Here is a 72,089-nt window from a genome sequence, read left to right as displayed (position 1 = left end):
AAGCAACGTTTTTTGAAGGACACTGACAAAAGCAAATGGAAAGCTGAAGGCGTGGTCTGAGCCGACAGGGTGATAAATGCATGTCTTCTAGGCTTGACCTAAAAATGCAACATAAAAAAAGTTGCATAGAGAGAGCGGGGCCTAGTCGCAGCAGCGTGGGCGGCTCTTGTTCCTCAGGAGCTGGGCTGCTTTGTAACAGGCAGGGCCACTGGTAGAGGAGGGCCAAATCATGTTGCAGGGTTAGTGGTGAGCAAATTATGTGGCAAGAAAAGGCAAATTACACGACACATTGTGTGCTAGTATTACATCATTATTTTGCCATCTTTACACGCGCTGAGTGTCAGAGCATAGGTTGCACCTCATTAGTACCAGTTCAACCCCTAAATATAGCAATTAACAAGAGAAAGGTGACCAGTCGAGCTTTGCAAAGGGCATTTCCTCTGCTGCAACACATGTCACATTGCTTTTAGTAGCTTTTGAACCGTTTGAGCTACAACACAAGCACAGAATTCTAGTAGCCCTGGAAACAGGATAATTGCTGCGCCAGTCTTCCAGTCAGAAAGTAGCACAGCTCAAGTCAGAGGAAGTGTGGAGGTGCCAGGGACGAGCCAATCTAAAGCACGTGTGAGATGGGATAAGATGGCTGATGAGCAGAGGCCTGCCATGGAGGCAACAGAAAGTAAGGTAAGCAGATGTCCTTGTGTGCAACAAAGAGCTATAATGACAGCGAGCAGTGGCCCTGGGCTTGAATGTGTTGTGCACCAAAAGGGTCCCCTTAAGGTCCGGTATGAATCCAGAATGCGTGGTGCACCAAAGGAGCTCCTTTACGATTCTCTGTGAACCTGGGATGTGTGGTGCACTAACAGAGCCCCTTTACGATCCGGTGTGAACCTGAATGAATGACTGAATGAAAAGCAATTTGTATTGCACTACTAATACCCGAAGGTGTCAAGGGGCCTACCAAAACAGATAAAAAAGGGCAGGGCACAACTATAGGTAAGTCCGCACAAAGAGATGGGTTTTTAGAGCATTCCTAAAGAGCTGAAGAGTAGGAAGGGACCTTAGTTCCAGGGGGAGGGCATTCCACCACTTGGGAGCCAGATTAGAGAAAGCTCTACCACCCCATCTGGCTCTCCGAATACGGGGGACTGAGAGAAGGAGTCTGTTCGAGGAGCGCAGGTCCCTGCCGGGGCTATAGCGGGACAGAATGGAACCTATTCCAGTGGGACTGCTTTTTGCTAAGGCCCTATAGGTCATGCACATGGTCTTGAACACTATTCGGTCCTCTATAGGAAGCCAGGATGTGTGTTGCCTCCAACAGAGCCCCTTTATGATCCGGTGTGAACCTGGGATGTGTGTTGCCTCCAACAGAGCCCCTTTATGATCCGGTGTGAACCTGGAATGTGTGGTGCACCAACAGAGCCCCTTTACGATCTGGTGTGAACCTGGGATGTGTGGTGCACCAACAGAGCCCCTTTACGATCTGGTGTGAACCTGGGATGTGTATTGCACCAACAGAACCCCTTTATGATCCGGTGTGAACCTGGGCTGTGTGGTGCACTAACAGAGCCCCTTTACGATCTGGTGGGAACCTGAGATGTGTATTGCACCAACAGAACCCCTTTACGATCTGGTGGGAACCTGAGATGTGTATTGCACCAACAGAGCCCCTTTATGATCCGTGTGAACCTGGGATGTGTGGTGCACCAACAGAGCCCCTTTACGATCTGGTGGGAACCTGGAATGTGTGGTGCACCAACAGAGCCCCTTTACGATCTGGTGTGAACCTGGGATGTGTGGTGCACCAACAGAGCCCCTTTAGGATCCGGTGTGAACCTGGGATGTGTGGTGCACCAATAGAGCCCCTTTAGGATCCTTTGTGAACCTGGGATGTGTGGTGCACCAACAGAGCCCCTTTACGATCCGGTGTGAACCTGAATGAATGACTGAATGAAAAGCAATTTGTATTGCGCTACTAATACCCGAAGGTGTCAAGGGGCCTACCAAAACAGATAAAAAAAGGACAGGGCACAACTATAGGTAAGTCCGCACAAAGAGATGGGTTTTTAGAGCATTCCTAAAGAGCTGAAGAGTAGGAAGGGACCTTAGTTCCAGGGGGAGGGCATTCCACCACTTGGGAGCCAGATTAGAGAAAGCTCTACCACCCCATCTGGCTCTCCGAATACGGGGGACTGAGAGAAGGAGTCTGTTCGAGGAGCGCAGGTCCCTGCCGGGGATATAGCGGGACAGAATGGAACCTATTCCAGTGGGACTGCTTTTTGCTAAGGCCCTATAGGTCATGCACATGGTCTTGAACACTATTCGGTCCTCTATAGGAAGCCAGGATGTGTGTTGCCTCCAACAGAGCCCCTTTATGATCCGGTGTGAACCTGGGATGTGTGTTGCCTCCAACAGAGCCCCTTTATGATCCGGTGTGAACCTGGAATGTGTGGTGCACCAACAGAGCCCCTTTACGATCTGGTGTGAACCTGGAATGTGTGGTGCACCAACAGAGCCCCTTTACGATCTGGTGTGAACCTGGGATGTGTGGTGCACCAACAGAGCCCCTTTACGATCTGGTGTGAACCTGGGATGTGTATTGCACCAACAGAACCCCTTTATGATCCGGTGTGAACCTGGGCTGTGTGGTGCACTAACAAAGCCCCTTTACGATCTGGTGGGAACCTGAGATGTGTATTGCACCAACAGAACCCCTTTACGATCTGGTGGGAACCTGAGATGTGTATTGCACCAACAGAGCCCCTTTATGATCCGCGTGAACCTGGGATGTGTGGTGCACCAACAGAGCCCCTTTACGATCTGGTGGGAACCTGGAATGTGTGGTGCACCAACAGAGCCCCTTTACGATCTGGTGTGAACCTGGGATGTGTGGTGCACCAACAGAGCCCCTTTACGATCCGGTGTGAACCTGGGATGTGTGGTGCACCAATAGAGCCCCTTTAGGATCCTTTGTGAACCTGGGATGTGTGGTGCACCAACAGAGCCCCTTTACGATCCGGTGTGAACCTGAATGAATGACTGAATGAAAAGCAATTTGTATTGCGCTACTAATACCCGAAGGTGTCAAGGGGCCTACCAAAACAGATAAAAAAGGGCAGGGCACAACTATAGGTAAGTCCGCACAAAGAGATGGGTTTTTAGAGCATTCCTAAAGAGCTGAAGAGTAGGAAGGGACCTTGGGAGCCAGATTAGAGAAAGCTCTACCACCCCATCTGGCTCTCCGAATACGGGGGACTGAGAGAAGGAGTCTGTTCGAGGAGCGCAGGTCCCTGCCGGGGCTATAGCGGGACAGAATGGAACCTATTCCAGTGGGACTGCTTTTTGCTAAGGCCCTATAGGTCATGCACATGGTCTTGAACACTATTTGGTCCTCTATAGGAAGCCAGGATGTGTGTTGCCTCCAACAGAGCCCCTTTATGATCCGGTGTGAACCTGGGATGTGTATTGCACCAACAGAACCCCTTTATGATCCGGTGTGAACCTGGGCTGTGTGGTGCACTAACAGAGCCCCTTTACGATCTGGTGGGAACCTGAGATGTGTATTGCACCAACAGAACCCCTTTACGATCTGGTGGGAACCTGAGATGTGTATTGCACCAACAGAGCCCCTTTATGATCCGTGTGAACCTGGGATGTGTGGTGCACCAACAGAGCCCCTTTACAATTCGGTGTGAACCTGGGATGTGTGGTGCACCAATAGAGCCCCTTTACAATCCGGTGTGAACCTGGGATGTGTGGTGCACCAACAGAGCCCCTTTACGATCCGGTGTGAACCTGGGATGTGTGGTGCACCAACAGAACCCCTTTACGATCTGGTGTGAACCTGAGATGTGTATTGCACCAACAGAGCCCCTTTACGATCCGGTGTGAACCTGGGATGTGTATTGCACCAACAGAGCCCCTTTACGATCCGGTGTGAACCTGGGATGTGTATTGCACCAACAGAACCCCTTTATGATCCGGTGTGAACCTGAGTTGTGTGTTGCACCAAAGGAGCCCCTTTATGATCCTGTGTGAACCTGGGATGTGTGTTGCACCAAAGGAGCCTTCTTACCTTCCAGTATGAACCAGGGATGTGTGGTGCTTCAAATGAACCCCTTAACTTCTGGTATGAACATGGGATGCATGGTGCACCAACAGAGCCCCCTTACAGTCCATTGGGTACCCGGGATGCTTGGTCCACCAACAGAGCCCCTTTACGATCCGTTGAGAACCTGAGATGTGTGGTGCACCAACAGAGCCCCTTAACGATCTGGTGTGAACCTGGGATGTGTGGTGCACCAACAGAGCCCCTTTACGATCCGGTGTGAACTTGAGATGTGTGGTGCACCAACAGAGCCCCTTTACGATCCGTGGGAACCTGGGATGTGTGTTGCACCAACAGAGCCCCTTTACAATCAGGTGTGAACCTGGGATGTGTGGTGCACCAACAGAGCCCCTTAAACGATCCGGTGTGAACCTGGGATGTGTGGTGCACCAACAGAGCCCCCTTATGATCCGGTGTAAACCTGATGCGTAGTGCACCAACAGAGCCCCTTTATGATCCGGTGTGACCCTGGGATGTGTGGTGCACCAACAGAGCCCCTTTATGATCCGGTGTGACCCTGGGATGTGTGGTGCACCAACAGAGCCCCCTTACGATCCGGTGTAAACCTGATGTGTGGTGCACCAACAGAGCCCCTTTACGATCCGGTGTGAACCTGGGATGTGTGGTGCACCAACAGAGCCCCTTTACGATCCGGTGTAAACCTGGGATGTGTGGTGCACCAACAGAGCCCCTTTAGGATCCGGTGTGACCCTGGGATGTGTGGTGCACCAACAGAGCCCCTTTAGGATCCGGTGTGAACCTGGGATGTGTGGTGCACCAACAGAGCCCCTTTAGGATCCGGTGTGACCCTGGGATGTGTGGTGCAACAACAGAGCCCCCTTACGATCCGGTGTAAACCTGATGGGCGGTGCACCAACAGAGCCCCTTTATGATCCGATGTGACCCTGGGATGTATGGTGCACCAACAGAGCCCCTTTATGATCCGGTGTGAACCTGGGATGTGTGGTGCACCAACAGAACCCCTTTACGATCTGGTGTGAACCTGGGATGTGTGGTGCACCAACAGAGACCCTTTACGATCCGGTGTGAACCTGAGATGTGTGGTGCACCAACAGAGCCCCTTTATGATCCGGTGTGAACCTGGATGTGTGTTGCACCAACAGAGCCCCTTTATGATCCGATGTGACCCTGGGATGTGTGGTGCACCAACAGAGCCCCTTTATGATCCGGTGTGAACCTGGGATGTGTGGTGCACCAACAGAGCCCATTTACGATCCTGTGTGAACCTGGGATGTGTGGTGCACCAACAGAGCCCCTTTATGATCCGGTGTGAACCTGGGATATGTGGTGCACCAACAGAGCCCCTTTACGATCCGGTGTGAACCTGGGATGTGTGGTGCACCAACAGAACCCCTTTACGATCTGGTGTGAACCTGGGATGTGTGGTGCACCAACAGAACCCCTTTACGATCTGGTGGGAACCTGAGATGTGTATTGCACCAACAGAGCCCCTTTATGATCCGTGTGAACCTGGGATGTGTGGTGCACCAACAGAGCCCCTTTACGATCTGGTGGGAACCTGGAATGTGTGGTGCACCAACAGAGCCCCTTTACGATCTGGTGTGAACCTGGGATGTGTGGTGCACCAACAGAGCCCCTTTAGGATCCGGTGTGAACCTGGGATGTGTGGTGCACCAATAGAGCCCCTTTAGGATCCTTTGTGAACCTGGGATGTGTGGTGCACCAACAGAGCCCCTTTACGATCCGGTGTGAACCTGAATGAATGACTGAATGAAAAGCAATTTGTATTGCGCTACTAATACCCGAAGGTGTCAAGGGGCCTACCAAAACAGATAAAAAAAGGACAGGGCACAACTATAGGTAAGTCCGCACAAAGAGATGGGTTTTTAGAGCATTCCTAAAGAGCTGAAGAGTAGGAAGGGACCTTAGTTCCAGGGGGAGGGCATTCCACCACTTGGGAGCCAGATTAGAGAAAGCTCTACCACCCCATCTGGCTCTCCGAATACGGGGGACTGAGAGAAGGAGTCTGTTCGAGGAGCGCAGGTCCCTGCCGGGGATATAGCGGGACAGAATGGAACCTATTCCAGTGGGACTGCTTTTTGCTAAGGCCCTATAGGTCATGCACATGGTCTTGAACACTATTCGGTCCTCTATAGGAAGCCAGGATGTGTGTTGCCTCCAACAGAGCCCCTTTATGATCCGGTGTGAACCTGGGATGTGTGTTGCCTCCAACAGAGCCCCTTTATGATCCGGTGTGAACCTGGAATGTGTGGTGCACCAACAGAGCCCCTTTACGATCTGGTGTGAACCTGGAATGTGTGGTGCACCAACAGAGCCCCTTTACGATCTGGTGTGAACCTGGGATGTGTGGTGCACCAACAGAGCCCCTTTACGATCTGGTGTGAACCTGGGATGTGTATTGCACCAACAGAACCCCTTTATGATCCGGTGTGAACCTGGGCTGTGTGGTGCACTAACAAAGCCCCTTTACGATCTGGTGGGAACCTGAGATGTGTATTGCACCAACAGAACCCCTTTACGATCTGGTGGGAACCTGAGATGTGTATTGCACCAACAGAGCCCCTTTATGATCCGCGTGAACCTGGGATGTGTGGTGCACCAACAGAGCCCCTTTACGATCTGGTGGGAACCTGGAATGTGTGGTGCACCAACAGAGCCCCTTTACGATCTGGTGTGAACCTGGGATGTGTGGTGCACCAACAGAGCCCCTTTACGATCCGGTGTGAACCTGGGATGTGTGGTGCACCAATAGAGCCCCTTTAGGATCCTTTGTGAACCTGGGATGTGTGGTGCACCAACAGAGCCCCTTTACGATCCGGTGTGAACCTGAATGAATGACTGAATGAAAAGCAATTTGTATTGCGCTACTAATACCCGAAGGTGTCAAGGGGCCTACCAAAACAGATAAAAAAGGGCAGGGCACAACTATAGGTAAGTCCGCACAAAGAGATGGGTTTTTAGAGCATTCCTAAAGAGCTGAAGAGTAGGAAGGGACCTTGGGAGCCAGATTAGAGAAAGCTCTACCACCCCATCTGGCTCTCCGAATACGGGGGACTGAGAGAAGGAGTCTGTTCGAGGAGCGCAGGTCCCTGCCGGGGCTATAGCGGGACAGAATGGAACCTATTCCAGTGGGACTGCTTTTTGCTAAGGCCCTATAGGTCATGCACATGGTCTTGAACACTATTTGGTCCTCTATAGGAAGCCAGGATGTGTGTTGCCTCCAACAGAGCCCCTTTATGATCCGGTGTTAACCTGGGATGTGTATTGCACCAACAGAACCCCTTTATGATCCGGTGTGAACCTGGGCTGTGTGGTGCACTAACAGAGCCCCTTTACGATCTGGTGGGAACCTGAGATGTGTATTGCACCAACAGAACCCCTTTACGATCTGGTGGGAACCTGAGATGTGTATTGCACCAACAGAGCCCCTTTATGATCCGTGTGAACCTGGGATGTGTGGTGCACCAACAGAGCCCCTTTACAATTCGGTGTGAACCTGGGATGTGTGGTGCACCAATAGAGCCCCTTTACAATCCGGTGTGAACCTGGGATGTGTGGTGCACCAACAGAGCCCCTTTACGATCCGGTGTGAACCTGGGATGTGTGGTGCACCAACAGAACCCCTTTACGATCTGGTGTGAACCTGAGATGTGTATTGCACCAACAGAGCCCCTTTACGATCCGGTGTGAACCTGGGATGTGTATTGCACCAACAGAGCCCCTTTACGATCCGGTGTGAACCTGGGATGTGTATTGCACCAACAGAACCCCTTTATGATCCGGTGTGAACCTGAGTTGTGTGTTGCACCAAAGGAGCCCCTTTATGATCCTGTGTGAACCTGGGATGTGTGTTGCACCAAAGGAGCCTTCTTACCTTCCAGTATGAACCAGGGATGTGTGGTGCTTCAAATGAACCCCTTAACTTCTGGTATGAACATGGGATGCATGGTGCACCAACAGAGCCCCCTTACAGTCCATTGGGTACCCGGGATGCTTGGTCCACCAACAGAGCCCCTTTACGATCCGTTGAGAACCTGAGATGTGTGGTGCACCAACAGAGCCCCTTAACGATCTGGTGTGAACCTGGGATGTGTGGTGCACCAACAGAGCCCCTTTACGATCCGGTGTGAACTTGAGATGTGTGGTGCACCAACAGAGCCCCTTTACGATCCGTGGGAACCTGGGATGTGTGTTGCACCAACAGAGCCCCTTTACAATCAGGTGTGAACCTGGGATGTGTGGTGCACCAACAGAGCCCCTTAAACGATCCGGTGTGAACCTGGGATGTGTGGTGCACCAACAGAGCCCCCTTATGATCCGGTGTAAACCTGATGCGTAGTGCACCAACAGAGCCCCTTTATGATCCGGTGTGACCCTGGGATGTGTGGTGCACCAACAGAGCCCCTTTATGATCCGGTGTGACCCTGGGATGTGTGGTGCACCAACAGAGCCCCCTTACGATCCGGTGTAAACCTGATGTGTGGTGCACCAACAGAGCCCCTTTACGATCCGGTGTGAACCTGGGATGTGTGGTGCACCAACAGAGCCCCTTTACGATCCGGTGTAAACCTGGGATGTGTGGTGCACCAACAGAGCCCCTTTAGGATCCGGTGTGACCCTGGGATGTGTGGTGCACCAACAGAGCCCCTTTAGGATCCGGTGTGAACCTGGGATGTGTGGTGCACCAACAGAGCCCCTTTAGGATCCGGTGTGACCCTGGGATGTGTGGTGCAACAACAGAGCCCCCTTACGATCCGGTGTAAACCTGATGGGCGGTGCACCAACAGAGCCCCTTTATGATCCGATGTGACCCTGGGATGTATGGTGCACCAACAGAGCCCCTTTATGATCCGGTGTGAACCTGGGATGTGTGGTGCACCAACAGAACCCCTTTACGATCTGGTGTGAACCTGGGATGTGTGGTGCACCAACAGAGACCCTTTACGATCCGGTGTGAACCTGAGATGTGTGGTGCACCAACAGAGCCCCTTTATGATCCGGTGTGAACCTGGATGTGTGTTGCACCAACAGAGCCCCTTTATGATCCGATGTGACCCTGGGATGTGTGGTGCACCAACAGAGCCCATTTACGATCCTGTGTGAACCTGGGATGTGTGGTGCACCAACAGAGCCCCTTTATGATCCGGTGTGAACCTGGGATATGTGGTGCACCAACAGAGCCCCTTTACGATCCGGTGTGAACCTGGGATGTGTGGTGCACCAACAGAACCCCTTTACGATCTGGTGTGAATCTGGGATGTGTGGTGCACCAACAGAGCCCCTTTACGATCCGGTGTGAACCTGGGATGTGTGGTGCACCAACAGAGCCCCTTTATGATCCGGTGTGAACCTGGGATGTGTGGTGCACCAACAGAGACCCTTTATGATCCTTTGTGAACCTGGGATGTGTGGTGCACCAACAGAGCCCCTTTACGATCCGGTGTGAACCTGGGATGTGTGGTGCACCAACAGAGCCCCTTTACGATCCGGTGTGAACCTGGGATGTGTGGTGCACCAACAGAGCCCCTTTACGATCCGGTGTGAACCTGGGATGTGTGGTGCACCAACAGAGCCCCTTTACGATCCGGTGTGAACCTGGGATGTGTGGTGCACCAACAGAGCCCCTTTACGATCCGGTGTGAACCTGGGATGTGTGGTGCACCAACAGAGCCCCTTTACGATCCGGTGTGAACCTGGGATGTGTGGTGCACCAACAGAGCCCCTTTACGATCCGGTGTGAACCTGGGATGTGTGGTGCACCAACAGAGCCCCTTTACGATCCGGTGTGAACCTGATATGTGTGCATTGCAGTAAACTACTAACTGAATAAACTTCTCCAATACGTCAAAGGGTGACAGCTCACTCCTCAATATATGTGTACAATCTCATAATAAAATCCTGACTTATTTGCTTCATTGCAGTTTTAGATGCACATGTTTATGTATTAATGATGAAAAACAAACATCTTGAATATAAAAGCCAACTTTGGTTGCGAATATATGCGTCAACATGTATAGATCACGCGGGAACAGTAATATGATTTAGCCCTGAGTGTTTGTGGTTGGAGTTAGTGTTGATTAGAGGGTTGAACTTAAGGGACCCTCTTAAAAAAACATAATAACTGTATAGAGTTAACAGCAAAGGCTGCCCACAGTGTCCTGTACAGGAGCAGCCAGAATCAGCTGAATACAGATCACTCTCTTGGAGTTTAGCAGCAAAAAAAGCTTTAAGAACACAGAGCGCATGTAATAATAATGTAGCTTCAAGAACACAGACATCCTGTAATAATAATGTAGCTTCAAGAACACAGACATCCTGTAATAATAATGTAGCTTCAAGAACACAGAACTTTGTAATAATAATATAGCTTCAAGGACACAGACCGCATGTAATAATAATGTTGCTTCAAGAACACTGACCGAGTGTATTAATAATGTAGCTTCAAGAATACAGACCCTGTTTATTAATAATGGAGCTTGAAGGACACAGACCGTGTGGATTGATAATGTAGCTTCAAAAACACAGACCGCATGTCATAATAATGCAGCTTCAAGAACACAGACCTCCTGTAATATTAATGTAGTTCCAAGAACATAAACCACGTGTAATAAAAATGTAGCTTCAAGAACACAAACCATGTGTATTAATAATGTAGCTACAAAAAAACAGACCTCCAGTAATAATAATGTAGCTTCAAGAACGCAGACCTCCTGTAATAATAATGCAGCTTCAAGAACACACACCACGTGTAATAATAATGTAGCTTCAAGAACACAGACAGCATGTAATAATAATGCCACTTCGAGAACACAGACCTCCAGTAATAATAATGTAGCTTCAAGAACATACACCACGTGTAATTATAATTTAGCTTCATTAACACAGACTGAGTGTGATAATAATGTAGCTTCAAGAACACAGACTGCATGTAATAATAATGTAGCTTCAAAAACATAGAACTTGTGTAACAAAAATGTATCTTCAAGAACACAGACCATAACAATGTAGCTTCAAGAACCTAGACCCCGTGTAGTAATAATTTAGCTTCAAGAACACAGAACTCGTGTAATGATGATTTAGCTTCAAGAACACAGACCACCTGTAGTAATAAAGTCGCTTCATGAACATATATTGTGTGTAATAATAATGTAGCTTCAAGAACACAGACCGTGTGTAATAATAATGCAGCTTCAAGAACACAGACCTCCTGTAATATTAATGGAGCTTCAAGAACACAGACGACTTGTATTAATAATGTAGCTTCAGGAACACAGACCACCTGTAATAATAATGTAGCTTCAAAAACACAGACCTCATGTAATAATAATGAGGCTTCGAGAACACAGCCCATGTTTATTAGGAATGTTGCTTCGAGAACACAGAACTGCGTGTAATAATAATGTAGCTTCAAGAACACAGACCTCCTGCAATATTAATGTAGCTTCAGGAACATAGACTGCATGTAATAACAATGTAGTTTCAAGAACACAGACCTCCAATATTAATAATATAGCTTCAAGAACACAGGCTGCGTGTAAAAATAATGTAGCTTCAACAGGCACAGACCTCCTGTAATAATAATGTAGCTTCAAGGACACAGATCTTGTGTAATAATAATGCAGCTTCAAGAACACAGACTGCTTGTAATAATAATGTAACAAGACCATGTGTAATAATAATGTACCATTAAGAACTCAGACCTCCCGTAATAATAATGGAGACTCAAGAACACAGACTATGTATAATAATAATGTAGCTTCAAGAACACAGACCTCCTGTAATAATAATTTAACTTCAAGAACACAGACCACATGTAATAATAATGTAGCTTCAAGGACACAGACCGCGTTTATTGATAATGTAGCTTCAAGAACACAGACCGCATGTCATAATAAATGTACCTTCATGAACACACACCGCGTGTAATAATAATTTAGCTTCAAGAACACAGACTGCGTGTAATAATAATGTAGCTTCAAGAACACACATCACGTGTAATAATGATATAGGTTCAAGAACAGAGACCGAGCGTAATAATAATGTAGCTTCAAGAACACAGACCGCGTGTAATAATAATGTAGTTTTAAGAACAGACAGCGTGTAATAATAATGTAGCGTCAAGAACACAGTCCGCGTGTAATAATAATGTAGCTTCAAGGACACAAATCATGTGTAATAATAATGCAGCTTCAAGAACACAGACCGCTTGTAATAATAATGTAACAAGACCATGTGTAATAATAATGTAGCGTCAAGAACACAGACCGCGTGTAATAATAATGTAGCTTCAAGGACACAAATCATGTGTAATAATAATGCAGCTTCAAGAACACAGACGCTTGTAATAATAATGTGACAAGACCATGTGTAATAATAATGTAGCTTCAAGAATTCAGACCTCCTGTAATAATAATGTAGACTCAAGAACACAGATTATGCGTAATAATAATGTAGCTTCAAAAACACAGACCTTGTGTAATAATAATGTATCTTCAAGAACACAGACCTCCTGTAATATTAATGTAGCTTCAGGAACAAAGACCGCGTGTAATAATAATGTAGCTTCAAGAACACAGACCTCCTGTAATATTAATGTAGCTTCAGGAACACAGACCGCGTGTAATAATAATGTAGCCTCAAGAACACAGACCTCCTGTATAGTAATAATAATGTCGCTTCAAGAATACAGACTTTGTGTAATAAAAATGTTTTACCTCCACGTTTTACTTTGCAACCTGTTAGAAATGGGATATCTGCTGGCCAAGGCTTGCGCCAAAGTCAGTCAGAGACCACCACTTTAAGTCAAGGCAAGGGAGTTACACGCCAAGATAACCCCTGCTCACCCCTTTGGTAACTTGACACGAGAAGTAAGGCTAAACTTGGAGGCTATGTAGGTCAAGTGTTTGCGCGCGCACCCAGCAACAACACCCAAGGCCCACCACAAAGGAAACTCCACACAAGGTTATATATAAAATAGCCTTTGTATTATACCAAAACGCATTAGATAAAAACACACACTTTACAATGTGCCAACAGACACGGGCAGAATTTACAGGGGATATATGTACAGGACAGGGCCACATGGACCACTGTCAGGAATATGCACTTGTAGATTTTAGAATACTTGTAGAAATTAGCACTTAAAACATAGAATATAAAATTACTGTAGCACAATTAGAAAATTTAACACAATCAGTAACCACTGGTAACAGGTAATTACCACCTACGCAACCCTAACCACCTTAGGAAAAGTTCAAGCAAGAACCAGGAGCACACTAGCAACACCTGTACTAGGAGAAAACAACCACCTAAGTATCACCATACATTTAGGGGTATAGGCATAGGAACATTACACATGATGCATCACAACATTCAGAGGTGCAGGAAAACACAATTGCTAAAAAATTCACATTAGTCACCACCTGTGACTGTACCCAGGTCAACTGGCCTCGTAGGGGCTAGGACGCCCTGTGTCCCAAAGTCAGGGGGTCCTAAACGTCCACTAAGTGCTGGGCAGCTGTAGCAAGAATGATGGGGCCAACGTGGGAGCCTCACAGGCTCTGAACAAAGGAAAAGCCCCCTGAGCCTCGTGGGCTCTCAAAACAACTGTGGCTCCGGGAGCCTCTCGGGGCTCGAATAACAAATGGTCGGCCTTGTGGGTTTTCCGCTGTTCGCTTTTGGCCGGTTGGGTTCCCTTGGTGGCCAGGTCTCTTCGGAGTCCTTTCCTGTGGCCTCCTGGGTCCGTTTTGCCTTGTACCTGCCTGGGTTCTGCCTTGTCCCGCCTGTTTTTCTCCTTGCTGGTGGGGTGAACTCGGCCCAAGGGCAATGATTATATTAGCACCTGTCACATTACAGAAGATCAGATTAATTTTTATTTTAGGCCTTGGGAAATTAAGTAATTTGCCCAGAATCACAGTATGTTGAGCTGAGGCTGGGACTCAAACCTATTTACAAATTCAGCAGCTCTGACCCTAACATTACATCTTCTGAGGTTTTCTCTCTGGGAAAGATGCCTCACAGCGAGGCCTATGTAAACTTACCTTTTGGTTACTCTCAGAGGTCTCATTTGTAGAGAAATGTTTGGTAAACTAAGCATTTTTAAACTTATTGAGCCAGTAACATTGATGAAAACTAGGAGCGCTGAAAAGTGAACACTTACTTACAGCCTTAACACCCTGCACAATGGAGTAAGATCATCTTTCCCAACCAGCTATGTCCTTGACTCTGATCTTCACATAAATCAGAAATGTATTACAAAGTCATGGGAAAGGGTTAGACTGGAATCTTTGGGAATAGAACATGCATTAGCAGAAGTAAGAGGAAGAGCAGCTCTGGAGAACAGAAACTCTAAGAACAAACAGTAAAGAAATACATTTTGCAAATCAGCCATAAAAAACATTTTGCAAAACACTAAAAAGAATTTAAACTTACCTCACTCACAAATTTTGAGAGGTGAGGTAGAACTAGAAATCAGGTAGTAATTGGTGTGTTGGGGAGAGACAAAAGGGAAAGTCGGATAGTTCGGGTGGCCAGAAGAAAAGGTGCATAGCTATAGAAAGAGGAGGAGGTAGATAATGAGTGTGAGCATTATAGGTAATACTTTATGGTCATAGAAAACACATGCAAACCTGCAAAGTGAACCTTCTTCACTCTTCCAAAGAGAGTACGTATCAAATGCCGCACAGAATTCAAAAGAAGCAATAAACACCCTGTGCTCTCGGAATCATGGTTCAAATGACCCGAAGACATCGAGTGATGTTGGTTTAAATATTCCATCTGTGTAACAATCCCTCACAATTCTTCATTTGCCCTCCATGACTGCGACACAGTTGTAGGGTCAGTGTGCCCCTATGGTTTCAAAGGGGGTGAGGGTTGATCCTACGACCTACAGTCCTCACTCGTGAGTGAGAATAGTGTCCTGATTTGTGTCAGTGAGGTCATTCCTGCAGAAGGCTTCAGGTCTGAAGCCCCCGCCTCGCCCCCATCAGCTGTGCAATTGATGGCGTGTACAGGTGAAGGATTTATGCCCTTCTACTGACCTACCTGGCAGTGCGAGCAGGTGTGTATTGATGTTTGTATTGTCTGTATAGCGCAAGCCCATCTATAAGATACAGCAGTGCGTGGCTCGCTTCTGAGTCTTGTCTGGGAAGTACACTTCCTGACGCAGGGTCTTGAACCCGGTGCCACCATGGCTTCGTAAGTCCCTCTCTCTCTGGTTGGAATGGAAACCTTCCTGGTATGCCATGCTTTTTTTATCTCTCGAGTCTGGTGTTCCTATGTCCTTCAGTCTGGTATCAACCAGCTGATATAACTCCATGTGTGCGCCTCGGACCTGCCATGCCTGGTACCGGTGGCTTCCTATGTCTTCAGTACCCCGTGTCTACCTGTGTCCTCAGTACCCATGGCTTCCTGTGTCCTCAGTACCTGTGGCTTTTTGTGTCCTTAGTACCCGTGCCTCTCTGTGTCCACAGCTCCCCGTGTCTTCTTGTGTCCTCAGTATCTTTGTCTTCCTGTGTCCTCGATATCTGTGTCATCAGTACCTGTGTCTTGCTGTGTCCTCAGTACATGTGTCAACATGTGTTTTCAGTACCTGTGTATACCTCTGTCATCAGTGCCCGTGTCTTCCTGTGTCCTTGGTACCTGCCTTCCTGTGTGTTCAGTACCTGTGTCCGCTGTACCCCTGTCTCCCTGTGTCCACAGTACTCCGTGTCTTCCTGTGTTCTAGGTACTTGTGTCTCCCTGTGTCATCAGTACCTGTGTCTGTCTGTGTCCTCAGTACATGTGTCTCCACGTGTCCTCAGGACCTGTCTGCCTCTGTCCTCAGCACCTGTCTGCCTATGTCCTCCTGTGTTCTAGGTACTTGTGTCTCCCTGTGTCATCAGTACCTGTGTCTCCCTGTGTCATCAGTACATGTGTCTCCACGTGTCCTCAGTACCTGTCTGTCTGTGTCCTCAGTACTTGTGTCTCCACGTGTCCTCAGTACCTGTGTCTCCCTGTGTCATCAGTACCCGTGTCTTCTTGCGTCCTCGATACCTGTATTCCTGTGTCATCAGCACCCATGTCTCCCTGTGTCTTTAGCCTCACTAGGGGTACATCAGTGGAGCAAGACATAGTTCTGCTGTCTGTGGCCAAGCGAGGGCCAGCTCTGCTGTCTGCAGCGAGTGAGGGTTCCTTCACCTGAAAAGGTGATGCGCTGTCGTCTCAAACGGGGCGATCGCTCTGCTCTCTGGAACGAGCTAGGGGTAAGTCAGGTGAAGAAGAGGTGTGTCTTTCACAAGGGAGGGATAGCTCTGCTTTCTGTGGTGATCGAGGGTTCAATGAGCTGAAGGAAGGATAACTCTGCTGTCTTTCTGAAGGTACTGATGGCTCTGTGCTCTTGAGTGGACAAGGGTTCAACCAGCTGACCTATAGCTCCTGTCTTTCACCAGCGAGGGACAGCTGTAATCTCTGCATTGAGTGAGAGCCCCGTCAGCTGAAGAAGGGATAACTCTGTTGTCTCACAAGGGAGGGATAGCTCTGCTGTCTGCATTGAGCGAGAGCCTCGTCAGCTGAAGAAGGGATAGCTCTGTTGTCTCACAAGGGAGGGATAGCTCTGCTGTCTGCATTGAGCGAGAGCCTCGTCAGCTGAAGAAGGGATAACTCTGTTGTCTCACAAGGGGGGGATAGCTCTGCTGTCTGCATTGAGTGAGAGCCCCGTCAGCTGAAGAAGGGATAGCTCTGTTGTCTCACAAGGGAGGGATAGCTCTGCTGTCTGCATTGAGCGAGAGCCCCATCAGCTGAAGAAGGGATAACTCTGTTGTCTCACAAGGGAGGGATAGCTCTGCTGTCTGCATTGAGCGAGAGCCCCATCAGCTGAAGAAGGGATAACTCTGTTGTCTCACAAGGGAGGGATAGCTCTGCTGTCTGCATTGAGCGAGAGCCTCGTCAGCTGAAGAAGGGATAGCTCTGTTGTCTCACAAGGGAGGGATAGCTCTGCTGTCTGCATTGAGTGAGAGCCTCGTCAGCTGAAGAAGGGATAACTCTGTTGTCTCACAAGGGAGGGATAGCTCTGCTGTCTGCATTGAGTGAGAGCCTCGTCAGCTGAAGAAGGGATAACTCTGTTGTCTCACAAGGGAGGGATAGCTCTGCTGTCTGCATTGAGTGAGAGCCTCGTCAGCTGAAGAAGGGATAACTCTGTTGTCTCACAAGGGAAGGATAACTCTGTTGTCTCACAAGGGAGGGATAGCTCTGCTGTCTGCATTGAGCGAGAGCCTCGTCAGCTGAAGAAGGGATAACTCTGTTGCCTCACAAGGGAGGGATAGCTCTGCTGTCTGCATTGAGTGAGAGCCCCATCAGCTGAAGAGGGATAACTCTGTTGTCTCACAAGGGGGGGATAGCTCTGCTGTCTGCATTGAGCGAGAGCCCCATCAGCTGAAGAGGGGATAACTCTGTTGTCTCACAAGGGAGGGATAGCTCTGCTGTCTGCATTGAGTGAGAGCCCCGTCAGCTGAAGAGGGATAACTCTGTTGTCTCACAAGGGAGGGATAGCTCTGCTGTCTGCATTGAGTGAGAGCCCCGTCAGCTGAAGAGGGGATAACTCTGTTGTCTCACAAGGGAGGGATAGCTCTGCTGTCTGCATTGAGCGAGAGCCTCGTCAGCTGAAGAAGGGATAACTCTGTTGTCTCACAAGGGGGGGATAGCTCTGCTGTCTGCATTGAGCGAGAGCCTCGTCAGCTGAAGAAGGGATAACTCTGTTGTCTCACAAGGGAGGGATAGCTCTGCTGCCTGCATTGAGCGAGAGCCCCGTCAGCTGAAGAAGGGATAACTCTGTTGTCTCTCAAGGGAGGGATAGCTCTGCTGTCTGCATTGAGTGAGAGCCCCGTCAGCTGAAGAAGGGATAACTCTGTTGTCTCACAAGGGAGGGATAGCTCTGCTGTCTGCATTGAGCGAGAGCCTCGTCAGCTGAAGAAGGGATAACTCTGTTGTCTCACAAGGGAGGGATAGCTCTGCTGTCTGCATTGAGCGAGAGCCTCGTCAGCTGAAGAAGGGATAGCTCTGTTGTCTCACAAGGGAGGGATAGCTCTGCTGTTTGCATTGAGCGAGAGCCTCGTCAGCTGAAGAAGGGATAACTCTGTTGTCTCACAAGGGAGGGATAGCTCTGCTGTCTGCATTGAGCGAGAGCCCCGTCAGCTGAAGAGGGGATAACTCTGTTGTCTCACAAGGGGGGGATAGCTCTGCTGCCTGCATTGAGCGAGAGCCTCGTCAGCTGAAGAAGGGATAACTCTGTTGTCTCTCAAGGGAGGGATAGCTCTGCTGCCTGCATTGAGCGAGAGCCTCGTCAGCTGAAGAAGGGATAACTCTGTTGTCTCACAAGGAAGGGATAGCTCTGCTGTTTGCATTGAGTGAGAGCCTCGTCAGCTGAAGAAGGGATAACTCTGTTGTCTCACAAGGGAGGGATAGCTCTGCTGTCTGCATTGAGCGAGAGCCTCGTCAGCTGAAGAAGGGATAACTCTGTTGTCTCACAAGGGAGGGATAGCTCTGCTGCCTGCATTGAGCGAGAGCCTCGTCAGCTGAAGAAGGGATAACTCTGTTGTCTCACAAGGGAGGGATAGCTCTGCTGCCTGCATTGAGCGAGAGCCTCGTCAGCTGAAGAAGGGATAACTCTGTTGTCTCACAAGGGAGGGATAGCTCTGCTGTCTGCATTGAGCGAGAGCCTCGTCAGCTGAAGAAGGGATAACTCTGTTGTCTCACAAGGGAGGGATAGCTCTGCTGTCTGCATTGAGCGAGAGCCTCGTCAGCTGAAGAAGGGATAACTCTGTTGTCTCACAAGGGAGGGATAGCTCTGCTGTCTGCATTGAGCGAGAGCCCCGTCAGCTGAAGAAGGGATAACTCTGTTGTCTCTCAAGGGAGGGATAGCTCTGCTGTCTGCATTGAGTGAGAGCCTCGTCAGCTGAAGAAGGGATAACTCTGTTGTCTCACAAGGGAGGGATAGCTCTGCTGTCTGCATTGAGTGAGAGCCCCGTCAGCTGAAGAAGGGATAGCTCTGTTGTCTCACAAGGGAGGGATAGCTCTGCTGCCTGCATTGAGTGAGAGCCCCGTCAGCTGAAGAAGGGATAGCTCTGTTGTCTCACAAGGGAGGGATAGCTCTGCTGTCTGCATTGAGTGAGAGCCCCGTCAGCTGAAGAAGGGATAACTCTGTTGTCTCACAAGGGAGGGATAGCTCTGCTGTCTGCATTGAGTGAGAGCCCCGTCAGCTGAAGAAGGGATAACTCTGTTGTCTCACAAGGGAGGGATAGCTCTGCTGTCTGCATTGAGTGAGAGCCTCGTTAGCTGAAGAAGGGATAACTCTGTTGTCTCACAAGGGAGGGATAGCTCTGCTGTCTGCATTGAGTGAGAGCCTCGTCAGCTGAAGAAGGGATAACTCTGTTGTCTCACAAGGGAGGGATAGCTCTGCTGCCTGCATTGAGCGAGAGCCCCGTCAGCTGAAGAAGGGATAACTCTGTTGTCTCACAAGGGAGGGATAGCTCTGCTGTCTGCATTGAGCGAGAGCCTCGTCAGCTGAAGAAGGGATAACTCTGTTGTCTCACAAGGGAGGGATAGCTCTGCTGTCTGCATTGAGCGAGAGCCCCGTCAGCTGAAGAGGGGATAACTCTGCTGTCTCACAAGGGAGGAATAGCTCTGCTGTCTGCATTGAGCGAGAGCCCCGTCAGCCGAAGAGGAGATAACTCTGCTGTCTCACAAGGGAGGGATAGCTCTGCTGTCTGCATTGAGCGAGAGCCCCGTCAGCCGAAGAGGAGATAACTCTGCTGTCTCACAAGGGAGGGATAGCTCTGCTGTCTGCATTGAGCGAGAGCCTCGTCAGCCGAAGAAGGGATAACTCTGTTGTCTCACAAGGGGGGGATAGCTCTGCTGTCTGCATTGAGCGAGAGCCTCGTCAGCCGAAGAAGGGATAACTCTGTTGTCTCACAAGGGGGGGATAGCTCTGCTGTCTGCATTGAGCGAGAGCCTCGTTAGCCGAAGAAGGGATAACTCTGTTGTCTCTCAAGGGAGGGATAGCTCTGCTGTCTGCATTGAGCGAGAGCCTCGTCAGCTGAAGAAGGGATAGCTCTGTTGTCTCACAAGGGAGGGATAGCTCTGCTGTCTGCATTGAGCGAGAGCCTCGTCAGCTGAAAAAGGGATAGCTCTGTTGTCTCACAAGGGAGGGATAGCTCTGCTGTCTGCATTGAGCGAGAGCCTCGTCAGCTGAAGAAGGGATAGCTCTGTTGTCTCACAAGGGAGGGATAGCTCTGCTGTCTGCATTGAGCGAGAGCCTCGTCAGCTGAAGAAGGGATAACTCTGTTGTCTCACAAGGGAGGGATAGCTCTGCTGTCTGCATTGAGCGAGAGCCTCGTCAGCTGAAGAAGGGATAACTCTGTTGTCTCACAAGGGGGGGATAGCTCTGCTGTCTGCATTGAGCGAGAGCCTCGTCAGCTGAAGAAGGGATAACTCTGTTGTCTCACAAGGGAGGGATAGCTCTGCTGCCTGCATTGAGCGAGAGCCCCGTCAGCTGAAGAAGGGATAACTCTGTTGTCTCTCAAGGGAGGGATAGCTCTGCTGTCTGCATTGAGCGAGAGCCCCGTCAGCTGAAGAAGGGATAACTCTGTTGTCTCACAAGGGAGGGATAGCTCTGCTGTCTGCATTGAGCGAGAGCCTCGTCAGCTGAAGAAGGGATAACTCTGTAGTCTCACAAGGGAGGGATAGCTCTGCTGCCTGCATTGAGCGAGAGCCTCGTCAGCTGAGAGCCTCGTTAGCTGAAGAAGGGATAACTCTGTTGTCTCACAAGGGAGGGATAGCTCTGCTGCCTGCATTGAGCGAGAGCCTCGTCAGCTGAAGAAGGGATAACTCTGTTGTCTCACAAGGGAGGGATAGCTCTGCTGTCTGCATTGAGCGAGAGCCCCGTCAACTGAAGAAGGGATAACTCTGTTGTCTCTCAAGGGAGGGATAGCTCTGCTGTCTGCATTGAGCGAGAGCCCCGTCAGCTGAAGAAGGGATAGCTCTGTTGTCTCACAAGGGAGGGATAGCTCTGCTGTCTGCATTGAGCGAGAGCCCCGTCAGCTGAAGAAGGGATAGCTCTGTTGTCTCACAAGGGAGGGATAGCTCTGCTGCCTGCATTGAGCGAGAGCCCCGTCAGCTGAAGAAGGGATAGCTCTGTTGTCTCACAAGGGAGGGATAGCTCTGCTGCCTGCATTGAGCGAGAGCCCCGTCAGCTGAAGAAGGGATAACTCTGTTGTCTCACAAGGGAGGGATAGCTCTGCTGTCTGCATTGAGCGAGAGCCCCGTCAGCTGAAGAAGGGATAACTCTGTTGTCTCACAAGGGAGGGATAGCTCTGCTGTCTGCATTGAGTGAGAGCCCCGTCAGCTGAAGAAGGGATAACTCTGTTGTCTCACAAGGGAGGGATAGCTCTGCTGTCTGCATTGAGTGAGAGCCCCGTCAGCTGAAGAAGGGATAACTCTGTTGTCTCACAAGGGAGGGATAGCTCTGCTGTCTGCATTGAGTGAGAGCCTCGTCAGCTGAAGAAGGGATAACTCTGTTGTCTCACAAGGGAGGGATAGCTCTGCTGTCTGCATTGAGTGAGAGCCTCGTCAGCTGAAGAAGGGATAACTCTGTTGTCTCACAAGGGAGGGATAGCTCTGCTGTCTGCATTGAGTGAGAGCCCCGTCAGCTGAAGAAGGGATAACTCTGTTGTCTCACAAGGGAGGGATAGCTCTGCTGCCTGCATTGAGTGAGAGCCCCGTCAGCTGAAGAAGGGATAACTCTGTTGTCTCTCAAGGGAGGGATAGCTCTGCTGTCTGCATTGAGCGAGAGCCTCGTCAGCTGAAGAAGGGATAACTCTGTTGTCTCACAAGGGGGGGGATAGCTCTGCTGTCTGCATTGAGCGAGAGCCCCGTCAGCTGAAGAAGGGATAACTCTGTTGTCTCACAAGGGAGGGATAGCTCTGCTGTCTGCATTGAGTGAGAGCCCCGTCAGCTGAAGAGGGGATAACTCTGCTGTCTCACAAGGGAGGGATAGCTCTGCTGTCTGCATTGAGCGAGAGCCCCGTCAGCCGAAGAGGAGATAACTCTGCTGTCTCACAAGGGAGGGATAGCTCTGCTGTCTGCATTGAGCGAGAGCCCCGTCAGCCGAAGAGGAGATAACTCTGCTGTCTCACAAGGGAGGGATAGCTCTGCTGTCTGCATTGAGCGAGAGCCTCGTCAGCCGAAGAGGAGATAACTCTGTTGTCTCTCAAGGGAGGGATAGCTCTGCTGTCTGCATTGAGCGAGAGCCTCGTCAGCTGAAGAAGGGATAACTCTGTTGTCTCTCAAGGGAGGGATAGCTCTGCTGTCTGCATTGAGCGAGAGCCTCGTCAGCTGAAGAAGGGATAACTCTGTTGTCTCACAAGGGAGGGATAGCTCTGCTGTCTGCATTGAGCGAGAGCCTCGTCAGCTGAAGAAGGGATAACTCTGCTGTCTCACAAGGGAGGGATAGCTCTGCGGTCTGCATTGAGCGAGAGCCCCGTCAGCTGAAGAGGGGATAACTCTGCTGTCTCTCAAGGGAGGGATAGCTCTGCTGTCTGCATTGAGCGAGAGCCCCGTCAGCTGAAGAAGGGATAACTCTGTTGTCTCACAAGGGAGGGATAGCTCTGCTGTCTGCATTGAGCGAGAGCCCCGTCAGCTGAAGAGGGGATAACTCTGTTGTCTCTCAAGGGAGGGATAGCTCTGCTGTGTGCATTGAGCGAGAGTGTCAGCTGAAGAAGGGATAACTCTGTTGTCTCACAAGGAAAGGATAGCTCTGCTGTTTGCATTGAGTGAGAGCCTCGTTAGCTGAAGAAGGGATAACTCTGTTGTCTCACAAGGGAGGGATAGCTCTGCTGTCTGCATTGAGCGAGAGCCTCGTCAGCTGAAGAAGGGATAACTCTGTAGTCTCACAAGGGAGGGATAGCTCTGCTGCCTGCATTGAGCGAGAGCCTCGTTAGCTGAAGAAGGGATAACTCTGTTGTCTCACAAGGGAGGGATAGCTCTGCTGCCTGCATTGAGCGAGAGCCTCGTTAGCTGAAGAAGGGATAACTCTGTTGTCTCACAAGGGAGGGATAGCTCTGCTACCTGCATTGAGCGAGAGCCCCGTCAGCTGAAGAAGGGATAACTCTGTTGTCTCTCAAGGGAGGGATAGCTCTGCTGTCTGCATTGAGCGAGAGCCTCGTCAGCTGAAGAAGGGATAACTCTGTTGTCTCACAAGGGGGGGGATAGCTCTGCTGTCTGCATTGAGCGAGAGCCTCGTCAGCTGAAGAAGGGATAACTCTGTTGTCTCACAAGGGAGGGATAGCTCTGCTGTCTGCATTGAGCGAGAGCCCCGTCAGCTGAAGAGGGGATAACTCTGCTGTCTCACAAGGGAGGGATAGCTCTGCTGTCTGCATTGAGCGAGAGCCCCATCAGCCGAAGAGGAGATAACTCTGCTGTCTCACAAGGGAGGGATAGCTCTGCTGTCTGCATTGAGCGAGAGCCCCGTCAGCCGAAGAGGAGATAACTCTGCTGTCTCACAAGGGAGGGATAGCTCTGCTGTCTGCATTGAGCGAGAGCCTCGTCAGCCGAAGAAGGGATAACTCTGTTGTCTCACAAGGGGGGGATAGCTCTGCTGTCTGCATTGAGCGAGAGCCTCGTCAGCCGAAGAAGGGATAACTCTGTTGTCTCTCAAGGGAGGGATAGCTCTGCTGTCTGCATTGAGCGAGAGCCTCGTCAGCCGAAGAAGGGATAACTCTGTTGTCTCACAAGGGAGGGATAGCTCTGCTGTCTGCATTGAGCGAGAGCCTCGTCAGCTGAAGAAGGGATAACTCTGTTGTCTCACAAGGGAGGGATAGCTCTGCTGTCTGCATTGAGCGAGAGCCTCGTCAGCCGAAGAAGGGATAACTCTGTTGTCTCACAAGGGAGGGATAGCTCTGCTGTCTGCATTGAGCGAGAGCCTCGTCAGCCGAAGAAGGGATAACTCTGTTGTCTCACAAGGGAGGGATAGCTCTGCTGTCTGCATTGAGCGAGAGCCTCGTCAGCTGAAGAAGGGATAACTCTGTTGTCTCACAAGGGAGGGATAGCTCTGCTGCCTGCATTGAGCGAGAGCCCCGTCAGCTGAAGAAGGGATAACTCTGTTGTCTCACAAGGGAGGGATAGCTCTGCGGTCTGCATTGAGCGAGAGCCCCGTCAGCTGAAGAAGGGATAACTCTGCTGTCTCACAAGGGAGGGATAGCTCTGCTGTCTGCATTGAGCGAGAGCCCCGTCAGCTGAAGAGGGGATAACTCTGTTGTCTCTCAAGGGAGGGATAGCTCTGCTGTGTGCATTGAGCGAGAGCCCCGTCAGCTGAAGAGGGGATAACTCTGTTGTCTCTCAAGGGAGGGATAGCTCTGCTGTGTGCATTGAGCGAGAGCCCCGTCAGCTGAAGAAGGGATAACTCTGTTGTCTCACAAGGGAGGGATAGCTCCGCTGTCTGCATTGAGCGAGAGCCCCGTCAGCTGAAGAGGGGATAACTCTGTTGTCTCTCAAGGGAGGGATAGCTCTGCTGTGTGCATTGAGCGAGAGCCTCGTCAGCTGAAGAAGGGATAACTCTGTAGCCTCACAAGGGAGGGATAGCTCTGCTGTCTGCATTGAGCGAGAGCCCCGTCAGCTGAAGAAGGGATAACTCTGTTGTCTCACAAGGGAGGGATAGCTCTGCTGTCTGCATTGAGCGAGAGCCCCGTCAGCTGAAGAGGGGATAACTCTGTTGTCTCACAAGGGAGGGATAGCTCTGCTGTCTGCATTGAGTGAGAGCCCCGTCAGCTGAAGAAGGGATAACTCTGTTGTCTCACAAGGGAGGGATAGCTCTGCTGTCTGCATTGAGCGAGAGCCTCGTCAGCTGAAGAAGGGATAACTCTGTTGTCTCACAAGGGAGGGATAGCTCTGCTGTCTGCATTGAGCGAGAGCCTCGTCAGCTGAAGAAGGGATAACTCTGTTGTCTCACAAGGGAGGGATAGCTCTGCTGTCTGCATTGAGCGAGAGCCTCGTCAGCTGAAGAAGGGATAACTCTGTTGTCTCACAAGGGAGGGATAGCTCTGCTGTCTGCATTGAGCGAGAGCCTCGTCAGCTGAAGAAGGGATAACTCTGTTGTCTCACAAGGGAGGGATAGCTCTGCTGTCTGCATTGAGCGAGAGCCCCGTCAGCTGAAGAAGGGATAACTCTGTTGTCTCACAAGGGAGGGATAGCTCTGCTGTCTGCATTGAGCGAGAGCCCCGTCAGCTGAAGAGGGGATAACTCTGTTGTCTCTCAAGGGAGGGATAGCTCTGCTGTCTGCATTGAGCGAGAGCCTCGTCAGCTGAAGAAGGGATAACTCTGTTGTCTCACAAGGGAGGGATAGCTCTGCTGTCTGCATTGAGCGAGAGCCTCGTCAGCTGAAGAAGGGATAACTCTGTTGTCTCACAAGGAAAGGATAGCTCTGCTGTTTGCATTGAGTGAGAGCCTCGTTAGCTGAAGAAGGGATAACTCTGTTGTCTCACAAGGGAGGGATAGCTCTGCTGTCTGCATTGAGTGAGAGCCCCGTCAGCTGAAGAAGGGATAACTCTGTTGTCTCACAAGGGAGGGATAGCTCTGCTGTCTGCATTGAGCGAGAGCCTCGTCAGCTGAAGAAGGGATAACTCTGTTGTCTCACAAGGGGGGGATAGCTCTGTTCTCTGCAGGGAGCGAGGGTCCAGGATACAGCTCTAAGCACGACCCCCCCCCCGGTCCCCCCCCAACCCCTACCCCCACTTCCCAAACTGCCCCCTCGTTCCTGCTGCTGGGCACACCTCCTCGCTCAGCTCTACTCCCCTCCGATTCTGAGGTGTGCCGCACCTCTACTTTAATTTACAGTCAATATTGTCTCTCTGCGGGACTGGCTGCACCCCCAACCATGGCCCTGGCGCCTCTGACTGGAGAGAAACAATGAAAGTTATTACTTTGTTTCTCTTCAGTCCTGGGTCAGCGCGAGGAGCTCAGAGCAGGCTGCAGACTGCTGCAGCGGCTTTGGGCACGCCTCTCTCTCAGCTCTCTACAGATGAGCTGCCTGAGATGGGCCCCTTCACCCACTGAAGACTGGGGGCCCCGCACCGCAGGGGCTGCGCCGCGGGGGTGTTTGTTACGCCCCTGCCATGTGTACGACACATGCTGTAGAAGCCCGCAGATCTGAAGCACGTTCTGTGGGCCACTTGCATGATAACAAAACACAACCAACCAGAAAAAGTTGTGCAAACCAAATGGCCCTCTGCTTGCAGGCAGAATAGAGCCACGTGCTTGGGCTTAACAGGGCCTAAGCCCTTTAACAGGCCCGAGGCAAGTATCTTGCAGAAAAACTCCTCCACCCATGGCAATAACCAGAGCAAATCAGTAACAAGGACATATACCTCAACATGCTAGAAAAGACAATGATGCTGCTCAGAGAAAGAAGTGTCAACTTAGCAAATCATTCTTTGGCGTCAAGCAAGGCCTAGCTTAGAACGAGGCTCAAACTGTTCTCTTTTGAGAAAGCACATTACACAAAGTCCTAAACATATCCTGAAATCAACACACACACATGTTGGCACATTCCAGCCAAGGATCTAAAACAGAGTCCAGTCAGAATGACCTACAGACTACAGCAAAAAACGAACCAAAAGTTACTATATGGAGAAATAAGGGGCATATTATCAAGGGGGGTTATCGCCGCTTTTTTGGCTTTAAAAGCCAAGAAAGCGGAGATAAAATGATCTCCCTATTACCTAGCTGTTGCTAACACCAGTTAGCGACAGCTAGTAGGAGATAGCGACCATCTTGGGCCCCGCTTTGCATGGCAGTGATATTTATCACTAATGACATGCAAAGTGGGCGTGCCAAGATGTTAGCGACTGGAAACAGTCGCTAACATCGCTATCTCCTATTACCAACTTTTGGAGATATTCGCGCTAAGCGCGAATATCACCCAAAAGCTAACACCTGCCCCTGAGCAGTTCTTAGCCATGTTATCTAATGGTAGGTGGATAACATGGCTAAGAGCATTAACTCGGTAATGCATGAATATCGCTGACTTTTCAGCGATATTCATGCATTGCGGCTGATTTTTATCGCATTTGCGATAAACCTTGGTAATACCAAGGTTTATCTGCGATAAAAATCGCCGCAGCTCAGCGTTAATTTTTTCACGCTAACCAAGCAATAGCGATAATTATCAATATTGCTTGGTAATATGCCCCTAAGTCCCTTGTCTACATTTTGGATGAGACGTTTAAAATGGAGCTATAAGGTTTACTGGGACACAAATGAATCAGTTAAGTGTGTAGACAATTGGTTAAAAAAATGCATGAAAATGGAGCCTACCTGTTCCATTTTGCTACAGAGGAAGGGACAAGCTAGCAACACACTGCCTTTCTGGGTTCTGGATGTGGTAAGTCAGTAAAGCTTTGGGGCAGACATACTGCACTGAGCCAAGGGCAGGATTTGCTGCTAAATCTGTCCACCACCAAACCTCCCCGGGACCACTCTTCTGGTCTTCCATCCTACACACCTTCCCTCACCCAGACACTGGCCTTACCTCTCTCTCTGCCTTCCCCCTTCCTGGACACAACTAGTTTATACCCCAGTGTCAGGATACACAGAGTGAAGGATCCTGAAGCCCACCCTTGGGTAAGTCCCCGTCATTCTCAGCCCTTAGTTCTGCAATTAGTAGGTACTCTCATTAACTCAGCAGTGTAGTGCACCGGTTCCCACTGCACCTTATTTACAGCTGTCTTTTATTGATCAATAAAAGGTTGTGGGTGTCATGACCATCCTTCCTATGTGGACGAAATGGCGCAGGTACAAAACACTACTTCTGTCCTAGTGCATATCCCGTCATGGTATCCGTACAGTCAACCCTGCAGCCCAGAATACTGCCATCATGGGGTGCACCTGTATGACGTCCTTGCACACCCAGAATACTTGGAGTGTGTGGTAGCTCCCAAAAGCTCCCTCAGTAGATGCAGATTTTGCAGGACGGTACAGCAATGTCTGTGGTCATGATGTGCACATCTTTGATGTTGTTGGTACAGGTGTGGACGAGAAGACATCAGCGCTGTACAGTAGAAGACCAAAGATGCACAACTAATGCACAAAGAAAAAAAGACTACTAATCTACTGTTAACCTCTAATCTTAGGTTCCTGGGTAGCTTGCTTCCCATAACAAAGCGCTTCAACTCCTAGTCAGGGGTAGTAAGCGCTATATAAATACAATTTACAATACGTTAATTAAGCATTCGCTACTGTGGGATGAAAGGCAACCCTCAGTCTTACTTGAATTTTCAGATTTATACAACTGTTTTGCTGGTATCTGAAAGGCAATGTGGCTTGGCTCTTCCCGGGCTAGACCTAGTCCCCTCTGTTCCACCCCCAATCTTCCTCAGACTCTGTCAGCGCCAGGATGCCTGCAATGGCGACAGTTTGCGCTTTACAAATTCTTAAAATAAAATAATAAATAAATAAACATAGCAACAATATACATAAATATACTCCACATCATATCACATAATTCTAATCAGCATAATTTCATTCAGCGCCACACAATTCCACTCCACACAGTATCATTCAACACAATACAGCAACACACCACATAATTCAATGCAACAACACATTTACACAATACACCGCATACATCCAATCCACACCACACAATACGACATCCTGCCACAAAATTTGACAACATACCACATAATTAAACTGCACAACATACCACTACACAACACAAAATACAAGTCCACATAACTAAACTCCATGACACACAATCCCACCCTACCTAATTACAGTACACTCAAAACCACATAATTACTATCCACATAATTACTATGATTTGATTTGATTTGATTTTATGTTTTCTAGAGCGCGCAGCTACCCTAAGGCATCCCGGCGCTAAAAAAGACCACGGTACTGAGGGAAGGAAAGGTCAGGAGGTGAGCTCAGGGGAAAAGTAAGGTTTTTAGGCGTTTCCTAAACCTGAGGTGGTTGTGTTCTTGCCTCAGGGAAAGGGGAAGGGCGTTCCACAGTCTAGGAGCATTATAGGAGAACATGCGGCCGCCTGTTCTGGCCTTCCTAATTCTGGGGACATTGGCGAGGGAAAGAGAGTTGGATCTTAGTTGGCGACTTGACTGTTGTTGAGTCACCAGTGTCCTGAGGATGGGAGGGCCTTCATTGTGCAAAATTCTGTGAGTAATGCACAGGGTCTTAAAATTGACCCTCTCCTTTACTGGCAGCCAGTGCAGACTTCTGAGAGCTGGTTTAGCCGAATTCCTCGTTGAAGTTCCTGTGAGGATTCTCGCCGCCGCGTTCTGTGCGCATTGAAGTCTATGGATCACCGAGGCTGGGGCTCCCAGGTACAGGACATTTCCGTAGTCCAGTCTGGAGTTCACAAGCCCCTGCAGCAAGAGTTTCCTGGACTGGAGCGGAAGTAGATGTAAAATCTTTCGAGCCGTTTTTATCAGGCCGAAGCACATAACCACATAATTCCACTGCACAACATGCCACATAATTCTACGCCACACAATTCCACAACTAACAATTCCAATCCAACCCACATATTTCCACTCCACACCACATGCCTCCACTCCACTCCACATGGTTAAAACACATTGTCATTTACAACATAAAAAACTCTAACTTTCGCAAATGCGAGACCTAGTGGCATTGCCATTGCTTGTTTTTAAAATAAAAATTGTTGTTCTTCATTTTGACAGCTTTATATATTGTGAGCGGCTATTTGAGCGTTATTCATGAGCACCAATTATGAGCGCTATTCATGAGCACCAATTACAGTGCATAAGATCAGATTTTTTATTGAAGGGCCTGAGAGATGAAGTGATTTGCCCAGAATCACAGGATGCTGAGAGCAGACGCCGGGACTGAACCCTGATCCCCATCTCTGCAACTCTGACCTTCAGGTCACCTATGCCTATGCCCATGCATGAAAGTGGGAGTATATTGTTCTTGGGAAGGACACTGGGGCCAAGGTGACAATAGCCTACAGCATGAGCAATAGAACCACTGCCAGGCCCCTTCTATTACTGAATTACTCCCCAGCCCTCCATTACCGGAGAAACCGAACAACAGCAAGGCCCCTTCTATTACCAAATTACACAGCCCTCCCCAGCCCTTCACTGCCGCAGGGGAGGGGCTTAAGCATTTTCGCACCTGCTGCCCATCCATGGGGTGGGGGCTGAAGTGAAGATGGCCCAAGTGCACAATAGCCCCAGTCCCCTACAGCGAGGCACCAGCATAAACCTACTCTTCCCCGCCCACCATCCCCTGAATGAGAAGGGTGGTGGGTGAGGTGTCCAATAAAAACACAGGGCCCGATTCACAAAAGTAATCGGAGACAAAATCCTAACTTTACAACTTTCGGTATTCACAAAGGGCATTTAGGAGAAGTAAAGTTAAGATTCCTAACTTTACTACTAAATGCCTTCGGTGAATACCGAATGTCGTAAAGTTATGATTTTGCCTCAGATTACTTTTGTGAATCGGGCCCACAGTTTCTGGATTGCATTGGCCCCAGGGGGGCCGAGGTGAAAATGGCTGAATGGCCTGAGCACCACCAAGCCCCTAGGGAGCCGGAGCCCAATTCTCGCAGTCATCTGATCCCCAGCCCACCGTCAGGGCGATTGTTTGGTAGAGCAGTGGATCAAGGAGAGGCCACAGCTGGTCACCGCCCAAGGACCATGTCAAGCGGCCTCCCAGTGAGGCTGCTTTGATCTTCCGGCCTAGTGCCCTCTGTGGGCTGTGAAAGAAAAAAAACATCCCACGGAGACGCCGGCCGTGCGGCCGAGACACCGGCCATGCGGCCAATGCCCGACTGCCCGTATTACCAATCTGTCCCTGGCCACAAGACTGGACTTCGGCATGCGACATACTTGGACCGGCGAGACATCTTATTCAGCATAGACAGGTCATTCCAAACCATACAGGTAGGTTGTCCTCCTTCTTTCGCGCCTTGAACACATCTCAAGACATCTTAGGTCCCTTCACTCACTGGCTTCCAGCACAGAACACATGCTTTACAAAGTGCTAGATATGTGCCACAAGGCACTAGGTAAAACTAGTCCTGGTTTCCTTTTTAGCAGCCCACTCCTCCTGTCCTCTTAGATCTCTTTCTTCCAACTGAGTGGTTGTTTGTGGCAGGAGGGCAGCCAGGCTGCTAGGACATTACTTCCTCTCAGTCAAAGCCGGGAATGTGCTTCCTCTATGTTTTACAATCATTCCTAACGAGAAACTTTTTTGTGCAACCCTCGAAGCATGCTTTTCTACTTTATTGGTTTTTTCGGGGGGGGGTGGGGAGGGGTCCATTATCTCTTTAGCACCCAAATCCCTTGGTGAGGTGATAGTTTTCCCCTTTACAAGTTATTTTTCATTCATAATTTGTTCATAAATGCTTCTCAAAAGTGCATTTTCACTTCTTTTCTCCTTTTCTCCACAAAGAAAAATTTTTCACAATGAAAAATTTAAATATCCTTCCCATACACCTCTAAAACCTTTGTGATGTTCCATTCCCATTCCCAAGCATTTATTTTTGTATTGGCAGGAGTAAATCTCTATCCAGAGTATGGCATTAAAGCTTTTAAATACCCAGAGAGGTCCAAGTCCTGGAAAGCCTAGTCCCCACCCCTAGAAACAGATTTACTCCCAAATGTCGACTATGAAAAATACATTTGCAGTCAATAAAGGCAAAAAGCTGGTGAAACCATGGATGAATTTGTAGAAAGGCTTGATTTGCTCACCAAGCACTGCAAGTTCAATGAGTTCAACGATGAAGAGGCCATGCGCCTCAGAGTAATAGATGGTTGTCTCTCTGATTCCTTCAGATGACAAATGCTATAAGAGACACTCAGCTTGGAGAGAGCACTCATGGTCGCAGGAGCGAAAGAAAGAGCTGACAGACAAGCAGCTAACATGGAGGCCGGAATGGTCCAATATGAATCAGCACAGAGTGTGAAAAGTAAGCCAAAAAACAAAGTAGAAGGCCACAAAGTAACATCTCCAAAGAAAAAGAAGTTGTGTTTTCGATGCGGATTTTCCTTTCCACATGAAGGAAAATGTCCCGCCATAGGACAGATATGCAAATGCTGCGGGAAGGAGAAGCAAAGGAACGGTCAAGTGTGTCACTTTGAGAAAACAAAATTAATGCCAGAAAGTTCCAGAGACTTTTTAACCACACCTACAAGGCCAAGCGCCAACATCAGTTGACGTAAGTAGAAACGGAACAACTGGTCAATTGGTGTCAAATTCCCAGTCTAAACGTTTGTCAGCATCATTGTCAAGCGACAATGAGGAAGATGGGTATGTGATGTCAAAATCGACCACTGGCCAACGTGCTCATGTAGGATTAGCTTCTTGCAAGGAAGAATGCTGGTCGAAGCAACATCGACAAGTGAAAGGTCAAAATTAATTTGGGCACTGTCCCAAAATTGCACTTAAGGTGAAACTTCACATAAATGAAGACAGCCGTCCTGTTGCTCAATGACATTGTTGAATTGCGTTTCATTTACAAGAGGCTGTTGAGAAAAAACATGAAATACTATTAAAGCATGACATTGTTTAGAGATCCACTGGTCCGACGGCATGGGTGTCACCCATCATGGTAGTGCCTAAGAAGGATACTGGAGGAGCTGTGCGCATCTGCGTTGGTATGCGCAAAGCTAACAAGACAATTGAGAGAGGATGACATTCAGGTCCACATATTAAAGTCTTTTCCCACCTTGATTTGAAGAAAGGCTATAACCCACTCAAACTGGAAGAACATTTGCAGGTACATTGCTACCTTTTTGACTCATGTTGGTTTGTTTAGAAATAAAGGACTAAGTTTCATAGTGTCATAGGCTGTTGAAGTCTTTCAGAATGTCATTCATAGCAGAATACAGCCAATCACAAATGCTTCCAATTACAGTGATAACATACTGGTATTGGGGCCACATGAAATATACATGATAAAGTTCTAACCCGAGTGTGTTGTATACTTGCCGATGTAGGTCTCACTTTAAATACAGCAAAGTGTGAGTTTCATAAAACAATACTCACGTCCTTTGGTCCTATCTTTTTTCATGGGGGAATGACTCCTGATCCAAATAAAGTTCAAGCTTTGCCATCCAACTCTATCCCACAAGATGTAACTAAGCTGTGATCCTTCCTTGGTACGGCCAGTTATTGTTCAAGGTACATACGCGACTTTGCCACTGTAAGTGCCCCACTGAGAGACTTAACAAAACAAAATGTGCCCTTTCGATAGTCACTGAAATGGCATACTTTGATCCAAAGCTACAAACGGAGATTGTTGTTGATGCCAGTCCAGTGACGTTAAGTGCCATGCTTGCCGAGCATAAGATTACTGTGTTGGGACAAACACAGCTCTGTTCTGCACGCAAACATCGATTCTAAAAAAGTTGAAAATGCAAAAGGAAGAAAGGGAAGGTGTGCGCACGCTAATCTCCATATGTTTAGCAAACAAGTCTTTGTCCCGCATGCGATGCGCACCCCACCAGTGGACTAAAAAATTTAACTTTGAAATATCGAACTTCATAAGGATTTGGAGTGATTTGCCTCTGAAATATATGAAGCATGAAAATTACGTAAAGCTTATGGATGTAAATGGATTAAATGGGTTGAAAAACGATAAATGGATTCTTCTAGCGAGGAATGTTTCCTCATCAACGCAGTGCAACAGATAGGGACGCAAAGCGCAAACCCCTCTCTCACCACTGCCGAGCACAATAGACATCCAAATGCACCAAGACAGATAGTGGCTTATGCTAAGAGGATTTTGTCACAGACAGAACGTCCTTATGAAAAATCTGAAAAAGAAAGCCTCTCTGTGGTGTGGGCCTGTGAGCATTTTCATGTGTTCCTTTATGGAATTCACTGTTGTGACCAACCACCAAGCATTACTCACTATTTTCGGCAATCCAAAAGCCAAGATGCACCCTGGCATTGACAGGTGGGGGTTGGGACTGCAGGAATATGATTATACGACTGCGCATCATCCAGGAAAAGATCAAAAACCAGCTGACTACTTCTCACGTGTGCCACTACTGTGTCATGGCACTACCAAATCAGCAAATGCTCATGTTTACATCATCATGCAATCCACTACCCCTACTGCCATATCGGTGGAACAAATCCTTGCTGCCACGAGTACTGACATGGATTTGCTAAAACTCAAAGACATTATTACACATTAATCTTGGAGAAAACGTACTCAACCTCTTCATGAAGACCTTCAATACCAGAAATTAGAAAATGTGCAGGAAGAAGTTTCAGTAACCACAGACGGCATTATATTAAAAGGGTCAAGAACTGTCATGCCTGAGAGCCTGAGACGTCAAGTCATTGAGCTGGGACATGAGAGACATTGTGGAGTTGTTGCTACTAAACGAGCCCAACGGGACCGAGTGCGGTTCCCTTATCTTTTTTTTTTTTTTTTTTTTTTTTTGGAAAACCTTTATTTAACAGTATGTGCAGACAAATACGGGCCTACAACCCTCAGGCCGGCCTCGACAATAAAGGGCACATCAGCAAGCAATTCTGCAACTCGGCAGCATATCAGTACAATCACGAATAGACCAGGTTACATTATACACAATTGTGCCGCCAAGCGCCAGGATGATGAGGTTTAATTTTTATAAAGTTTTGAAATAAGTCCATAGCAACAGGTCTGGAAGGATCCGAATCAGAGCAATGCAGTTAGGACTATAGTGGGCAGCGATCTTAAGAAGGGTCAGCAAGCATTATCCGCAAGGTAATCAATCGCACTCAATGAAATCAGGATAGATAAAAAAAAAACATCACATGACGATCTCCAAGCACTACCCAAAATTACCCACTCCTCCCATAGACCCAAGAAATAAGAAAGGAAGGAACAAGCTAGAAAGGTAAAGAGTAGAAAGGGAGAAGAGAAAAAGAGATAAGAAAGTAAGAAAAAGGAGGCCCATAGAAATGAAAAAAACAACAAGGAAATATACCCCCCACCCTACACGCATGCAGAGGCTACGGCCTACCCCCCCCTAGCAGTGTGTCTGTCGCCCCAGAAGAGTACCCGAAATGTAGAAGAAGAAAAAGAGAAGAAAAAGAAATAGAATGTCACGGTTGATCGGAGGAGGGCCAAGGATCTAGTCCAAGCAAGCAAAATCGTTACCCGCGGTCACCCAACCCCAGGCCCCGACCCAACACCCATGCTACATGTACCTCCAACAATCACAAGTCCCAGTCCCAGCCTTATAAGTTCCAATGTGCAACAAGAAAATCCCCTTCCTCAGCCTTGGCCCCTTCGAATCCACAGTCCAACAGAAGTCAGGTGCAATACAGCCAGCCTGGACGGGATGAACCACCATGGAGTCCGTTGCAGAAGTCGAGGTGTAAGAGACAAGTCAAACTGAAGTGAAGCTCGATAGTAAGGGACCAAGGAATGCGCCGCTGCCATGCCACGGCTAGAGCAACAGGGAGCAGGACGATGCACAAGTTCCAAAGTAGCGGCCGGCCGATGTGCAGGAAGCAAGTCCAGGAGGACGCTCAAAAACGTGGCACCAAAGGACAAAGGAGATGGGCAAAACGGCAACTGAGGCACGAGCTCCGGCCACACCAAGGGAGCAGTATTTTCAGATTCCTCCTGGGCAGAACCGAAGAGTACCGCAGCGGGCACTGGGTCACGTCCCCCCGTCACTGCCACATACCTCAACTTGGGTGATCCACCGACAGTCGGCTGAAGATGTGGCTTAACATGCCGCACTGGAGAATCATCATGGCCAGCTGAAGAAGTCCCATCAAGCCGGTCCCTCAAACCAGTGGCAAAGTCGCGGAAGGCCAACCGCAGGTCCTCCAGCGCAGCCAGGATGTCGCGGAGCTCCAGCGGTGGACCAAGAATGGAGGGTGCTGTTTCGTCCGCCATCTTAGGCAAGCAACCATCGAGCGCCCCGGGAAGCAAGCCCCCTTCACCAGCCATCGGTATCTGGAAAGTGATGTACTTTCTGTGGGGCCCTGGCGGTGCAGGAAACGTGGAGGCAGCCGGTCGTGGAGAGGCTCCAAGGACAGGAGAAACTGTGGTGCAGGGAAACCCACCGGCAAGATCAGGGCGTCCGATGCGGAAGATGGCGGCCGCTGCTGAAGGCTGCAACAAAGACGCGATCCCGGCCCTCCAGCTGGGCCAGGATACAATCTACGGGAGCCTGATACAATGTTGCGAGCGAGTCGCGCTGGGCAGCCGAGCAAGGAAAGGGCTGCTGTGAGAACTGCAGCGCCACGCTCCAGGTCCGGTGCACCGGCTCCTCCCTCACCACAGCGGCCGCTGCTGTCGTTGTCGCCGCCGGCCGTCCCCACCAAACAATAGCCCGGCTGCTCCCGCTTGAAGGGCCGAAATGGATACCGGGGCTCAACTCCGCCGGGGAAGCTCCGTTCGCGACCGGAGCTACAGCAACGTGGTCAGGAGCGTAGCGCAGGTAAGCGTAGGGCTCGGAGGCGCAGGATTCTTGCCAGGATATCGGCGAAGGGCGCAAGGGCCGGCGGAGCCGAAGGGCTAGGCGGCCATCTCGGCTGCAGGCTAGGCTCCTCCTCCGGTTCCCTTATCTTGATGAAAGAGTTGAAAAGAAATTAAGGGCATATCATTTGTGCGACTGCTTGTCATCCAAAACAACCCCATATCCGTTAAACATGTCTGATCTTCCAAAGCAGGAATGGAGAAGATTGCAATTGATTTGTTGGAACTCCTTGACACTGGACATCATCTACCAGTAATTGTCAATAAATACTTCAATTTTGCCATTGTTGAAGGCCAACTTTAGAGAGTATTTTTGCAACATGCGGTGTTCCTTAGATTTTGAAATCTGACGGTGGCCTACCTTCAATAGTTGAGAATTTTACGACGTTCTCACTAACCTAAATGTCAAGCCTCAGAAAAGCACCGCTCTCTGGCCCAGGTGAATGGTGTTGTTGAGTGATTTATGAGCACCCTCGAGAGGACCGTTCAGCGTGCTGCGCTGAAAAGGCTCGAACTCAAGTCAGTTCTTCACTCTACTCTTTGTGCATACAGGTCAACTCCCCATTCGACCACAGGTGAGAGCCCTGCCACCTTAATGTTTGGGAGAGACAAAGGAACCAAGTTACTGCAATGGACCACTGAAAGACCTATCGACATTGATAAGCTTCGTGCTACTGATTCGTCTCACAAATGCAAAATGAAGACCTATGTGGACAGGCACCGCCGTGCTCGGAACACTGTGTTCAATAGAGGAGAACAAGTCATTGTCAAGCAGAAACTGAAAAGCAAGTCTGATGCTCCTTTTGATGATGAATCACTGAGGGTTGCGACCAGCAAAGGACACATGGTGACAGCCCACCGTTCTGGAAAGTCCATCACAAGAGATTCTTCTTATTTCAAACACCTGCCTCGAAGGTTCGTTGACCCCAGACGTCCAGTGTGAGACCCTTCCATCTGGGAGTCAGGAGAGCCCAAAGACTGCATCTGTGTATGTGTCACCTGTCCCTGCCGCGGATGCCTCTCCTATGTCTACTCAAACTCATGCAACAAGATCTGGAAGATTGATTCCAGCACCTCGATGACTCATTGAAGAGTTATGATATATGTATTTTTTTGTATACTTCTTATACAAGGGAGGAGATGCAGTATCAGGTTTGTTAAAGGTAGCTGGACCCCTCTGGACCCTGACAGTAGAATAGTACATGAGTGATTGGTGTGGTTAAGAATATTCATGATGTGGTACCTGCAGTTAACGATTACACTCTGATGAACAAATACATGTCATACCGTGTGTAGCATGATCATTTACATGTACCCGGGCTGGAGAGGGCGGTGCGAAGGTGTTTGAGTAACAGAAGGAGGTTTCTAAAGACAGGGACTTTTCACAGCACAGAGGCGGCCTTCCAGTGCTTCGCAACGACACTTCACTGACTGTAGAACACAGTGGTGTCCAGCTCTGTGAGGTGTAATCAAATATTGAACTATTTAGGGCTAAACTTGTATACATTTATAGGCCGTCCATAAGGCCTTGAAGCAGTGTGCAGTGTGGCCATGCTGTCTCAGGCTTGAAATGAAGTGGGCTGATGCATTCTGCAATTCGCTGAGCATGCAATGCAGGTAGAGCTCAAGCAGAACGTTGCAGAAGGCCAGCTGGTTTTATGTATGGAATTCAATGTACCTACTGTTAAACCTGTGCACATGTTACCTATCCAAACACTTTATTTTAAGGTCCCATCCCACTTGGGTCTGAGGCCTGTACAGCTGCCTCAGCCCTTATATGTTTCTGGTGAGTTGATGAACCCTTGCCCTCTGTGGCCAGAGAGAGAGAGGCAGGGGAGGGCACTAGAGGCTTTACCATAGGGGACTACTTAAAGTCCCATGTAATCTTCCACAAAATGCCATGACGGTAAGGAGAGCAGACCCAGCCAATGGGGATCTCTGTAAAACGGCACCAGCCAATGGCAGGAGGGAGTTGACCAAAAGCCCAGTCTTCTTTACTGTGTGTGTATTGGTGACATGTGGTCTCCAATAAACATCTACAGTTGTCTGCAAGCAGAGCCAAAAGGGATAATGGCTGTAAAAGTGTATATGTGCAGAGGTACTACTCTGTGCAGATGTAGGTGCAGATGTAAGTGTGTAACTAGTGGTTGAGGTGGGAGTAGAGCTAGTGGTTGAGGCAGGTGCAGATTGAGTGTGAAGGTTGGCATTGTGAACTTTTAATGCACTTCTATCATGGTGAAAGGTACAAACTCCATAGTCTATAATGCACTTGTAATATGGCGGGCGGGACAAACACCAGTGCCTGTAATGCACTTGTAATATGGCGGGCGGGACAAACGCCATAGTCTATAATGCACTTTAATTGTGGCTGACGAGACAAATGCCATAGTCCATAATGCACTTGTAACATGGCGGACGGGACAAATGCTATAGCCTGTAATGCACTTGTAATATGTAGAATGGGACAAAGGCCATAGGCTGTAATGCACTTGTAATATGTAGAACGGGACAAAAGCCATTGGCTATAATACACTTGTAATATGGAGAACAGGACAAACGCCGTAGGCTACAATGCACTTGTAATATGTAGACCGGGACAAACACCCTAGGCCAGAGGTCTTCAAACATTTTGATGCCAAGACCCCCTCGTCAAACTTTTTATGGCATAAGGACCCCCTTCTGACACAAATTTTTAGAACCTTGTACTCTTCATCATCGACAACTATCGACAACTATAAACGCCCCCAATTCCTACAGCAAATAATTTTTACACTGGGGAAATAATATTAAACAGTGTTTATCAAACAAAAGGTCAGTGAGCGTGGTATTGTAGTCAAAGGTGTAGCCAAAAACAAAGGGTCTAATTTATGAGGAATTGGCGTATTTATGAAATATGGTGCATTACTGTCCTTTCCCCGTGCGTTGGCGCACAAGTTGCTGCCTGGCACCAACACAGGCAGGATTGTTTTTGTACAGGAAGGGGCACCTTCCTTCACAAAAACAATCCAGAGAGGCGTTTTTCTCTTTCCATCGGAGCTGCAGAATGCAGCACACATGGAAAGAGGAAAAAGCTAGGAGAAATGAAAACATCTCTTTTCGTAACACCTCCACTGGGGAGGCATCTATTTTTGAAGCTTCCCAGGGTTACGTGATTTTGTAAATATGGGGCAGCATCAAAATCCATGGGTGCTGCAGGGGACCCCACGCAAAGCCCATGGAACACCTCCTTGACGCAGAGTATTTCAAAGCAGTGACTTGCTCTGCTGTGTCTTACCCCAAATCTATGAGGCCAGGCAAAGCCATGCTGGGTGACTTTGCGCCACCTCATAGGTATGGTTGGGAGGCTTGCGCCACTGGAGGGTCAAAAAAAGTGATGTTCTGGCGATGCAAGTCTCTCATAAACAAGCCCCAAAAATATCCTGGGCCTTACTTATGAAGGTTTGCCACACTTTTACGCCACCTTTGCGTCACTTTTTGTGACGCTGTGGCAGTGTAAATAATGCGTTTTGTTGCACCATATTTACAAAGTGACGCATCTAAGCAGATGTGTCACTTTGTAAAGGCCTGCGCTATATTATACCTTCGTCAGGTATATTGTTTGCAGGGTGGCCGTTCCCCTGCAATAAAGGGTCGTACAAGTGATGCAGTAAAATCTATAAGATTTCACTGATCTATAAGATTTCACTGCAACACTTCTAGGATGCTACTGTGTCAATATCTTACACCTGGCTCACAGTAGGCGTGAGACTGACACAGGCCCTTTCACACGGGGCTTATCCCATGTGAAAGGACACATTGCTGGTGTTGCATCTGTTTTCAGACACACCCCAGTAATGTGTCACTTTTGCCCCTACACATATGTTAGAAATACTGGCGTATCTGCAATTCCTTACAACATGGTGCGACGTACATTAAATGCTGCACATCCATTGTCACAAGGAGGGAGCAGTGAAAACTGTTGCTTTGCTGTTTTGTCGCAGCGATTGAACAATTTTCATAAATGAGGCTCTCTGTACGTTTTTGAGGTCTTTCACCATCAGGTATCTACATAAAAAATAATGGGAAGCGTAAATGAAAAATAAATTAAAAAGTTGTTACTCAGTGGGAAATGCACTGTAGTACATTATGAAACCTCTATTAGTAAATGCACAACAGAGGTCTGTGTGAGGTCTGTGTGTTAACAGCGAGCCACAGAATGACATCTTGGTTGGTTCAGTGGAGAATAGTGATGTGTATTTTTAGTGCTATGAGTTTTCAGCCTGTGAGAGAAAGCACTGTGAATATGTAAGTCTTTATTTTATACTTACATTGCACACAGTGTAAGATAGAATGCTGCAAAAGGTGGAAATATGGTACTTCCAAAACGTAGATTTTGGTAATACCAGAGTGTATGTAGTGCAAAACTTTTTTTCCATAGCTGTCCCTTCAACATCTCTTTGGAGGCACTAAGGGCTGTGTAAATGCAGTTAAAATTAAAAGCAAGCACTCCCCAGCCCAGTTGTTAACACTTTGCACTTCCACTCAAAAAACCCAAATCTTTGTCATCACAAAGCTTGGAGTGATTTGATTAATTAAAGCCAGAACTGCTCCAAGCATCCCTTACACTTTCACATTTGCATTTTATTTAGGCTTAGCAGCAGATAACGATCTAAATTAGCCGTCCCAGGAGGGTTGTCTTTTTTCCAAAAGGAAAGTACACGTTTTGAACTGCAGGGACAAGTGAAGTTGGGGAATGTGCGACCCCCTTGCCAGGACTCCAGGGCCCCCCTGGGAGTCGCACCCCACACATTGAAAACCTCTGCCCTATAATATATTATACTTGCAATATGGCGGGCGGGACAAACGCCATAGCCTGTAATGCACTGTAATATGGCGGGCGAGACATAGGCTATAATACACTTGTAATATGGCGGTGGGAGGAGTGCCATAGCCTGTAATGCACTTGTAATATGGCGGGCGGGACAAACGCCATAGCCTGTAATGCACTTGTAATATGGCGGGCGGGACAAACGTCATAGCCTGTAATGCACTTGTAATATGGCGGGCGGGACAAACGTCATAGCCTGTAATGCACTTGTAATATGGTGGACGGGACAAGCGCCATTAGCTATAGTACACTTGTAATATGTGACGAGGACAAACGCTGTAGGCTAAAATGCACTTGTAATATGTGGAATGGGACAAACACCCTAGGGTATAATACACTTGTAATATGGTGGGCGGGACAAACGCCATAGACTGTAATGCACTTGTAATATGGCGGACGGGACAAACGCCGTAGGTCATAATAATCTTGTAATATGGCGGACGGGAGAAACACCATCGGCTATAATACACTTGTAATATGGCGGCGGGAGGAGTGCCATAGGCTATAATGCACTTGTAATATGGCAGACGGGACTAACGCCATAGGCTATAATACACTTGTCATATAGCGAATAGGACAACAGGACAAACGCCGTAGGCTGCAATGCACTTGTAATATGTAGAACGGGACAAACGCCATAGGCTATAATACACTTGTAATATGGCGGTGGGAGGAGTGCCATAGGCTATAATGCAATTGTAATATGGCAGACGGGACAAAAGCCATAGGCTATAATACACTTGTCATATAGCGAATAGGACAAATGCCGTAGGCTACAATGCACTTGTAATATGTAGAACGGGACAAACGCCATAGGCTATAATGCATTCATAATAGGGTGGACGGGACAAACGCCATAGGCTATAATACACTTGTAATTTGGTGAACAGGGCAAACACCGTAGGCTACAATGCACTTGTAATATGTAGAACGGGACAAACGCCATAGGCTATAATACACTTGTAATATGGTGGCTATAAGGCACTTGTAATAGGGTGGACTGGACAAACGCCATAGGCTATAATACACTTGTAGTATGGTGGGCGGGACAAACGCCATAGCATGTAATGCACTTGTAATATGGCGGACGGGACAAACGCCATAGCCTGTAATGCACTTGTCAAATGGCGAACAGGACAAATGTCGTAGGCTACAATGCACTTGTAATATGTAGAACGGGACAAACGCCATAGGCTATAATACACTTGTAATATGGCGGTGGGAGGAGTGCCATAGGCTATAATGCACTTGTAATATGGCAGACGGGACAAAAGCCATAGGCTATAATACACTTGTCATATGGCGAACAGGACAAACGCCGTAGGCTACAATGCACTTGTAATATGTAGAACGGGACAAACGCCATAGGCTATAATACACTTGTCATATCGCGAACAGGACAAACGCCATAGGCTATAATGCATTCGTAATAGGGTGGACGGGACAAACGCCATAGGCTATAATACACTTGTAATATGGTGGACGGGACAAACGCCATAGGCTATAATGCACTTGTAATATGGCAAACAGAACTTGTGACTTCATTTGAGAAGATATTTGGAGTAATTCCTGCTTTCTTCCATTCCATATTCTCGAGCTTATTTGGTGGATTTCCTGTTTTACTGGCGCTGGCGGCAGACGTTTTGGTTATATTAAAAATGGATGCCCGTCCTGTATTACACACCGCACAGCCCCACCTGGCACTGTTCTGCAACCGGATGCTTGAATATTATGGCACGTTGACGCTTGCGACTTCAAGCACGGCATATGGATTATTGTTTCGATTTTCCTATTTCACAGGTGTCCAGTCTGTGTTTCATTGCCTGAGCTGCGATTTAGACTGGGCCCTTGATATGTGTCTCTGCAAGCTGGTGTCTCCTGGCATCGATTTTAATCATCTGATGAGTCCCATAGTTGCTCACGAGGTGGTTTGTTTTGGCGGAGGGATTATGGCCATGGCAGCGATGCATGGACTAATGGGTCATTGGAACATACTCGCAGCAGCGCAAGATTTCTTGGCACACAGCTTTATTGAGAACCCACCAAGTTGTCCTCTGATGATGCTAGAGGCTCTGGTGCTTGAATAGCACGTATGTTCTTTTAATTGGATGGCTGAACTGTTTTCGGATAACGACAGTGACTTCATGCTGGAGGCTGTTGCTTCTTATTTTGCATATTCAGTCCTGTCCTGAAAGCTTCCGATTTTTTTGGATGCTAGTCCGTTCTTACTTGCAATATTTTTTTGATAATTATGCATGATTTTTTCATTACCCAGACCTATTGACTTGAGCAAAAATGGAAGAATTTTTAATTGGCTTACAAATGTGTTTTTTCGATCAATATTTATAATTTGACCTGGTTCATTGTTCTTGAACTCTGTCTTCTCGATGTGCCCTGTGCCTTATCTTATCTTACCTTAGCTGTGCTCCGATCATGGGGGGATGTCATATAGTTACTGCTTACCTATATACTGTGTTAAGTTAGCATGAGCTTATTAAATGTTTAAACGCCATTTTACCTTTTTGCTGCTTCTGCACACGACACATAATTGTTGCTTTAGCTTTCAGCCTAGAAGAGCGTTGTGATTTATACGAGAATAATACGTTATTGCTCTGATAACATTGCTTAGTAGACGGTGTCTGTATAGTGAGTGCTGAAGCCTTGAAGGATGAGTAAACACGGTGTTATTGTAAGGTCTGATCTTCGCACTTTCCTAGACATAACATAATTGCAGCTGCTGGCAAATCTGGCTTTAGGCGCGTTTTATATTGCTTTGCACAGAACAGATAAACACACTTGATGGTGCTTCGCATGCAGAGAGCTGGTGGAAGACGATGTGATCCTCTGCCACTGAGAGATTGAGGTAAGGGGTCGCCCTGCTAAAGCCCAAAGAGACCTTCTTAGATATAATATAATATGCTAGTTAGGGCGGGTGAGAATTAGGTGTTGTTAACTCCTATTCCTTACAACATGTTAGCATGTTGTCATCTTTTGCATTTTATGGACTAGTAACTATGCTGATAACATTGCTTCTTATAATATGTTTGCTTGTAATATCTAAGATACTGCGTTTGAGAACCCTGCATTAGTAAATAAATATTTCAAATATGCACGAGTTCTCATTTATTCCACGTTCTGGTTTGAAATGACTGTATAACGAAAGAGTGTCTATGTGTTCCACGTGACCTGAGGTATTCTAAGATCATGTTCTGGTTTGTCTAAACATTGGGAGTTTGTTATGACCAATGAGACACTGTAGCTAGCTCGGTAAGGGGATTTTGGGTACTAAGGTGAATTTTGGGTCATCCTAATTCACTGAGGTTCCAAATCTCTATGCACAGATCTGTAGGAGAATGGGATCCCTGCTACACTTTGGAGTCACAGTGCGCTTTACAAGTACACCCACATTAAGGAGTGCCATAGGCTATAATGCACTTGTAATATGGCAGACTCTCATGTGGTCGCATTTTGTGGTAGTTTGTGATAAATTCACTTCACGCTTTCTCAGAACCATTTTTTGTTTGTTCTGGACACTTTCTTATTCTTTAAGGAAAGATGGCTACCAATGATGGAACAAGTGGGCATAGCTGGTGAGTACGAATCAGCAAGCTCTATTGGTGCTGCGCACGTGAGGTGCCATCTTGCCCTCTCACTATTTTCTAAGTTCACATATAGATTGATGTGATCTGTTTCTAATACATTATTCACAGCTACACTCCTTTATGTTTTATAGGGGTATTTTAGCTCAGCGACTGTCATCTATAAAACATATATTTTAGAAATGTTGAGGTAATAAAGTGGGAGGTCACTACTTCTGGTTGCAAGTGAGGGGTGTATATGGAGAAAGAGGTATGGAACCCCTACCTTCACTTATATAATTATCCTCAAAAGAGGTTCCTTTGATTGACAGGTCTTGGTGTATTGATATTAAACCTGGTGATGCACCAGGGGAGGCGCAACGAGGCCCTCTGCAGCACTCTGCAGCACTCATAGAAATAAAAAAAGTCTGCCAGAATTGTTTCTGTGCAGGAAGGTGCGTCTTCCGGCACAAAAGCAATCCTGCTGACAACACAGGCGCCCTTGCACCATGCTGCAGGTGTGCCGTCGTTGGCACTAGGCTGCTGCAATGGCACCAGCACAGGGAGAAAGGACAGGAATGTGTCATATGTCATAGATACGGTGCATTCCTGCCCTTTCCCTGTGACGCAAGGCAGCACAGCAAGGTGATATGCTGCGCCGACCTGTGCCACATCCCAATAAATATACTCCTTAAGAATTCACTTCAAATCCTCTCCTCGCTGGAGCCACTCCTTCTGCAGATGTTCTACCATTCCCTGCCCTCCTCTGGCCTTCACCGTTTACTGCCTCTGAAATATCAACTCACGAGAGCTTCGTAGGCACCCTATGCAAAGCAGTCGAGAGTCTAACCTCACGGAGAAAAAACCACGACACTGGACTGTAGTGCATTTTTTAAAGAGCTGGAAATGGTCAATTCATGGGACCAGGACATTTCAGATTTCAGCTTCAAAAGACAGGTAAAGAAACGTATCTGAATTCAACTTAAAGCGAAAGGGATCTTTTCACAAAAATAAAGTTAGACTTCAGGTCTAAGATTACCTTTTTGTGAATCGGGCCCTTAGACTTTCGATCTAAAGTTAGACTTCAGGTCTAAGATTACCTTTGTGAATCGGGCCCTTCAGGTCTAAGTTTACCTTTGTGAATCGGGCCCTTAGACTTTCGATCTAAAGTTAGACTTCAGGTCTAAGTTTACCTTTGTGAATCGGGCCCTTAGACTTTCGATCTAAAGTTAGACTTCAGGTCTAAGTTTACCTTTGTGAATCGGGCCCTTAGACTTTCGATCTAAAGTTAGACTTCAGGTCTAAGTTTACCTTTGTGAATCGGGCCCTTAGACTTTCGATCTAAAGTTAGACTTCAGGTCTAAGTTTACCTTTGTGAATCGGGCCCTTAGACTTTCGATCTAAAGTTAGACTTCAGGTCTAAGTTTACCTTTGTGAATCGGGCCCTTAGACTTTCGATCTAAAGTTAGACTTCAGGTCTAAGTTTACCTTTGTGAATCGGGCCCTTAGGCTTTCGATCTAAAGTTAGACTTCAGGTCTAAGTTTATCTTTGTGATTCGGGCCCTTCTACTTTAGGTCTAAAGTTAGACTTCAGGTCCTAAGTTTACCTTTGTGAATCGGGCCCAAGTTGTTTAGATGTCTACAAAGTGTTTCAAGACAAAAATTTATCAAACATCCATTTGATTTAATAATGTCAATTTTTTTAATAATAGTCCTCCGTATTTTTTTCAACAAAATGGCCAGAGGTTTTTAGAGGTCAGATAGTCTCTTATATGGACCTCTTATCTCCCCCTTCTCACCGATTTACATTTCAATTCCGTCCCGTGCCAGAGATCTACGAATATTCAATGTACAGGATCACTTCTTGGTTAAAAAAAAGTATGCAACCCATCAAGACGCTACCTTTATGTTTGTGCAATTAAGATTACAATATCTGCGCCTTTGATTTGGTCCCTATGATGTAGGAGAAATAACACAAGTATGACAAATCAAGATGACATTAGCCAGTGGGCTTTGCACCCATCTCACCGAAAGCCTGGCTGGTGTGGTCTGTCCCTGCCCAGCACGAGCCGCTCTGCGGAGACAGTTTTATATGACTCTCTTAAAGATACTGGACACACAATCCTGCAATGCAGCAATTTACTGCTGAAACACCTCTGACAGTTTTTTTATTTCCCAATTTGTTACATGTGTGAGTTTGGCTAATTTGGCTCTTGCAATATTACAACTGAGTGAGTAATTGGCAATGATTGATAATGGGACGAGATGAGCTCTTTAAGCGGTCTGTGTGGACAATGACACAGCCCTGGTAATAAGGCCCACGGATTGCCCCAGCCCTGAGCGCTTCAGCCGGAGTCTAACCAAAGAATTGAATACTTACCTTTTAACTTTATCCATGGATTGGAGGAGATCAAACGATTATTGCATTGCATTTATTTATTCAATGCTTTGGATTTTGGTACAATGTATTATTCAAACGATTTTAATCAAACAAGCAGTAAATATGAATATTATTCTTATGAACTCAACTCATCGAGACCTGTTTGCCCACCTCGCTGCCCTCTTGAGTGCACCCTGATAAGTTTTGTTTTTTAATATATATAAATCTAACACTTCATACCGCACTTGGGCCAAACAACAGAAGTTCCTGTTCCCCAATTTAATGACCCAGTCTTCGATTACCCCCTCTGACCCTGAGATGACCTCGAGTCAGCAGTGGGAGGTTAACTCACTGAGTCACCTGCCAGTAATCACTGGGTCTGCGAGTTGCCTCCGCCTCTTCTACATACAAACCCTCGGTAGTGACTCGTGGGCTGTGGAATGGCCCCTCCCCTGCACCTGGAATGTTTCCTCTTCTCCCCTCTCATTTTACACTTTGCAGTAGTTTGGTGGTAGAGATCGTGTTTTATTCTGTCTTCTCTGTTTCTATGTTATGCAGTGTGCGGCTCCTCTGTGTAATGATTCTGCCCCACCCTCTGCTGCTACTTCATTCCAGTCAATGAGGGTGGTTGTTGTTGCCACAGCGCTTCGATTCGTGCTGTGCGTTCCCTACAGTCATGCAGCGCTATGACACCTGTAGGCCGGTCCCCGGCACCACAGACTGAACGAGAGCCCTGGACATGGGGAAAAAGCAGGGTCGGATTGGGATTGAAAATCGGCCCGGGCACTCAAAAAAAAATCGGCCCCATTTGCAAAATGCCTTTCCTCATATCACTGCTACAGTGTAATTGCATTAAAAAGAAGGGGGGGGGGGCGGGGGGGCTTAAAAAAATGCACGTAATAGTTTACATTGGTGAAACACACCTGAAAACAAATGAGGCCACTTCAACTGAGGTCCCCTGCTCCGCTCAGTATGCGCATACATTAATGGGCCGGCCCGAGAGACAATGGGAGTGACACCTCTGCCTGTTGTTAACCGGGGGTGGGGGACCGGCGGTGTTGGTGGGGGGAGGGTGGGTAGAGGGAGGTAATGAGCGCCCATCTGCCTGCAGAATGGCCACTCAGCCACCCACTGGGACGCTGGCTGTATTTCGAAAATAGAGACACCGCCCAAATCGGCCCCAGACCGCTCCAAAAAAGCAGCCCACAGTAGGAACTCAGACACCGGCCCCTCGGGCATTGCCCGAATGCCCGCGTTACCAATCCGAGGCTGGGAACAAGGATATCTAAGGGGGTGCTGTCACTGGACAGACCAGGCCGAGACCCCCGGTGACCCCAGGCAGAGACGCCCGGCGACCCCAGGCCGAGGGCCCCCCGGTGACCCCAAGCCGAGACCCCCGGTGACCCCAGGCCGAGACCCCCGGAGACCCCAGGCGGAAACCCCCGGTGACCCCAGGCTGAGACGCCCGGTGACCCCAGGCCGCCCGCCCGTGTCCCACAGCTTTGGACTGGACCCCAAGGTCGCGCTTATGCCCCTGTGCCGGCCTTTAAACGGCGGGGAGAGCTCTCTTGTTCCATGAAGACGTCATCATTTAGTGGTCACCAGAGTTGCAGCAGTGACCCCTGGCTTGCCCCCTGTGACCCCTGGCCTTAGGGGGGCAAGAGCGGTGCCTGGAATAGAGCGGCCGCTCGTCCCTATACATGTCCTCTGGGGCCATTCTCCTGTTTCCAAGTTTTATTACACCAATAGGGAAGAAAATTACATGTTCATTATTATTGTAATAAAAATGCAGTAATATTAAATGGAATTGGAATTTTCCTGGTAGCTGAGGTAAGTTAAAAAAAAATGTGGTTACATGTATGCTGCGTGCGTCTGTTATTGTGTGTGTGTGTGTGTGAAAGTGAAGGTCAAAGGTGTGCGATGTCACTTCCGCTACCCCAGGCATTTGGTGAAAGGACATCCATGTACAACACGTGATTTCTGTTTACTCTCTTTTCCCGCCCAGATGTGGTTGTGTTGAATCGTAGCCCATATTACTATCGATGCCCGGGCTGCTGGCGCAAGTCGCCTCTTAGTTTCCATTCTGAATAGTTACCAAATAAAGAGACGGGCACTGGAAGCAGGAATCACAAGAACAGGATTTATTTCTCATGAGGAGAGCCTGTCATTTCGGACACGAAACACAGTGTCTTTCGGGAGGTGCTCTAACAAGTGAGCTGAGACATCGTCTTTTATACCTTACAAAAACACTTGGCATTACAATCATGACATTGTGAAACAACGAAAAGACATTCCCATAATCCTCGTGTCAATCCTACCCCACATATGTTTACAATAGAGACCCTTGAACTGTCTATAAGAGAAGGGGTAATGACGCAGCTGAGTGTTCTGCTGATTATTAGGATATGTGCGCCTGATCGTATCCCAAGGGGTGGGGAAGCCAGAATCAATAGTGGGTTCTTTGAAGAGGAGTGACTCCATACAATAAGGGGCAATAAACAGTATCTTCCGGCTTAGGCGATGGCCTCGGACATGTGGACAGTCCATCGCGGAGGGAGGGTTTACTAACAGAGGGGTTATTCATGAAAGGAAAGGAGGTGCTCGTCAGGTGCGGCTGTGGCTCCCAAGGACGGGGTCTTGCAGATGAAGGAGGTTTATGACTTGCCCATGTGAGGGAGGAGGGGAGAGCCAGGGTCAGAGTCGCACAGAGAGAGAGAGAGATCTTGTGACCTGTACATGAGAGAACGGGGGCAGTCAGATACAGCTGGGGGGTTATGTCAGCTGAGGCGAGGGATGCTTTATCAAGAGGAAATGGGGGCTTTGCGTGGGTCAAGCAAGAGGATTGCTTTTCATTGCAGGGTCGCGCAGAGGGAGAGGGTTGCATGGTCTATGGATGTGAGGGGGGGGGGTTCAAACACGCGCAGGAGGGAAGCCGGGGATTCTGATGAGTGGGCAAAAGGCCATGGTGTCTAAGATGGCTATCAGGTACATGTGGGTACGGGCCTTTACTGGCGGAGTGGTATGGCTAAAGTACAGGGAAGGGAATGGGAAAGGGCAAATGAACGCTGCTTATGTACATCAATTTCATTATTTTTCCACAGTCGCCGCTTTTTACATAACAGAGTTCAATTTCCCTATTCTTCCTAGTAAATGGGTGTACATATAAACATGTGTGGTTGACGAAACGGCATTTGTCAGTACTAATACATTGCATATAATCATGAACAGTCGGTGTGATTGGCAGAATGCAGCACTTAGGAAATTGTATCTGCAAACGAACTTCATAGCATAAATGCTTCTGACTTTCTCAAAAAAGGTGACCAATGAATATTTTGACCAAGCAATTGAGGGAGGAATTCAGTCCAAATAGGATTGAGATCTCTTCGTCACAGTGTCTTTTTAGCAGTGAGCCATCACTGGTAGGCTCTAGTCCATGTCCTTTTGTTGGCGCTGTTGAGCACCAGCGGTGGAGCTATAGGTCCAGCTCGGATCCATCCTTACGCGTTGCAGGGTGCGGTCAGTCCTCTGCTGTTAGACCACAGTCCTGTTCCCTAACCAATCCTTTTAGTGGCGCCTTATGCTCGGCACCCATATTCCTGCGGCGTACCCCATTTCCACCTGGATGCTGTTCTTCCTTTCGACAAAAAGTCACGTGGAAAAGAGGGTGTGTGGTTTCGATAGTCGATGGGAGTGAGAGGGCGGAGTGGGGGCAGATTTTCCTGGGACACACCAAAGGGACCAAGAGAGCAATGAATAACAAGCGGGCAGGCCCATCATCCGGGCTTGAAAAGGGGGACGGAGGCTTCAGGCACGCGTGGGTAGGCGGACAGAGGGCTTCAGGACAGCCTTTCATCCTTTCGTTTACCACATTGGAGAGTGCTGCCTCGTCCCGTATTCCTGCTGTGCTGTTGCTCCACCTTTGGTCGAGGTCGCATGTGTCTCATGATCTCCAGCCAGGCTGTGCGCCACGTCCGACCCTTCTCCTCCGATGATCGTATATCTTGGAATGGGTAAAAACAAGTTTTTAGAGAACTGGCAGGAGAAGAGATTTTTAACATTTGAATTCCACTCGCAATCCTAGCACCTGGGGGTCATGCTCATTGGTCATAGTCAGAAGCATTCACCATCAAGCAGTGCATATGTCGACATTCCTACTGAGCTCATGCCCAGCTTATTCATCGTCTATTCATGACATAAGAATAGATAGAAATTAGACTCCTATCAACTACGCATTTCGTTACATTCATCCTTCCGGAACCTCCAGCGGAGATTTGTCTTTCAAACCCGGGCCTTAACAGTCTAACATTTCCCTCCAAAGCTGGCTATCCCTTCCAAAAACGGGGTGGGGGCGCTATCGTCGGAGGTCAGGGTAAAAACAACGTTTTTCTGAGGGACGACAGTTACTCATGGTCACAATGTATATATCGGGGACAGCAGCTGGGGTCAATCAAGTGGGGCGGGGACGCTTCGGGCATTCGCGCTTGGGTGCAAAGGGGTGGGGCAATCTGGGCATTGGGGGCCAATCTGGACATTGACGCTTGTCTCTAACAACAAAAAATAGGGTGCCATTGACATATAGTTCCCCTTTTACGAGGGCCAGATTTAGGGGGGGCCTTAGTCGTCTCACCTGTCCTTTCTTTCTTAGCCAATTCACGTTCATTCGTTTTGCAGAAAGGAGAGGTAGTAATATGGCAAATTACAATCATTTTATTTTCTGTCAATTTCGCTGAACACCTTCGTGTTCGATAAGTATCCAATCAGACTGGTGCCAGCGGGGCACAATTTTATATACAAAAAGGAAGATGGAACAGGGGGACTCTCGTAAAGAGTGAGAGTCGTCCGCAACCTAAACGAGCCATTCAGTACACGTATGTCATGCAGAGAGAGGGAGAGAGAGAGAGAGAGAGAGATAGATAGAGGGGGAGCGAGAGAGAGAGAGAGAGACGTGTACGAAAAATAGGTCATTTAGTGCGCTCACAACACAGAACAGCAAGGTCAGGTAACATGAAAACACAAAACAGAGGGAAGACATGAATCCCTACACTACACACACACAGACTCAAACAAGGGTTGGGAGGAGAACAGTACGTGTTTTACACAAAAAGAAAGATTCACGACAAAACATAGAACAGTTGTTGGCCAGACAAAAATCTCCTTGCGCATGCTGCGCATTTTTAATATCCTATTTATCCGTGGGCTGAGCTCTTTTTACCTTTCCTCCTTTTCTTCTCGTTTGCTATTTTTGCGAGTGCTCCCAATTGCCAATACTTACACCTCGTTCAGCCGGTCAGAAATTAACCTGGTCGGGCTATTGCCCATAGGTGGATCTTAAACCACTTTTGAATTTCTTCCTTTGGTTGGATGTTCTCCAGGCTGAGGCGACAGAGGGTATTGATCAGGAGAACAGTCAGGCAGCTTCATTATATCTATAAGAGGGTGAGAAGGAGGTGGTACATTTCGAACATCAACAACGTTCCTAACTTCCCAGACGAGTGGTGCCTGGGTAACCCTTACCTCGGGACTTTTCCTTGTCCTTTCCCTATCTAGTTGAATGTCATGGTTGCATTATTTAACGTGCTAATTTCGAGTCAATTTTCGTCATACAGTACCCGTCAAGTTTCTGTGTCAGTCCATCCTCCCAGTCGTTCTAACGTGCTAATTTTGAGTCAATTTCCGTCATACAGTACCCGTCAAGTTTCCATGTCAGTCCATTCTCCCAGTCGCTATGCTCTAATGGAGGAACAGTCATATCTAAGTCTAGCATAAGTGCCATGCTCAAATCTCCTCCTTCCCGTATCGTCGGTCGTTCGATCATCGCTCTTCCATACTTCAGCCGACGTTCCAACGCGACCTGCAGAAGGGAGGAGAAGGAAGGGGGTGGGGGCAACATCCAAAATACATCAACTTGCATAGACCCGAAAATGTTTTTACCTACCACATACTCGACCTATCTCCACGGGGTGCATTCTCTACCATCTTGGTGTTTAAGCCCAGAGGGACCAGCAGTGTTAGATAGATAATTGTTGATGGTCTGCGTATCTACATGAATCACCTGATCGTGGCTTCTTAGGTCATGTGCAAGGGTGGTGGTCAGGGGGCATTTCTTCGGTATCGTTTTAAGGGCGTCTGAAACACTTTTCCGGCTGTCTGTGACACCTAATGTAGTTGCTAAGCACCGGGCCCTTTTAACCTTCAACCTTAGCCATACTGCACGTATTTTATGTCGGTGACAGTAGCCATACATTTCAATAACACACATAAATACAAACGCTACGATAATATTTGCGTGTTCAAAAACTTTAATGAAAAGGTTGGTGCACAAATACAGGCCTACAACCCAGTGGGCCGGCTACGGAGCAGACTGGAACTGGGCCTGAGGAGCGAAGTCGGTGGCCATTTATTTCATAAAGTGCAGCAGTGCAATGAAAAATCATATCGAACTTTCTTAAGCGGCCAGTATAATGCGTGTCAAGAGTTCAATAATATCATCTCATTATCCTACTATTTACTCAATATCTAATGTATATCAATTCATTATTTAAATGCTCAACCAGTGTCTAAGTTCATTTCTTCCAACACATAATTAGTACCCATTCTAAATCAGTTCATCGTCCCAGCACATAATCAATATCCATCCTTTATCGCTTTCTGTTCTAAGCACATACTCAATATCCTTCTTATCTACTTTCAAGTTTCATTTCGTGTCGGCGCCATTTTGGGCGAGGTCAGGCAAGTCCCAGTATAGTCAGATTGTCTCCACTGACTCGTAGTAGGACCAGAACCTTCCGTTGGTGGTTTCAAAACTTTTTCGCAATGGGTTAACAGTTTAGCAATATGGACCATCAGTCAAAGAGTGGGGAGGGCGGTAACAATTTCCCTACCGGGTCATTCTGGTGTTTTACCGGAACTGAACAAGTCTGTACCTTTGCTGTATTGTAGCCATTTCCAAACTGAGGCTGGTGCCGGCAGGAGTGCGCCGATGTCGCGGTTCCCAGTGAGGGGGACGGGGGCGCCCATGCGGAGGGATCGGGGTGCCCCCCGGCTCTCATAGAATCTTCAAAGTTGAGGAGAGAAGGCATGGGGCGTGTGCCCGTCCTGGGCAAAAGACCGCTTTTCGATGTTGACCCTCTTTAAGCAAGAGCGTTGGGGTGTCGCTGGAAGCCTCCACCTGGAGGGAGGTGGGGGAGGGTCGTTCGCGCCGCCTCCCCCTTCCAGCGACCCTGCGCCGTTCCTCGGCTCCAGCACTTCGGTATTGGCCGTGCCGGCTGATGAAGATGGGGGGGGGGGTCGGTGGCTTGAGGCAAGACAGCCCCCCCCTTTTTTTTTTTTGACATGTGGCGGAACTACCTGAAACTCTCAGGCGTGGCCATGTGGCGGGACTACCTGCAACTTTCAGGCGTGGCCATGTGGCGGGACTACCTGCAACTCTCAGGGTTGTCCGCCCTCGCCTTGGCTCCGGTCTTCGATGATGGCCGGATTAGGCAAGAGAGGGGGGGGGGGTGGTCGGTGGCTGAGGCAAGACAGCTCCCCCCCCCCGTGGCCTGCAGGGCAGCAGAAGAGGGGAAAAGGGGAGACCTCCATGATTCCTCGGGCCGTCCACCCTACAGCCTCCCCTTCCGACTGTGGCCAGCCGAGCCCTGCACGCATCGAGACCTCGCCTTCCGGATGGGCGTAACCGCGGACCTGTTGCACTTCGGGAGCTTCCGGAAATGGGGGTAGGTACCTGTTGGTTTGTTCCTATTTCATGTGACCGTTATTTGGGCGTGGTGGGCTATGAGGCAGACATGTTTGGAGCAGGAATAGGCAATGGAGCCTAGCTACCTCGTGGCTGTCTTGCTGTCAAACCTTTCGCCATTTTATATTTCTTATTACGAACTATTCCTAATGTTTCTTATTTTTAGTGAAGTCGAAAGCTCATCAGGGGGTTACTGATTTAGCCCGATTTCTTTTATTTTTCCTTCCTTTCCTTAGCGTGTTTCGAGCTAAAGTTTTCTGTTAGTAGGGTACGGTGATCACTTCATTTTTATATGTCCTTTCACTAGGGGTACTCCTGGACGGACCAGGTGAGTTACCTCCAATAAATGGTCCGGGTTGGAACTAGATTGTCGACCAGAGGGGAACACATATCCCGTCATTAGGGTATCATCCTGGACGGACCAAATGATGTACCTCCACTTACTAGGGTAGCCTCCTGGACGGACCAGATGGGTTACTTCCAATAAATGGTCAACAAGTGGGGGCATGTGTCCTCCATTAGGGTAGCCTCCTGGACAGACCAGGTGAGCTACCCCCCAAATAATAGTCAATCAGTGGGGAGTGGGTAGGACTGACGAATCATAAAGGGGCATAACCTACCCTTTACTACTTGCAAAGACTAGTCAGAATATCTCTATTCCACGTTGTTTGCAAACAGAAAATACCTCAAACGAACAATTCCTTGGACAACAATGTCCAGTCAATCAATCAATCAGTGGGGAGAAAAACAGGCATGACGGATTACAACGGGGACAAACGTCTGCATTACCTGCCCTTCGCTATCTGCAAAGGGAGACAGAATATTTCTATTCGTCTCTGTTTGTGGACAGGGAAGATCTCAAAGAGCAACAATCGATTTTTTAATCGATTTCAAACAATCAGTGGGGAGAAAGGTAGGCATGACGAATCATAAAGGGGCATTACCTACCCTTCTCTATCTGCAAAGAGAGACGAACGTTCCTATTCGCCGCTGTTTGCAAACAGAGAATGTCTCGTTCTCAAGAAGAGAACCAATATTTCAAGTAGCATCCAAAGCTAAATGAACCAATAACCAAACAATATCAGTATCCAAATACCGATTTCAATACAATCAATCAAACAATCAGATGGATAAAACCATCCTACCAATCAGGCGTAAAACGCCCTACTTAATCTTACCCGGACCGGACCATACGAACAGTTCTTCGTCTTCCTCCTCCAGCGCCCGATCGTTCTCTTACTCCATGCGGCATTCCTATGGGATCCCAGTCAGGACAGTAGGTCACTCGAGAGAGGTCCGTTCAGAGTCGGTGAAGTTCATTCGATCGGCAGCCGGACGAGGGCCCTCTCAAGGCAGGTATACTCCGATCTTTTAGATGTTCACCTCTTCGTCTGGATCTCTCTTACTGGACCTTATGTCACTGATGGGCCCCGCGTTGGGACGCCAATTGTTGAATCGTAGCCCATATTACTATCGATGCCCGGGCTGCTGGCGCAAGTCGCCTCTTAGTTTCCATTCTGAATAGTTACCAAATAAAGAGACGGGCGCTGGAAGCAGGAATCACAAGAACAGGATTTATTTCTCATGAGGAGAGCCTGTCATTTCGGACACGAAACACAGTGTCTTTCGGGAGGTGCTCTAACAAGTGAGCTGAGACATCGTCTTTTATACCTTACAAAAACACTTGGCATTACAATCATGACATTGTGAAACAACGAAAAGACATTCCCATAATCCTCGTGTCAATCCTACCCCACATATGTTTACAATAGAGACCCTTGAACTGTCTATAAGAGAAGGGGTAATGACGCAGCTGAGTGTTCCGCTGATTATTAGGATATGTGCGCCTGATCGTATCCCAAGGGGTGGGGAAGCCAGAATCAATAGTGGGTTCTTTGAAGAGGAGTGACTCCATACAATAAGGGGCAATAAACAGTATCTTCCGGCTTAGGCGATGGCCTCGGACATGTGGACAGTCCATCGCGGAGGGAGGGTTTACTAACAGAGGGGTTATTCATGAAAGGAAATGAGGTGCTGGTCAGGTGCGGCTGTGGCTCCCAAGGACGGGGTCTTGCAGATGAAGGAGGTTTATGACTTGCCCATGTGAGGGAGGAGGGGAGAGCCAGGGTCAGAGTCGCACAGAGAGAGAGAGAGATCTTGTGACCTGTACATGAGAGAACGGGGCAGTCAGATACAGCTGGGGGGTTATGTCAGCTGAGGCGAGGGATGCTTTATCAAGAGGAAATGGGGGCTTTGCGTGGGTCAAGCAAGAGGATTGCTTTTCATTGCAGGGTCGCGCAGAGGGAGAGGGTTGCATGGTCTATGGATGTGAGGGGGGGTGGGGGGGGTTCAAACACGCGCAGGAGGGAAGCCGGGGATTCTGATGAGTGGGCAAAAGGCCATGGTGTCTAAGATGGCTATCAGGTACATGTGGGTACGGGCCTTTACTGGCGGAGTGGTATGGCTAAAGTACAGGGAAGGGAATGGGAAAGGGCAAATGAACGCTGCTTATGTACATCAATTTCATTATTTTTCCACAGTTGGGGCCCGCTCTTACACACTAGAGGACAGAGCTAGGAGGGAGGGAGGGAGACCTGCCGCCGGGGTCCCTCCTCCTTGCACCCTCCCCTCCACCAGGGTCTCTGCTGTTGTCCACTTATTGCCCTGGTGTCCATTATAAATGTAAATGTAAATGTAGGATACTTGTAAAGCGCACAGCTGCCCATCACCGGGGCGTCCCGGCGCTGTATAACGCTGTGGAACCCTTCCTGGCTCTCCCTGTGAGATGCCCCTCCTGGGCACCCCCAAGGTGAAGCCAAGCATCCCAGTGTTGTTAGGGCCGTTGTGGAGATTAAGCAAGCTATTGCCCAGAGTTGCAGAGTGGGACCCATGATTAGAGTAGGCACCTAGGCAAGAATTATCGAGTCCGTGGACATTGAGCCCAAGACCCGCCGAGGCAGGGAATTGAACCCTGGTTCCAGGCCTGACCTCTGCTTCAGGGTCTGACGCTTCTAACCAGTGAGCCACACTTCTCCATAAGCACGTGTCTGGTGTTAAACTGTGCTTTAGCTGTGAGAGCGCATGCACGTACACAGGGCCGGACTGGCCGTAGCGGGCACAGGGAATTTCCCCGGTGGGCCGGAGGGGTGAGGACCGGTTTTGTACCTGTAGGGGCTGGGTTTGTACCCGTGTGGGCAAGTTTTGTTACTGGGGTCCGGTTTTGCAGCAGTGATGTGATATCGGCCCCCCATAACAAAAGCGGGAGGCAGTGCTTCTCACTAGCATACCCCCCCACCCACTACCGCGGTCGAGCAGCAATCTGCCAGGGATGATTGCTGTTCCCAATCTGGCCGTGCGCGCAGAGCAGTAGACATGGCGCATCCACTGAGCATGCTGAGAGACAGAAGCTTGTATTTCAGAATAGAACATTTCCTATTATTTGCAACAAGAATTTTACATTCTATTAAGGACACAGAGGCGAGGATTGTGCTTCTCAATCTTTACTACTCCAAAAGTAGCAGCCAATGAGAAAACAGTAAACAGTAAAACATGGTACGTATCCCATGAGGCTTTGAAGCACGCCTCTTATTAACCCACCAATAGTCTCTTGGCCTCACTTACAAAATTGAGAAGCATCATCTTGCCAGGCTCTTTCTGTGCAAAAAACACAGGCCTAAGAACCAAATCCATGAGATGAACGACAAAACAGTTCAACCGGCTCTGAACGGAGAGTTACCGAAGTCCAGACCATCACATCTCCCAAACGAAGGAACTACAAATATAGCAACCAGAGTCGTGAACGCAGTCCACAGGAAAACCGCTTTCCACAGGTGCATCGGTTTTGTTTCAATTTAGGTCCTGAAAAGAAAAATAGAATAGAATGAATCCCATCTCAACACATATTACATCACAAGGGCGCCAAAGAAACAGTCTGTACATAGCAAACAATGAAACCAAATATCTTACCTGTCCCAACGGGTGGGATAATTCTCGTCTCCGTTTCCTTAATAGAATCGAAAATTCTTGTCGCAAATGCTACAAAATGTTCTTTTCTATGGCTGTTTCAAAGCTGAACAACCACAGCAGAAGAAACATGTACAGTAGGTTTCTAATCAAAATTCTTACACATAGAATCAGATGGCCAATCAGCAGCACAAAGAATATCTTCTAGTCTAGACCCCAAAGCAACAGCCTTAGACGCCATGGCTCCTCTAGCTGTAGAGCACCATACATGGAAATATCAATACCAGCTTCCGACATGACCCAGCGGACCCAACGGTCCAAGGTTGCTGTCGAAACTGGACGGAAAGGTTTTTGAATAGCCAACAACAAAGGACCTAGAGGGTCTGGCATATGTGCCAAAGTGCGTTCTTTGTAAACTTTCAACACATAACTTTGCATTGTGGGGAAAAGCAGGATAGTCAATGGACATTTACATAATCTTTGTCCCTTTTGAAATAAGAAATGAAACACCGATTGGAGAAAGCAACCTACTTGCAAGGTCAAGAGCTCGCACATCCAACTCTCGTCGGCATGAAACCAAACATAAAAGCATTGTTAGCTTGGCAGAAAGCTCTTTCAAGGATAAAACCAGAATTGAGACAAAACATTTGTCACATCCCATAACTGAGAGTATCCTGGTTTCAGAGGGTGAGCCACCCTAATACCTTTAAATAACTGACATACAAGAGGATGCTTACCTACCGGTTTGCCATCAAAGAGGTCATGAGTCATGACCAGCAGACAAAGTTGACCTGAAATGATTTACTGACCTGTAACATAATCCAGATTCAGCACATTCAGAGTGGAAATTTAAAATATCTTTTAACTCGGATCCGACGATATCCACTTCCCGTTGAAGGCACATACCCACCCATCTCTTCCATGCAGAAGGATATCGTTTGCAGGTGGAAGGAGCCCAAGGCTGATATATAAAGCCAGCAGCCACAGACAAAAGATCTGCAATTTGGCTATGTCTACCGATATCTTCCAGGCCCGGAGAGTAAACTGGTTTTGAAGAATCAGAGGATTTATTTATGGAATTTTTAATTTATGGAATTTTTAATGCGCAACTAATACCCTAGGGTGTCTAGGCGCAGCAGGATGTGGTGATCCCACCGGATCCAAGAGAAGATGCGGAAAGGTTATTGACATTTCCAGGTGAGTCAGAAACCAAGACTGTGTTTTCCAAAGTGGAGTAATCAGGTAAAAGGTTGCCGATTGATGATTGGGTTGAGTTGCGACCCGCAGAATCATGGTGAAAAGTGAGAACGCATAGATCACTGGGCCAAGTCTGCAGAAAGGCATCTGTCCCAATGGCCTTCAGATCCGGTCTCCATCTGCAAAAATCCTTCAGTTCAGCATTCAGACAAGATGCAAAAGGGTCTAACTGACAGGGCCTCTGGGACAGCACAACCTTCCGGAAGATGCGAGGATGGAGCTTTCAATTGCTGTAATCCACCAGGAATCTGGAATTCCAATCTGCCACAACATTGTCTTTGCCCGGAAGGCACTCTACCAGAACCGTTATTTTCTGAGACAGACAGAAATGCAAGAACTCACAGGCAATGTTCGCAAGGAGGCGGGATCTGGTTACCCCAAGCAGTTGATGTAACGAACCGCCAAGACATTGCCCATACGCAGGACTATGCAGCAGTTGCTCTTGATTGGTGAAAGTGACCTAATGGTGAAGGAGCTCCAAACAGTTGATGTGAAGTAGCAATTCTTCAGACGACCATCAGCCACCGGTTGAAACCTCTCCGGATCATGCTCCTCAACCCTAACGACTAGCATCTGATTTGATGCCCACATCAGGCGAGGCCCCCAAAATGGCGTTGCCATTTCACACGTCCATGTGAAGGAGCCACCACTGAAGCTCTTCTTGGGCATCAGGGGACAACGGACCAGGGGATTGTAGATAAAACCCTGTTGCAGATAATGAATTTTCAGGTGTTGAAGAGCTGTTGGGTAATGTACCTGGGAACACTGCTTGAATCGAAGACACTAGCACCGCCACAATCCGAGCCAGGAACCTTAAAGACACCATCCGTTTGGATAGGGTATACCTCAACTCTCGTTTGATGGATTTCACTTTCAGAGGAGGAAACAGTAATTGAGCTTTGACAGAATCCACCTGAAACCCCAAGAATTCTACTTGTTGAGAGGGAATCATCATGGACTTCTTGGTATTAATCACAAACCCCAGTTCGTGTAATACAGACACTGTCCAAGACAGATGCGTTATCTGCTGACTTTTGTCCTGAGCTAAGATGAGCGTGTCATTCAGATAGACAATCATGAGAACTCCCATCGCCTGTAGATGGACAAAGACATGTCTTGTTGGGAAAAAATGAGAGGAGGGGGAAGAGATGGTTGCACAGAGGGATGGGACAGTTCAATACAATAGCCTCGGACTGTATCGAGTACACAACAATCCAAAGAGATCTTGGCCCATTTGTGTGAAAAATGGCTCAGTCTGCCCCCCACAGAATGATATGAAAAATTAAAAGGGTTCATTACCAGATGATTGGTTGTCGGAGTTGCAATAACCCCTGTTGACTCCTCTGTTAAAGCGACCACGGTATGCTCTAGATCTGGTAAGGTATAAGACCGCCTGGGCTGGATCCTGATCATAACCCCTGCGCCTGGGGATGAAACGAAGTGGAGAACCTTGTTGGTTGAAGCAGCCAGTCCAGTGTCCTCTGCCACGACCGGCCCAGCCAAAAAGGGTGTTCAGTACTCGCTTTAGAAAAGATTGTGACTTATCAAGGGATGTAAAGGTGTTGACAAATTTGACAATGCCTTTCAGGAACCGATCACCAAATAACTGACCCACAGCCAGGGGTAAATAAAGTCTTGTAGCTACCTTGAGATAAAAGATTAGGTAGCTCACCTCTCAACAATCAGCTAGCGTAAACGAGTCATCCGACTACAACTCTCACCCCGTAAGCCCGAACACACGGGTGGGGAGAAAAAAGAAGACCAGATGTGTCAGCATCTCTGATTGCTGAGAGGTGAGCTTCTTCCATTTTTCTCCTGAGGTCAAGACTTCATTAACTTCAGGTAATAATTAGTATAATTTGAATCTCAGATCCTTTGGATGACATTACATTTTTGGATTAGGAGCCTAGGGACCTATTATGGGTATATTCAAGCTGAAGCCCATTACCCACCTTGCATTTGCACTACTATAGATTACTAGATGCCTTTTCCTTTTTGGCGTTGAGAGAGAATTTAATGTTTTGGCATGTTAATTGGGTCATATAATTAAGTTGTTTTGTTGTAGGTTGCCCTATTAGTTCTTCACTACTGTCCTGATGAAGACCTACATGCAAGGTTGAAATTCACCTTATGCAACAGTTGGGTCGAAACGTGAACATTGTTTTTCAAGCCTATATTGAATACGTAGATCTTTATGGACGGTGTGGTAGGATTCAGTGACCGCCGGCTTTTAACTAATGGATCATTACTTTTGAGCAGATAATTGTTTTTCAAACAGGCATGTTGATTGGCTAAGTTGAGACACTGTTGACATTGTTGAAAATTGTATAATAGAACTCTGTGACAATCCTCATTCTTCTTTCCATTTTTATTGTTAATGTGTTTATTGATTTTATTAATGTTTACATCTGTGTCGCCATATAACATGACACCGCGTTACAGCCTGTAGAAATAACAAAGACAGCATCATTCTTCTTGCCTGCATCACCATGTACAAGAGCACCTCTATGAACACTTTTTCTCTGCCCCTTTTGGAGCAGCCGTGATATAAGTTGCTTAACATATGTACATTTTTCCAGAAAACCTTTGAAAAATATAAATTGAATTGATAATGAAAATCCCACATGTGTTCTCCTGTTTCTTTCTTCTCTTTCTCGCAATGATTACAATGCGTTATTCACTATCGTGATTTTCTTTGTGAATAAATTGCCAGTGGACCACATTGTTGCATGTACAATACCATGGAATTAGGCAGGAGGCCCTTTCTTAATAAAAAAAAATACACTTTAATTTCAGCTTCCAGTGATCTAGGCGCTGCACGCAACGATGGAGGTGCACTGACAGAGTTGTGTGAGGATTTATTATTTATATTTTTTTTATTGAGAGTTCGTGCAAATTACAAAACTACAGAGCTGTCAAATAAAATGCATATTACAAAATAATCAGAATACTCAAAAATACATTATTTCATACAAAGATAAATACCTTATAAAGTGCAAAGTTCTAAACATTCAAGAGCTGTGTGAGGATTGTAATACTGTTGCAAATCTTAGTTTTCTTGCAGAAAATAAAGTGCCGTCAACGCATGCCCACATGTATTTTTCCTGGTGACTGTCAGTTTTCACTGCAGGGAGTCAGCAATGTGTTGATGCTGTGTGCCTGGAGAATGATTCTATATGCCTTGGTTTCTCACTTAAAGGATGTTTAAGAAGAGAGTGTGTTTTGAACAGATCATATTTTCTGGGGCATGTATCGGGGGACCACACAACATGTAGCACTGTGCACTGCAGCAGGAAAGCGGAAATATCACTAGGCCACAGCGGGACTGGAACACTTTACAGAGTGGGGGGTGCCAGGGGCGGCTCTAGGCTCATGGCGGCCCTGGGCAGGGAGCATAGGTAGGAGGCCCCGGAAGAGGGGGTCCTGGCGGGGCTAAGTGCGGAGGCCAGTGAAGAGGGGGGGGGGGTGGGGGAGGTGATCAGGGTGTTTGGAAGTGGAACATAGCCAGAGGCCGCCAAATCCCTGCCAGGGGCCACCACGCAAATATGTATCCATCCTCAGAGGATTATTATATTAAGGATATATATTGGCGTAGCGGCCCCTGGGGTTTGGTGGCCCTGTGTAGGTGCACAGCTTGCACATGCCTAAGGCCGCCCCGGGGGTGCAGCCATCAGTGTTACATCTCTGAAGTCATAGGGACGGTGGAATATCCAAGCCTCACACAAAGAACAAGTGTCAGGCATGAGCCACGCCCACCAGGGTGTGGTCTGTAGCTGGCGGGGCATTGTGGAGTCCTCTGTCACAAATATATCACTGAAGCATGCTGTGGTAGCTCATTGTCAGTTACAGACAGCACATTTTCCATTGATATGCCCAAAAATTCACAATGACATGCAGTTTTACTGAGAAAACTAGGGGCCAGATGTATGAACGCATTTTGCGATCGCAAACGTGCCGATTCACAGAATCGGCCCATTTGCGATCTCTAAAATGCGTTTTGCTATGTATCATGTCTTAAGAATTCGCAATTTGGGTAATCGCAAATATTTGCTATTACCTAAATTGTGAATGCAGTTAGGGAATCGAAATTTGCCCCAACATTTTTAACAAATAATGCTTGGAAAGTGAATTTTAGCTAGCTTTTTATCATTTGGACATCACCAAGTAAAGATGTTTGATTTGTTTCCATCACAGATCAGAATTACAAAAACATGTGCCTCATGGGTTCTTTCCTAACTGTTGATATATTTGTAAGTTCATTTAAAGGTTGAAAAAAACTTACACCTCCACCCTTACCTTTCACACTCTGGGTAACCCCACCTGGATTGTCATATAGTTCATTTTACAACATTCCCTAACTTTGAACCCTCTAGTTTTGTAGTCAGAGGGAGAAAAGCAAACACCAATCTCCATGTGAAAAGAATCAGCAGAAACATTACAGAAGCCACAGCCTGGCCTTTGACCTCTGGCTTTGAACTTCCAGCAGATGTGACAAGAACAAGATTTAAAGGCATCTTTATTGCTCGATCGCCTTCCGAGCTCCAGCATGATTATTTGGGGGTGCTGCTGCACCCCGTGCACCCCTCCTTCCAGCGCCTCTTACGACAGCCAGTGTGATCTGCGGCACACACGGTTCCAGTCAGTGTCCGTGTCCTGCTTTGTATGTCACAGGCACCTTAGGCGGCAGCAGCCGAGGCATGCATGTGGGGCGTCCAACGGAGGCCAGTAAACACTGCAAGAAAGAAACAGGTTCATATTTTAAAATCCGGTGCCTGCCGGTTTCAAAGCGGAAGAGGTCGACAGCACCACTTGTTCTTGACGCACTGACGTCACGGACAGCTACAACTCTTGACCTTTTGTTACCTTTGAAGCGGCAAGAATGCCAACATCCAAACCTGTTCTGTTTCCTGAGTTCCCGGATGCAAATGAGCGCCTCTCGCAGACGAGGGCTGGCAGATTAGAGTGCAGGGGCACGGCCCCGGCATCCGTCTCTCTCTGCTCCACTGCCCGGCTGTCTCTGGCTGTCAGCGGCCTGTGGACGATGAACAGTGGAGGGGGCAAGGACATCCGGGCTCCTAGAGGGAAACAGCACAGCACAGGGGGTGACAGCACAGGGGGCGACAGCACAGGAGGCGAGAGCACAGGGGGTGACGTCACAGGGGGTGACGTCACAAGAGGCGGCAGCACAGAGGGTGACAGCACAGGGGGCGACAGCACAGAGGTAACGTCACTGGGGGTGACGTCACAGGGGGTGGCAGCACAGAGGGTGACAGCACAGAGGGTGATAGCACAGAGGTTGGCAGCACATGGGGTGACGTCACAGAGGGTGACGTCACAGGGGGTGACAGCACAGGAGGTGACGTCACAGGAGGTGACAGCACAGGGGTGACAGCACATGGGGTGATAGCACAAGGGTGACAGCACAGGGGTGACAGCACAGGAGGGGGCAGCACAGAGGGGGACAGCATAGAGGGTGACAGCACAGAGGGTGATAGCACAGGGGGTGATAGCACAGAGGGGGCAGCACAGAGGGTGACAGCACAGAGGGTGATAGCACAGGGGGTGATAGCACAGAGGGGGCAGCACAGAGGGGGACAGCACAGAGGGTGATAGCACAGGGGGTGATAGCACAGAGGGGGCAGCACAGAGGGGGACAGCATAGAGGGTGACAGCACAGAGGGTGATAGCACAGGGGGTGATAGCACAGAGGGGGCAGCACAGAGGGTGACAGCACAGAGGGTGATAGCACAGGGGGTGATAGCACAGAGGGGGCAGCACAGAGGGGGACAGCATAGAGGGTGACAGCACAGAGGGTGATAGCACAAGGGTGACAACACAGGGGGTGACGTCACAGGGGGTGGCAGCACAGGAGGTGATAGCACAAGGGTGATAGCACAAGGGTGACAACACAGGGGGTGACAGCACAGGAGGTGACAGCACAGGAGGTGACAGCACAGAGGGTGACAGCACAGAGGGTACTAAACTAAAATACTAAATTGATACTTGTATAGCGCACTACTCACCCGCAAGGGTCTCAAGGCGCTTGTACGAATACCGCTGTGGAACCCATCCTGGCTTTCCCTGTGAGGTGTCCACTCCGGGGCACCCCGGCATCCTTAGCGTTGTGGGGGCCGTTGTGGAGATTAAGCAAGCTATTGCCCAGAGTTGCAGAGTGGGACTCCATGATTGGAATAGGCACCGAGGCGAGAAATATCAGGTCCGTGGAATTTTTGAGCCCAAGACCCGTCGAGGCGGGGAATTGAACCCTGGTCCCGGGCTAGACCTCTGCATCAGGGTCTGCCGCTCTAACCATTGAGCCACACAATGATTAGAGCGGCCACACAGCACAGGAGGTGACAGCAAAGGATTAGAGCGGCCACACAGCACAGGAAGTGACAGCAAAGGATTAGAGCGGCCACACAGCACAGGAGGTGACAGCATAGGAGCTGATGTCACAAGATTCCAGGGAGCACGCAGAAAGTGCAGAAACAGAAGAGGCGTTTTCATAGCAAAGGCCCATTACTTAAAGTGTCTCCACATTTCTATTTTATTTATTTTTGCAGTTTTATATAGTTTGGACGTGTCCCGAAGGCATCACAGCGCTTTACAACAGTAGCAGAATACAAATGTACAGCGAGTTACAGATACAATAATTACATTCAGAGATTGGCATCAGTAGATGCGACCAGGACGATTGCAACAGATGGGTCACGGGTCATACACGGTTCAAGCATCGGCTAAGATGTTGGGGTATCATAACAAAGGTAGGGGCATATTAGCAAGAACCTCGTTAAAATTATCGCCGTTTTAGCGGCAGTAAACTGCCGCTAGAGCGGCGATAATGGGCTTGCTAATATGCGCTATAGAATTCCAATAGAAGCCCAGGTTAGATGTGCAGGACATATGCCACAGGACTACAGGTGAGTGCTGATATTTGAAGTACAGTTCTCAAACTCCTGGCAATGATAAATCATGTGCTCATCTCAGCTGTCCTGTGCATTACACTTTCAGATGAAAACCAAGTGGAATACAATCACGGCAGTTTGTATGTCAGAAATGCTGAATATACAAATGTCCTGTTGCTTTTGACCAGGAATAGTCTGAATTGTCACGTTTGTAGGCGTGTGATGGTTAGTAGTTGTGTTGATATTGTCATTGGTAGTGGAGACAGTTGGTGTTTTGTACACTGAGGAGACTGCTACTTGGCTGTCGCTTTGTGACGCGATTGATGCAGGAATAACTCACAAACTAACATGCAAATTTGCAGGTCCCACAACCTCCTATCTTATGAATATGCATTAGGTGGGAGAGGTTCTGTTACAGCCTTGCTAATGCCTGCAAAGACAGGATAGGAGGCCTGGAAGGGGCAGCAGGCCTCTCGCCCTCATATTTGCATTCCTAGCAGGAAAACATTACTTAAAGTAGACCATGTCCATTAAATATCTGACCATATCAAATGGGTGCTAGATTCAGGGAACAATGCGGCCTTGCTCCTTCTTGGCTTGTCTGCTGCCTTGGACACCGTCCCACACTCTCTCCTCCGGCACCGTCTTTCTGTTCTAGGTGTGGGAGGCTCCTGTGAGGCCAATGCTTCTTTTTCCCCTGAGGTCAAGACAGTTAACCAAGGAGTCCCACATTGGCTCTTCCCTCGGTTCTACCCTTTTTAACATCTTTATGGCCACCTCGGCTTCTATTGTCGAGCCGTTTGGCTGTAAAATCATTTCTAATGCTGATGATGCTCAGCTGCTCTTTGCCTTCGAGGGCCTGCCTGCCTCTATCACAGCTCATTTCTCTGACTGCATGCACGCTGCCTTTGATTGGATCGAGAGCAGGCAACTTAAATGCAATGCAGAGAAGATTGAAACCATCTCTTTTGGGTCACATGTCCAACTAGTGGAAAGAACTTTGGCCCACTCCGTTGCCAGCCCCGCCGCCCCTTCCTCAGTGGTTAAAAACGTAGGGGTGAAGTTGGACAACACCCTATTCATGAGGGCTCAGATCTCAGCGGTGGTAGGCCAATGCTTCGTGCTGGTCTAGACAATCAAGAAATGCCTCCTTCTCCTGCCTTTGAAGGCGAGAAGAGTAGTGATCCATGCCCTTATCACTTTGCATCTGGATTACGTGAATATCTCGTATTTAGGGGCTGCGGAAGCTCAGGCGAAGCACCTGCAGATGGTTCAAAATGTGGCAGCCAGGTTATCTATTCATCTGCCAAGGTGCTCTTTGACGGCCGCTTCGCTCAGACAAAGGGGCTGCGATAGAAGCAGGCAGACCCTCGAAAGCAAGGATCAGCTGCGTGTCATCGGCATAAGAAATGATTTTACAACGAACAGCTCGACAACAGATGCCAAAGGGACCATGAAGAAGTTAAAGAGGGCAGGGCTAAGTGAAGAGCCCTGCGGAGCCCCTTGGCTAACTGCATTGACCTCTGAGGAAAAAGGAGCAAGCCAAACCGATTGGCCTCTATCAGTCAACAAAAATGACACACCAGTCCCACACAAAACCCTCCAGAATCCAAGCGGAAAGAAGGTGCAGGAGGAGTGTGAGGAGAAGGAAGGTTCCTGTAAGAATAATGTGAGCGAAGGAACATGCGCACAAACGTTTGTCAATGGAAGAGGATGAAATACCTGTGAGTTCATAATGGATACCAAAGCTCAGCTATAATAATTCAAGCGTGGCTCTTTCGTCACAGCCAGTGTGGCTCCATATGAGAACAGACACAGTTCAGAAAACTCAGTTCATGAGTAATAAGATCCAAAATCCTGGGTCTGATTACTGTGGATCACTGTGAGTATGTCACTTCTGAATCCACAAGAATTTGATGAAATGAGTTCTAAAGGAACAAAATAATAGCAGTTTATATAAAGAGGTATGTTCAAGTACAAACCCCACAGAACTACAGATCCTGATCCCAGAAATCCAACTGAATCCAAGAACATGTCGTAGTCAATGTCCAGATTCCTGAAGCCAAAGCCAGGAGCTTCACAATTCCTTCAAAGATGAAGATAGAAGAGGCAAAGAGGGGGTTTAGCGGGTTGAAGGAAGATGGGAAGCACTGACTGACTATTAGCTACTTCATTATATATTCAAGACCATGCAGCCGCTCTCACTGGGACTCTCACAGAGTCTCACGGGATCACAAAATCATGCAAGAGTTTATAGCGCCATCCTGGAGATTGTCAAAAATAGGACAAACTACTCGTAAGCCAACTGAGACTCAGACAGCAGGTACATTTAAAAAAAGATCCAAGAAATATAAACTTCCAGACGCCGAGCTAGTCATTTATGAATCCTGGCTTAGCAACGTCCTAGCTTAAGAGTAAGGCGAAATATGGCAGAGGCGAGAGCAGCACAGGCTCTACACTGCCCAGGTGAGCAAAATGGAGCCAAAGTAATCAAGGTGGCATCCGGAATTACGGCCTCAGTTCAGGCTTTTGCACCATTTTGGTCTGCAGCTAATGGTCACCATTGACGCGTACACCAGATATCCAGGGGCGGTGATCGTCCAAACGACCGCATTCAAACATGTCCACACTAAACTGGGGAAATTGATTGCTGCCCACGGCTTTCAGGAAACAGTCAAAACATGCACATGACCAGGGGGTGGACTACAGCAGATACTTGGAGGAGCTGAAATTCACCATCTGAAGAACAGCTCTTGGTAGTCTCAAGTGAGCGACGTGGTAGAGAACTTTATGAGGACTCTCAACAAAGCTTTGCAAGTAAGCGTTGAACAAGAAGTCAACCTCTAAAGGGCCATAAACCTTCCTGCAGATGCATCACAATACCCCGCACTGCACCACAGGGATTAGACTAGCCAACGTGTTGTCCAGGAACAAAGTGATGGACATCGTCCCAGCTGTATCCCTTGGATCCAACTGAAAAGAGAACAGCGGTGCATCCATAACAACACACATGCCAGTTGGCCATCGAAGGCAAAGTCCTACCCCAACCAACCTCGTGACCTTGTGCTCGTCCATGATCACTGTCTAGGAAGCAAGTGTGGGGAATATCAGGAAAGATTGCGCAAGCACAGTACCTTTACCCAGATGGTTCCCAAGAAATCAGGCTTGGCGATTCAGGAGGACGGAAACACGAAAGCTAGGATAGTTCTCGCTTCTGGGTTGAAGGCGGGACCTTTGCAGCCTTATGGGTCAGTGACTATAAAAGGCCAGTGAAGGCACTAAGCCGGTGCCTGGGACATCTCTCAGTTCTTTCGGCTTACTTTGCTTCTGTCGGTTCGTCATTCGCCATTTGCAATCGCTCACTCTTTGTTATTTTTACTCTTCTGAGTTCCTGGCTCTTTTAGCCCATTGGTCTTTATCCTTTGTTTTCCATTCATCCTTTTGTACCTGCAGCATTCTGTCGCTCCCATGCCTCTGTGTGCTCTGAATCCAGAAGCGCACTGCTGCTCGCCGGCTCAGAAGTGCCTCTGTGGCATTTGTATCAGCTCCTTTGATAACCTGTACACCCATCCTGCTCAGTCGGCCTAAGGCTTCACTCCCTTCCAGCAGCCATTCTGCTCCATGTCCGTCTCCTGCAAGGACTGGGGCTGGTCAGACTATGTCATCGCCGAGTGAGAGGTAAGCTATGAATGCCATGGTGTGATATATTCCGTTTTCAGAATTACAAAGGGCCTGATTTAGATCTCGGCAGACGGGTCACTTCATCACAACGGCGACGGATATCCCGTCCTCTCAAATATAAATGCTATTGTATCCTAGGGCCTGATTTAGATCTCGGCGGACGGGTAACTCCGTCACAACGGTGACGGATATCCCATCAGTCGAACTGTAAATCCCAAAGGATATAATGGAATTATAGTTCCACGGATGGTATTTCTGTCACTGTTGTGACGGAGTAACCTGCTCACCGAGGTCTAAATCAGACCCAAATTCTCATACTGCATCTCTCGAAGAAATCCGAGCAGTGCTTCTGATGCATCACTCCGAACCTGCGTCCCTAGAGCCTATTTTATTCAGTTTTTCCTGGCTTCCTAACTGACGTGTTGTTATTTCGTTTATTGGTTGGAACAGGTGGATAGTTGGGATTGTCAGCTACATTCCTTTTAGGGAATTACACTATTATCCTTAAAAACTGACCGCAGGTTCAAATCCCCGTATGAATGTAGGCCATGGATGCTACTGCAAGGGATGGTACAACGGCTGAGAGAGGAGCCGAAACAGTCAACGCAGGGTGTCTGTAGTCATAACAATACCCAGAGTGCCTCCAAGAGTGATAGTTATGGTATTCCTGATGAAATGCCTGTTTCAGTGAATCTAAGCACCCTGCCCAGAGAACAGGGCTATAGCGCCTTCACCAGCCCTGGACCATGCAAACGAAACATGCCACACGGGAGCTGCGGGAAACGTTTCTTTATTCTTCAGCATGCACTTATGCACTGCTCGTTACATCATACTCAACATTAACCACACCCTAACACCGCCCTGCATATTGCGTATTTCCTGTTCAGAGACCGCCACTCAACCACGAGGGTCCTTGTGCGTATAACATCAGTATGCTACAAGGGCATCCGCCCACCCCTTCACCACCACCAGGAGTCCCGCCACTGCCAAGCAGTAGTCCCAGCCTGAGTACTGGGTGACAAGAGACTACGCGAAGGAGTGAACGATAAGGTGTCCAGCCAAATCCGAAACCACCCTAATGCTTCGAGACTACCTCTGCTAAGACTGAA

Source organism: Lissotriton vulgaris, chromosome 4_1 (assembly GCF_964263255.1).
Source record: "Lissotriton vulgaris chromosome 4_1, aLisVul1.2, whole genome shotgun sequence".
Lineage (NCBI taxonomy): Eukaryota > Metazoa > Chordata > Amphibia > Caudata > Salamandridae > Lissotriton > Lissotriton vulgaris.
The sequence above is the reverse complement of the archived record's forward strand: the minus strand, read 5'-3'. Positions refer to the sequence as shown.